Genomic DNA, 72,089 nt, shown 5'->3' on the forward strand with positions numbered 1-72,089 from the left:
TATTCACTTTATGTAAAAATGTTTTATTTCATTTAGAGCAGCGGTTCTCAACCTGGGGGTCGCGACCCCTTTGGGGGTCGAACGACCATTTCACAGGGGTCGCCTAAGACCATCGGAAAACACATATTTCCGATGGTCTTAGGAACCGAGACACCGCTCCTGTGTCAGGCGATCTGTGGGCGGGATGATATGCTGCCCCTGTAACCTGGCCACACCTCCGGGATCACTCAACAGCTCCGCCTTCTCGCCGCTGATTGGCCACCGGAACTGTAGCTCAGGAGAGGCAGACAGGCGGCCAATCACCGGCGAGGAGGTGGAGCTTGGAGAGGAGGAGCCGAGCGGCAGCGCACGGAGATCAAAGAAGATCGAGGGAGCTGCAGGAGCGAGTGAAGAGAGAGGCCAGAGAAGGAAGACAGCTGACAGGTAAGTGCAAATTTTGCTGCTGCAGCCAGGTATGCAGGCTGTAGATGGGAGAGGGAGAGAGCCCAGGCTGGAGCAGGAGTCAGCAAGGTAAGTATCATTGGTGTCAGTGGGAGGGATAGTGCCCCATCCTTTGTGTCACTAATACCAACGATGGGGCACTATTCCTCCACCCACTGACACCAACGATGGGGCACTATTCCTCCCCCCACTGACACCAACGATGGGGCACTATTCCTCCCCCCACTGACACCAAGAATGGAGCACTATTCCTCCCCCCACCGACACCAATGATGGGTCACTATTCCCCCCCCCCCACTGACACCAATGATGGGTCACTATTCCCCCCCCTGACCCCAATGATGGGGCACTATTCCCCCCTCCACCACACTGACACCAATGATGGGGCACTATTCCTCCCACTGACACCAATGATGGGGCACTATTCCTCCCACTGACACCAATGTTGGGGCACTATTCCTCCCACTGACACCAATGATGGGGCACTATTCCTCCCACTGATACCAATGATGGGGCGCTATTCCTCCCACTGATACCAATGATGGGGCGCTATTCCTCCCACTGACACCAATGATGGGACGCTATTCCTCCCATTGACACCAATGATGGGGCACTATTCCTTCCACTGATACCAATGATGGGGCACCATTCCTTCCACTGACACCAATGATGGGGCACTATTCCTCCCACTGATACCAATGATGGGACGCTATTCCTCCCACTGACACCAATGATGGGGCACTATTCCTCCCACTGATACCAATGATGGGACGCTATTCCTCCCACTGACACCAATAATGGGGCACTATTCCTCCCACTGATACCAATGATGGGGCACCATTCCTCCCACTGACACCAATGATGGGACACTATTCCTCCCACTGATACCAATGATGAGGCACTATTCCTCCCACTGATACCAACGATGGGACACTATTCCTCCCACTGACACCAACGATGGGGCACTATTCATCCCACTGATACCAACGATGGGACACTATTCATCCCACTGACATCAGTGATGGGGCGCTAGTCCTCCCACTGAAAAATTACAGTTATGAAGTAGCAACGAAAATAATTTTATGGTTGGGGGTCACCACAACATGAGGAACTGTATTAAGGGGTCGCGGCATTAGAAAGGTTGAGAACCACTGATTTAGAGGTCCATTTTTGCGCTGTTTATGTATATTTGGTAAACTGTGAGAATGTTAATGGCTTGCAATTCCTCCATGGCCCATAGGAGGCAATTCACTAACCACCTTCCAACATGCCTGACCTTATTTTTTTAATAATTTTTTTGGATCACACTGCTTTACCACACAAGTATGTGATGACATGCTGCAAACAACCAGGTGTCAGCAATAAGTGTACACTGTGCACCCCCAAATAAAAAATGGCTCTATCAACAGAAAATAAACTATATCCCCCTCCCCCCCCAAAAAAAAAAAACCTAAAACAAAAAATTGCAAAGGGGGGTGTCAGCAAAACACAACTAAGCATCTACAGTTGTTGCTGACACACATAAAAACGTAGACCTAAACATGAACTGGGAATCTCTCCTTGCTTTCTAGTTGACAGTTGTCAGACAGAACAGTAAGAGAGAAAAAAATCTCCCCAAGGTGAACATGGACAGCAATAAAAACACATTTTCTAGTGAAATTGAAAAAGATTAGAACTTCTGTATGGTCTTTGCTGTCTGTGTCCCCATGATGGAGACTAGGCATCAGACTGTGGGGTGGAGACCCTACTTAAACTTAGGAGGGCCAGTATCAGTCACTGAACTATGGAACACAGGAAGACTTTCATCTTAATGCCTTCTAGATAGGAAATCTGCTTGTCTGACTCTGTATTTCATTCTCTGTGCAATACTCACTTCACTGCTATATGTACCCCTGGGGAGACTACCAGGAGCCATGCCAACACACATTGCACAGGTGTAGCGCTACCCCCACAGGGACTGCTTGATAATGCTTGTTCCCAGTGGTTGCCCTGACCTTGCAAGCCTCTTGACACCTCTGAGACTCTGGGTTCAGATATGTTTCAACAGTATAAAATAATAATGAAAGTCTCTTTTTAGTAACACCTCTATATTAGACTTGTTCAAAAGAGTAGGCTACAGGAATTATGGGTTTAGGATATACAACCCCAGTTACTCATACAAGCAAAACACTGGTAAAATAGAAATAATCAATTAGCAACTTTTAACAGATTATACAGTCATGAGTAGCAAGCTTCAACTATTTAATTGCAACAGCAGCAACAAGAGGGAGAAGAAAAGGCTTGTTGGCTTGTCAGCTCCCCCTGGGCCACCAGTACTGCAATGGGGGATGCATAAATATATGTAAATGTATACTTTGCCTAAACAAAAATAAGTAAAATAAAAATTTGAATATCAATGGCTTTAGAAGAGAAGAGGTCCCTTTAACTAGAGATTGCAACTTGAGTCCTGTGATGTTTAAAGTTCCTGAAATGGTGGCATCCATAGTCTTCTGCTAGCAATGGTGGGGCCCATAAAGCATTGGTGAATACTGGTAATTCAGTGAAGGTAAACAGATAGACTGTGGTACTGACCAAAGCAAAAATCTCCAGGTACTGAGGTGTAAAGGTGTTTGCATGTAGTTTCTCTACATTGATGACAGAAAGAGGTTGGGCATCTGGCCACTCACCAATTCTATGGATAGCACAGCCTACTAGTGACAGAGTTACTGCCCAGGCTCTTGGCTGTTTGCAAGGATGTGCAGAGCTACTGTCTGATGGCCTGTCAGTGCAGCGAGCAGAGGTGTCTGTGTTAGGACTGGATTGGATCCTGGTCTGGCAATCGGTGTCACGGCTATGCTGAACTGATGTGCAGAGTCCCACATTAGTAGGCCAACAATCTCTCTCTGGAGGAGAACAGCAGTCTTTGTGTGTTCGACTCGCCAGCTCTCTGGTAGTTGTACTTCATTCAGCACTCAGAAATACAATATTTATTGGCTATCGGACTACAGGTCCAAACATCCTCTGCTGTCAGACGAACTGAATCCACTCTGCTAACAGGAAGTGATGTAGCAGTCTCAGTCCTGGCCACTAGGGGGGGAAAGGATTAATCATAGTCTCATCTGTAGATGTCCCTGAAAGGCATAATGATATAGCAAGCACCTGGCTACACAGGCATAGTGCACAATTGTCACTATCACTAAAGTGGTTCAGAGCAAAGATATGTCACTGACCCAGGAGTCAATGCATGTAGACAAGATATGGCTGCAAGAGGTTTCAGGTAATCTAAGAGGTAAAAAGCACAAGAAAATTGGGCAAACAATATTTTATGAAAAATAAAAAAACATGGTGGTTATGAAATACAATACTTTAGTAAACTAATTGTCATTCAGTTCACTATACACTCACTGGCCACTTTATTAGCTACACCTGTTCAATTGCTTGGTAACACAAATTGCTAATCAGAAGGCTGTTTATGACATGATTATGACAATGACATGACTGAAACTCAATGTATTTAGGCATCTAGACGTGGTGAAGATGACTTGCTGAAGTTCAAACCAAACATCAGAATGGAGAAGAAAGGGGATTTAAGTGACTTTGCATGTGGCATGGTTGTTGGGGCCAGAAGGGCTGGTCTGAGTATTTCACAACCTGCTGATCTACTGGGATTTTCATGCACAACCAGCTCCAGGGTTTACAGAGAATGGTAAGAAAAAGAGAAAAATATCCAGTGAGTGGCAGTTGTGTGGAGGAAAATGCCTTGTTGATGTCAGAGGAGAATGGGCAGACTGGTTCAAGATGATAGAGAGGTAACAGTAACTCATGTCATTGTGGACCAAAATCTCTGAGGAATGTTTCCAACACCTTGTTGAATCCAGGCCATGAAGAATTAAGGCAGATCTGAAGACAAAAGGGGGTCTAACCCGATACTAGCAAGGTGTACCTAATAAAGTGGCCAGTGGGTGTATATTGGACATGGACACACTTGTGGTTGCTGTGGTCAGTCTGAGAGTGAGGTGCACATAGGAGTAACATTAATTATCATTGTCCCTGTGGTGAACCAGATGTCTACAAGATGTTTTCACTTTCATTGCAGTGAACTGATCTTACATAACAAAGCTCCTCTTTACATGTGCAAACTGAGAAAAACTTTACAATGGTCAGTATTCCTTTCAACTGATTGTGTCATTGTTCTCCAATAGTTGTGTTTTCAATACTCCAGGCTAGGACAACCTTTAGTTTACTTGAGCTACCTAACAATAGCTGGAGGTATTGAAGTGCAAGATAATTCACTATTACCACAAACTCCAATACTTGGAAAGTTCTTTGTAACTTTTGAGGTAGGCTAGCCATACATGGAGGCATCTGATCATTAGGAAATTAACACAAATCAGGCATTCAATCTTTTTCTTCCATTAGCTAACATACACATCCGATATTCTGTTCATGATTGTCTCATTGGCAACAAATGGTCTTTATTTTTAATATCAAAATCACCAATAGACATGGAAAAAATTAGGAAGTCACGGTTGCCTCATTTGATACCAGGAGAATTGATTTGTCATTGTTTCAAAATTCTTCTTCCATGTAGATTGACCTCTAAAGCCAAGTGCACAAGAAGATACAGGAGTGGTACATGCTCAACAACCATTGAAAATTGACTCTGATGTTCATTATAACCAGCATTCACATGTACGGTGATAACAACAAATCATGCATTAGTAGAACAAGCCATAACTGCAGTCTATTTCAGCAGACCTGTTTCTTTGTACTTCTGGCAAGCTACATCTGTAAAGACACAAATATTCAATGTGAATGGATCCTAGGGCTAGCCACAGGTGAAGGATAGATGTGGAATATGTGAACCCCATGCAAATGGTGAACAATCCTTTTGGCTTCTTAGTAGGATTAGTAAGGGTCTAAACACTGTTAGGTTGTTATTAGTAATTGTAATATATCAAAACACATTGCACGAATCTCACACAACACGTCTCTAGGAGTGGGTGCTTGGCTAAATGGTGGCACCTTGTATATCCAAACATAGAAATAAAAACAGCATTCCAACTGAATTTCCAAGATGACTGTTTACTGAAGTCCAATATTAGTAGATACACCCAGGACGGGACAAGGGATGGACGGGGGGGGGGGGTTGCCCTGGGCACTGTGTGGTATCGTGTGAGGTGGGGGGCACCAGACGGAAATTTGGGGAGGTGTGCTAGGAGTGGTGATTGTGGGGTATTTGTGTTGGGAGGGGAGATGGGGGAAGAGTATTTGTGCTAAAAGGGGGTTTGTTTGCCAGTAGGGGAATTTGGGGGAGGGGGGGTTTGTGCTAGGATAAGGAATTGGAGGAGGATAATCTGTGCTGGGGGGAGGTTGGATTTGGAGGCGAAGGAGAGGATTTGTGTTGGAAGGTGACATTTGAGTAAAGGTGTTGTGCTAGGAGGGGGAATGTTTTTTTGGGCGGGGGGATTTGTGCTAGGAAAGGGGGATTTTAGCGGGGGGGTGAATTTTTTCTGGAAGGAGAGGGAAATTATGCTTAAGGAGTAAGCATACAGATTAGTGTTCAATTTTTGTTTATGGGGGGGGGAATTTTTGCTCATACATCTTGGGGAGCACACAATTTGGCATGTTTGCACTGGGCTCTCATTGGCACTGGATACACCACATTTTGGGATACACAGACCCTCCTTTTCAAGCTGACAGAAATAGATGGATATATAGAACGACCTTAACATACTGTATAGCCTCAACCCTAACACATAACTCTTTCAATCCTAAGCCTTAACCATAAATGTAAATGTACTGAACCCATAAACTATATTCCTATATTCCTATAACTAAATAACATCTTCTAATCCATACTTACCTTCTCCATGATGGAAGCATTCACCATTTCTGTCCTGGGATCAGTCCCAAAACCATCTCCTCTCTGTACTCAAAAAAAGCAGTGCTGAGATGCCATTACTAAAAATACCTGCTTTCGGAAAAACTGTAGAAATGATTGCAAAGAAGACAAATTTAAATCCCAACTCTGGACTAGGCACCCCCTCTTTTTCAGCATCCACCATTACCTCTATGGACCCCTATTTCTTGTTGTCCATTCACATGATGTCACAGTTCTTCTTTATGTTCCTCTGGGGAAGGGGAGGTAAAAAATGTTGATGCTACCACATATCAATGGGAAACTGCTATCCACAGCATTCACGTATGATGTACAAAAAGGGGGCAAATCCAGGATAGCCTGGGCTCACAGGGAATGTACAGAATGGTGCTTGGCATTATTTAACCCAGAAGACAAGTGGCACTGGATCTCAGAGTGGTGGGTCTTCAGGGAGCAGTGCCAAAAAAGGAGTGAATATTAGAGTCAGACAATTTATATTTTTGTTGTACTTTTTTGGTCTGCACATTTAAATGGGAGTGTACTTTTAATGACAGTAATGTATAAAATGACTATCAATGTGGAATTGTCCTTTTACTCCTACACGTTCTACTTAGAAAATGCTTACATACCATGATGTATGATGTATCTTCTTTCTTTCATTAATATTTAGATAGTAAATGTTTCTTTAAGGAATGCTTTCTTTTTTTTTTTTTTTTTTAATAAAGTAGTCAAGCTATTTGTCAGTAAATGGTACACAGAACCTCAGGGCTGTAAAAAGTACAGTGAAAGAAGGTCACATGGTCATGGAAGCCCTTTCATGAAAAGCTGTACCTATAATTCTTCTTGACACAACAATGTGTAGTGATTCTTAGAAGTTTTTTTTTTTATTTGTGTAGGTGGACAGAGGCAGTGAAACCAATCCATTATGACTCTATTTAACCTGAGTCTTTGTTCTCCACAGGCTCTCCATGTTAATGAGGTCAGTGTACTGCCAGCCAACAACCTATTATAAGGTCAGCTCGGCATTTTGTACCTTGATCCTATAGTCCAACTTAAAATGTCATGAAAATGTTTAAAGGCCATGTAAACCTTATACCAATGAACTTCTCTTATACTGTCTGGTCCAGGGGCGGACTGACAACTTATGGGGCCCCCAGGCAATAGGGGGTCATGGGGCCCCTGTGTCCTTGCCCAAACACAAAAAAGCCTATGAAAAAGATACCAGGGGCATCTCATGGGGCCATCTACTGACCCCAGGCCCTCGGGCAGTGCCTGAATTTCCAAATGGTCAGTCTGCCCCTGGTCTGATCCCTTATAGTATGTTAAATATACCAATGAAAGTGTTTTGTTTTTTCTGTTTAATAAAGCAAATAGCTTTTGCCCATGTCAGAAATCTTATCAACTGATAAGTTCCTCTACTCTCTGCCTCTGCACTCTTACAAGTTGCATTATTCCCAGCTTTCTCTGAAGACTACATTACTCCTCCCATGTATGCTATGGAAATGAAGAGGGGAGGGGGTCCTATAGTCCAGTTCTAGGGTGACAATACTGCTTTGCTCTATAGATTCAGTACAGTGAGTGAACACTATCACCCTAGGAAAGAATGTTTGTTAGCAGCACGGCCACCAGATGAAAATAAAGGGAAAAAAGAAAAGTAGTGTAGTCGCCACATCTATGGAAAGGATTAGAAAGCTGTAATACACTATATTTTGTTCTTGGGTTTAGGTACATTTTAGGGCATTTGGAAAAAAAATCTGAAAATTGTAGGAAACAAATATGTAGAGAGAGAGGGGGCGGAGAAAAAGGGAGATAGAGGGGGGGGAGAAAGGGAGGGAGAGAGAGAGGGGGGGAGGGGAGAGAGAGGGGGGAGGGGGGAGAGGGGGGGAAGAGATATAGAAAAGGAGAGGGAAAGAGAGAGAAAGAGAGAAAGGGAAAGAGAGAGAGGCAGTAGAGAGAGAAAGAGAGAGGGAAAGAGAGAAAGGGAAAGAGAGAGAGAAAAAGAGAGAGACAGGGAGAGGGAAAGTGAGATGGGGGGGGAGAGAGAGAAAGAGGGAGGGAAAAAGAGGTAGGCGGAGAGAGAGGGGTGGAGAGAGGGGGGGGAGAAAAAGAGATAGGGGGGGAAGAGATAGAGAAAGGGAGAGGGAAAGAGGGGGGGAGAGAGAGGGGGGGGATAAAAGGGGAGGGAAAGAGAGAAAGAGAGAGAGGGGGAACATGAAAGGGAAAGAGAGAGGGGGGAAGAGAGAGGGAGAGTTAAAAAGAGAGAGGGAAAGAGAGAGGGAGGGAAAGAGAGAGGGAAAAAGAGAGAGAGAAGTGGAGAGGGAAAAAGAGAGAGAAGGAAACAGAGAGAGGGAAAAAGAGAGGGAGAGAAAGATTTTCTCATAGTGCTTACTAAGCTTAAAGAAAAAATGTTTTCTTTATAGTTAAGGATAGAATGAAATGAGTTGGAGCCCCTGTTGTGTTTTTATTTCTCTCTGTGTCTTTTTTAGATAAATTCACTCTCCCTCTGTTTCTTAGTTTGCCTCAACACCAGGACAGGTAATATGAGAGAATACAAAATTTTGAAATTGCACCCCAGCAGGATTCGAGGTAAAATAAAGGGCATTTCCTCCATTTGGAGAGCTTTCTTTTGAATTCAGAGCTATACACCCAGCTTAGCCAGATAATTAGAGAGCTACACGTGTGATCAGTTGATTTGGATATTAGAACTGCCTTTTTGTGTATCTTCTTACTCTGTGATTAACATGGATCTAAATTGTTTTTTGTACCTTAATGCAGTGGTCTCCAAACTGCGGCCTGGGGGCCGGATGCGGTCCTTTGATTGCTTTTATCTGGCCCTCGGACCACTCTTCCTCCCACTATCACCAATGATGGGGCACTATTCCTTCCACCGATAACAATGAGGGGGCACTATTCCTCCCACTTACACCAATGATGGGACACTATTCCTTCCACCGATAACAATGATGGGGCACTATTCCTCCCACTGCTACCAATCATGGGACACTATTCCTTCCACTGATAACAATGATGGGGCACTATTCCTTCCACTGACACTAATGATGGGGCACTATTCCTTTCACTGACAACAATGATTGGGCACTATTCCTCTCACTGACATCAATAATGGGACACTATTCCTCCCACTGACACCAATAATGGGACACTATTCCTCCCACTGACACCAATGATGGGGCACTATTCCTTCCACCGATAACAATGATGGGGCACTATTCCTCCCACTTACACCAATGATGGAACACTATTCCTTCCACCGATAACAATGATGGGACACTATTCCTCCCACTGACACTAATGATGGGGCACTATTGCTCTCACTGATACCAATGATGGGGCACTATTCCTTCCACTGACACTAATGATGGGGCACTATTCCTCCCACTGATACCAATGATGGGACACTATTCCTTCCACTGATAACAATGATGGGGCACTATTCCTTCCACTGACACTAATGATGGGGCACTATTTCTCCCAATGATACCAATGATGGGGCACTATTCCTTCCACTGACACTAATGATGGGGCACTATTACTCTCACTGATACCAATGATGGGGCACTATTCCTTTCACTGACAACAATGATGGGGCACTATTCCTCTCACTGACATCAATAATGGGACACTATTCCTCCCACTGACACCAATAATGGGACACTATTCCTCCCACTGACACCAATAATGGGGCACTATTCCTCCCACTGACATCAATGATGGGGCACTAATCCTCTCACTGACATCAAAGATGGGGCACTAAGCCTCTCACTGACATCAATGATAGGGCACTAATCCTCTCACTGACATCAATGATGGGGCACTATTCTTCCCACTGCTACCAATGATGCGACACTATTCCTTCCACTGACACCAATGATGGGGCACTATTTCTTCCACTGACATCAATGATGGGGCACTAATCCTCTCACTGACATCAAAGATGGGGCACTAATCCTCTCACTGACATCAATGATGGGACACTATTCTTCCCACTGCTACCAATGATGGTACACTACTCCTTCCACTTACACCAATGATGGGGCACTATTTCTTTCACTGACATCAATGATGGTGCACTATTCCTCCCACTGACACCAACAATGGGGCTTTATTGTTCCCATCAATGCCAATGATGGGGCATTTTGTACTCCCACCAACACAAGGGCATTCTCCTTACACTGGCCACGGTCTTGCCCCTCAAAATCTGAAGGACAGTAAACTGGACCTTAGTTTAGAAAGTTTGGAGACCCCTGCCTTAATGCATTAAGGAAAAAAACACCCCATGACTTGTTCCCACTACTTCCATACTTACCTGCGTCCTCGCACCGATCCAGCACTGTCCCAGCTGCAACACCACTCCTCACTTATTCATCTCACAGAAGACACAGAGCAGTGGGGGCCATAGGCTCCTGCTGCTGTCAGTCAAACTCCTGTGAGGAGGGAGCAGGGGTATGACTTAGCTACGCTGTGTGTGTCTATCAACACACGCAGCCCAACTCAAGAACGTTCCTGCATGGGTTCCCCGTTAACACCGTGCTTGCTGATGGAGCACTCAGAGAAAGAAGGAGCAAACAGCACCAGCAGGGACCTGCCAAAGAGGAGGTAAGAAACCTCTGTGTGCAAAATTGTTGCACAGAGCAGGTTTGTATAATATCTGTTTTATTTTAGCAAAAAAAAAAAAAATCAGCCTATAATGTAACATTAAGCTACTTTGATGGAGTGAATCACATTAGTATAGCTGCCGCACCAGGTGGGCTGTGTAACTGCATCCTTTTGGTTTCAATCAATAAATTGGCTTTTTTTGATGAAAGGCTCTCCCTTCCCTTTTTAATTCCTGTGGTGTTCCCACAATCTATTAGCAGCAAATATTGAATACCTTTTATTCCCATCATATCACAACCACCATAGCAATGTGCTAAGCATAGATCATCATACAACTCAATACAAAGGGCTCATTCACACGGGCATCTGAAACAATCTGTCTAGATGCATACAGCATATAGTTTTGTACGTATCTAAATGCAGTCCTATAGAAGTCACTGGAGCCATACACACTGCTGTGCTACAAACAAACTGAAAAGCAGAGTACAAAACCTAGGACACAGCTGCATTTGAGACTCATACATGTCTGCAGACTTTACGCATGTATGCAGGTAAATGCATGTAAACGCATGACAAAGAGACAGAGGGGCGCCAGACTAAGTGCAATATAAAAACAATAGTGGTTTATTAAATACATACAGCTGGCAACTCAAAAAAAAGTAGAAGTCACAGGCATGTCTACAGTTCCTACGGGGTGTCTCCCATTTGGTTCCGGTTACTGGGGCAGCCTCAGTGTGGCTGAGCGGTGGAGGTGGAACATAAAGGCTGTAAAAGTAAGCATTTCTCCTCTCTAGCTGCATTCTTGTAGCCATTGAGAACTACTGAGTGAGCTGTGATTGGTCACAGTTTGTCACATGGTACGAGGTTGTTGCCTTGTACCATGTGACCTCTGTAATCATTCACAGATTTCACACCTAGTAAGCAATGATGTCCCAAGTGACATCTTGCTTACTACTCTGCATGTGATCACTGATTGGCCAATCAGTGATCACATGATCCCGTACGACGATCGGTGTTCCACTGTGTCCGGAGGACACAGTGGGCACTGGATCGCGATGCTGCGCGCTCCCAGGGAGCGCGCACAAGCAGGGTGCAGGGAGGCTGTTTATAAACGGCCACCTGACCCTGCACTGCCACCGTCTGGCCGTTTATATACAACGGCCGGACAGGAGGTGGTTAACTGGCAATTGCACAGCCATGCAACACTGTAACCAAATGAAATTTATACAATGTTTTTCACACAAATAGATCTTTCTTTTGGTGGTATTTGACCTAGGGTTGCCACCTCATCCCTTTAAAACCAAACACATATTAATTACACAGATTCTGAGGCTGATCAACGTTAATTAAACTCACTTAGTGCCTTATCTGCATTAAATTAGCCTCAGAACCCGTGTAATTAATATGTGTTTGGGTTTAAAGGGATGAGGTGGCAACCCTAATCGTACCACTACTGGGTTTTTTATTTTTATTATATAAATGAAAAAATACGGTACATTTTGAAAAAATAAATATTTTTTACATTCTGCAATAAAATATTTCCCCAAAAAATTAAATTTCTTCAAAAATATAGGCCAAAATGTATTCTGCTACGTCTTTGGTAAAACCAATCTCAATATGTTTGTATTGATTGGTTTGTGTGAAAGTTATAACGTCTACAAACTATGGTATATATAATGGAGTTTTGTTTTTTTTTTTATATATATACACTAGTAGTGGCCGCAATCAGCAACTTATAGTGGGCAATCTGACACTAACGCTGGGTGGGAACTAAGTAACTGGCACTGACATCTCCAGTGACACTACTGCAGTGATCGGTGATACTATACACCGTGACTGTACTAATACCACTTATAAAAGAGGGGGTGCAGCGCTAGTAAAATACACAATATCAAATAATCACAGATATAAATATAAAGTAACAAGGTGCAAATACATAAGCCACTGGATGGTGGCCAAAGGTGTTAGAAGGTGTTGACTCAGTTAAAAGTCCACAAAGAAAAAGTGTTGATAAGATCTCAAATGATCTCAGGATATCCAGTGATAAGGGCCGTGGATCAGGTGATAAATGATAATGAGATTCGCACTCACCAGATACGCAAATCAAATGCGCAAAAATAGTAGTAAGCCACTGGTCTTCAGGATATCATCAAAATGGGTCTGGTCAGATCTGGTGGGCTAAACCAGTGGGAAGCCATATCTGGATTCATACCGACACCGACTCCTCTTAAGTATCTCTGGCCAATCATATGCTGTGCATTGGGATAATCCAGGTGGGTGTAGAAATGGGTGACATGGAGATGGAAATTCTCGTAGCAGATCCAGATGTACAACAACAGGAGAACCGAGACAAATACAGCCAGGATTTTTAGGCGATCTCTGAAAACCTCTCTCTTCAGGGAAGCCTACTCCGCCCTCAGCTAATAATGGAATCTTCTACCTAGAAGAGCACACCAGATCTGACCAGACCCATTTTGATGATATCCTGAAGACCAGTGGCTTACTACTATTTTTGCGCATTTGATTTGTGTATCTGGTGAGTGCGCAATCTCATTATCATTTATCACCTGATCCACGGCCCTTATCACCGGATATCCTGAGATCATTTGAGATCTTATCAACACCTTTTCTTTGTGGACTTTTAACTGAGTCAACACCTTCTATCACCTTTGGCTACCATCCAGTGGCTTATGTATTTGTACATTGTCACTTTATATTTATATCTGTGATTATTTGATACTGTATATTTTACTAGCGCTGCACCCTCTTTTATATGTGTCTTGGAAGATTTATTGGTACCTTTTTGGTATACAGCTGCTAACGTATTTGGCATTATTTTAGCGTTTGCTTATTCTTTCTGCATTCACTGTACTAATACCACTGGCTGGGAAGGTGTTAACATCTAAAGGCAATCAAAGGGTTAACTGTGTGCCTAACCATGTGTATTATGTGCTGTCTTTACTAATAGATGTGGCTGTGTTTTCTCCCCTGCCCGGCCCCCACTCCCTCTGACAGTATGGGGAGAAGTCTCCCAGTACTATCTGTCAAATTTGAAAACAGTGTGACCCCACCCACATGGCCACGTCATTCATTCATTCTCAGATTTCAATGAATGAACTGCAAGTCCTGTCAGCCTTAGCGGCTGTCGGCTTGTAGTTTTCATCGAAGATTCCTGGCAGTATATCTGCTTGCTCCCTTCCAATACGGGTAGCAGATATTCTGACAGGTCTGCAGGAGACCTGCATGACACCATTGATCTACTGATCACTGGTGCAATGCTTTCCAGGCTCCTGTAGACAAAAATAATAAATGCACATTTTTGTTTACCTGCAAAAAATGTTTATTATTTTTGTCTAAAATCTGAACTTATCCTTTAAATCCAACCCCTACTTGGAAATGCTGATCACGTACATATACATATTATTATTATTATACAGTATTTATAAAGCGCCAATAGTTCGCTCAGCGCTTATAAAGGCAGTGTCAGGGATCCCCTCGATCCCCGCCGCGATGGTCCCGGCGCAGGCGCAGTATGCCGCCCTGTGCAGGGACTCGAGCACTGGGTCCGGGCTGGCCGCGGCGTTCGAGTTCGCGCATGCGCAGTAGAAGCCGCGGCCGCCCGCTGGGCACCAATGGCAGCGCAGGGCGGGATATTTAAACGACCCTGAGCTGTCATTCAGTGCCTTCTGGTCTTACCTGTATCCTGTGTCCGTGAACCTGTGTATTGTAAGTTGCTGACCCGGATTGTACCTGACCTTGCTGTATTTCTCCTGCCCAGACCCTTGCTTTGCCTGACCTCTCTCCTGAATGCCCCCTATTGGATTTGACCTGCTGTTGCTGACCTGGCGTGTGACCCGACTATTCTATGCCCGCTGCCTTGTACCTTGCCGTCCTCTCTGTTACCGACCCGGCACGTCTGACCTTGCTCATCCATCCATCCATCCCGTGCAGTGGGGTCTGCTGACCTCCTCATATCAGACTCTTCCCCGTGGGAGCCCTTGGCGCATACCACTACCACTGACGGACGCACCCAGTAGCCACGACCTGGTCTCAGGGGGCTCCAAGTCCATCCCCACCATCAGGGGCCCTGGTGAACAAGCACCCTGGGACTTAGACTCCGTGCGCTGGGGACGCCTACTCAGTGGAGTGCTAGTGGTACCGCCAGGCGGTCCCTTACAGTACCAGAAGGCCATGACTGAGTCTAGAGGAGGGCCCTCGCCGCTTGAGGAGATCTGCAGGCACCTGTCTAACTTGACGCAGGCCGTATCGGCCCTGCAGGACAGATGTCAGCAGATTGAGAATCACTTCCAGACCTGCACTATATCCGTTTCTGCCCCACAGGCCGCGGTCCCCGCACCCCCGGCCGTAGCAGCCCCTGTACCGGTTTCTGGGGCATCCGCCCCACTCCCGGCGGCCGAACCCCGAGTACCCCTACCGGAACGGTTTCACGGGGACCGCACACGCTTCAGGTCATTCCGTGAGTCCTGTCTCCTCTATTTTGAGTTGCAACCACGAACCTTTGTGACTGAATCCGTGAAGGTGGGGTTCGTCATCTCCCTCCTGCAGGGTGAACCCCAAGACTGGGCCCACCGACTGCGGGGAAAAAATGACCCTCACCTTAGCTCGGTTGACTTTTTTTTTGACGCAATGGCCATCCTATACGATGACCCACAGCGGGCAGCTTCTGCTGAAGCTACTTTGTACACGCTCCGGCAAGGCCGCTGAGCGGCGGAGGAGTACGCGTCTGAATTTAGGCGCTGGATGGGGGACACACGTTGGAACGAGTTTGCTCTCCTGCATCAGTTCCGTATAGGCCTATCAGAAGGCCTGAAAGATGAGCTCGCCCGGGTGGAGGTGCCTGAGACTTTAGAGGACTTAATTGCACTGACTATTAAGATTGACCGTAGACTGCGGGAACGCAGGTTTGAGAGGTCCGGCCAGGGTCATGGAAATCCCTGGGGGCCATTTCAAGGGCCCAGTCAAGCACCTAGGCCAAACATCCAGAACCGGCCACCTGGAGATATCCCTGAACCTATGCAACTCGGCCTGGCGCGGCCTAAACTATCTCCAGAGGAACATCAGCGCAGACGATCCCAGAACCTGTGCCTCTACTGTGGCGAAGCTGGTCATATGGTACGATCCTGCCCGCAGAAACTGAGTAAGTGCACCTCTTCTTCCTTGTCCATTGGCAATGTTAGTCCATCCCAATACTTAGTGGTGCCCCTTTCCTTTCAGCTTCCGGAAAGGACCGTGGAAGTGTCGGCCATAGTTGATTCGGGGGCATGCAGCTGCTTCCTGGACATTAAGTTTGCTCACCAGCAGGGTATTCCTCTCCAATTGAAACAGAAGGGGTTCAATATTTATTTGGCTGACGGTTCCCGGATAAAATCAGGGGTGGTGAACCAGGAAACCCCCTCCATCGCCACTGTCATTGCCGGCCAGCACCAGGAACTGCTCCGCCTGGATGCTATAGCTTCACCCCTCTTCCCAGTCATTTTGGGGCTCCCATGGTTACGGGCCCATAACCCCCAAATTGACTGGGAGACCGGAGTAATTTCGTTCCCTTCTCCATACTGTCGGGTATACTGCCGCACTTCGGGCCCGGGGGTCCCCCAAATCCTCCTGTGCTCTGAGGGGGAAGCTGAATTAAAACAGGTAATCCCGGCAGCCTACCATGAGTTTCTAGATGTGTTCAGCAAGCGGGGAGCTGATACTCTACCCCCTCACCGCCCTTATGACTGTCCCGTTGACCTGTTACCCGGTTCAGAAATTCCTTTTGGGCGAATCTTCCCCCTTTCAGAGCTCGAATTGGGAGCCCTGAAGGAATATATCGAGGACAGCCTCCAGAAGGGGTTCATCCGCCCCTCCACTTCACCGGCGGGGGCGGGAATTTTCTTTGTTGAAAAAAAGGACAAAACCTTGAGGCCGTGTATCGATTACAGGGAGTTGAACAGGGTCACGATAAAGAACCGTTACCCACTGCCGTTAGTACCAGAATTGTTCCAAAGTTTAAAAACAGCAGTGGTTTTTACAAAGCTGGATTTGAGGGGAGCATACAACTTGGTTCGCATAAGGGAGGGGGACGAGTGGAAGACGGCCTTCCGCACCCGCTTCGGCCATTTTGAATATTTGGTCATGCCGTTCGGGTTGTGTAATGCTCCGGCCACGTTTCAACACTTTGTGAATGACATTTTTAGGGACTTCCTGGATGTCTTTGTTATCGTCTATCTAGACGACATTTTGATTTTCTCCCCTTCCTTGGGGGAACACAGAATACATGTAGCGAGGGTATTGGGGCGATTGCGGCAGCATGGGTTGTACGCCAAGGCAGAGAAATGTTGTTTCGAACAATCCAGCATTACTTTCTTGGGCCTGATCATCTCCACCGCGGGGGTCGCGATGGATCCCCAGAAAGTCGCTGCAATACTGGATTGGCCTGAACCCATGGACAGGAAAGGCGTCCAACGGTTTATTGGTTTTGCAAATTTTTACCGAAAGTTCATCAAGAACTTCTCGGGTCTGGTCTCCCCCATTACTCAGCTAACCAAGCTGGGAACCCGGTTCAGATGGACACCTGAAGCTCAGAAAGCTTTTGAAGCCTTGAAGAAGTTGTTAACCTCGGCACCCATTTTGGGTCACCCAGACGCCGCCCTGCCCTACATCCTGGAAGTGGATGCATCGGAGAATGCGGTAGGTTCCATTCTCTCCCAGCGGAAGGGCACCAAGGAATTGCTCCATCCTGTAGCTTTCTTCTCACGGAAGCTTACCCCAGCAGAGAAGAATTATGATATCGGTGATCGAGAGCTACTGGCGATCAAAACGGCATTAGAGGAATGGAGGTACCTGCTGGAAGGTGCTATGCACCCCATCTTAATTTTTACTGATCACAAAAACCTAGAATATCTGAGAACCGCCAAGCGTTTACGCCCGCGACAGGCAAGATGGGCACTATTCTTTTCTAGATTCAACTTCCACATTACGTACCAGCCTGGATCAAAGAACACTAAGCCAGATGCGTTATCACGTATGTACGAGGACGCCAAGGAGACCCCAGTACCCGACACCATCTTGTCCTCGGGAAACTTCTTGGCCCTTCAGTCGGACCTTCGTTCCAAGATAATGGAGGCATCCACAACCGTCTCTACCTCAGCCGGAGGGCTCCTCCAGAACAAGGGGGGACTCCTATGGAGGGAAGATCGGATTGTGGTGCCGGAGGAAGCCCGAACCCTGGTCTTGGGCCATTGCCATGACCACCCGATGGCGGGGCACTTTGGCCCAGAAAAGACCCTGGAACTTCTCCGACGCTCCTTCTGGTGGCCGGACATGGCTAAAGATTGTAAGGGCTATGTAAGGTCCTGTATCACCTGCCAAAAGAATAAGCCTTCCAGAAACAAAGTTTGGGGTCTGCTGCGACCCTTACCGATTCCTGAACGGCCTTGGCAAAAGATATCGTTAGACTTTATAGTCGAGCTTCCGCCATCACTAGACCACACAGCAATCCTGGTGGTCGTAGACCGCTTGTCCAAGATGGCCCACTTCATCCCGTTGAAGAAAACCCCCTCGGCAGCCGAGACTGCGCGAGTTTTCATTCGTGAGGTAGTAAGGCTGCATGAAGACATTGGCCGAAGACATTGTCTCAGACCGAGGGGTCCAGTTCACGTCGAGATTTTGGAGGCACTGTGCAAAGTCCTGGACATCAAATTGTCCCTTTCCTCTGCATTCCACCCTCAAACTAACGGTCAAACCGAAAGGACCAATCAGACCCTGGAGCAATACTTGAGATGCTACACTTCATTTACTCAAGATGACTGGATGCCACTTCTCCCCCTAGCGGAATTCGCATACAACAATGCCCGTCACTCAGCGACGGGCCAGTCCCCGTTCTTTGCCAACTATGGGTTTCACCCTGTCTTCCTCCCGGATTTGGTCCCGGAATGCCCAGTAGCAGCATCGCAAGACGTAGTAACGTTTTTCTCCACGAACAATAAGAAGCTTCAAGAGGCCATCAGTCGGGCCCAGGAAGACTACAGGAAGGCATTCAACAGGAAACGGAGGGGAGATCTTGTGTTGCGGCCTGGGGAGAAGGTTTGGCTAGCGACGTCCAATTTAAAGATGCTTTGTCCGTCGAAGAAATTGGGACCCAAGTTTATAGGCCCCTTCTGCATTAAACGGATGGTCAACGAAGCGGCCTACGAACTCGTCCTTCCTGACACACTCAAAATCCACCCAGTCTTCCATGTGTCTCTGCTGAAGCCAGTAATCCCAGATGCCTTCCCTGACCGAGAATCTAGACCCCCGGAAGCCATAACGGTCGAGGGTGAGGAGGAATTTGAGGTGGAATCAATCCTGAAGTGCCGAAGGAGGGGGGGCCAGGCCCAATTCCTAATCAAATGGAAGGGCTATGGCCCTGAGGACAATTCCTGGGAACCAGCCCAGAATGTCCATGCACCTAGACTTGTCCGGAGGTTCTTTCGCGATCACCCGTGGTGGAGAGATCGGGTGGGCATCCGGAGGTTGCCCGTAGGGGGGGGCAATGTCAGGGATCCCCTCGATCCCCGCCGCGATGGTCCCGGCGCAGGCGCAGTATGCCGCCCTGTGCAGGGACTCGAGCACTGGGTCCGGGCCGGCCGCGGCGTTCGAGTTCGCGCATGCGCAGTAGAAGCCGCGGCCGCCCGCTGGGCACCAATGGCAGCGCTGGGCGGGATATTTAAACGACCCTGAGCTGTCATTCAGTGCCTTCTGGTCTTACCTGTATCCTGTATCCGTGAACCTGTGTATTGTAAGTTGCTGACCCGGATTGTACCTGACCTTGCTGTATTTCTCCTGCCCAGACCCTTGCTTTGCCTGACCTCTCTCCTGAATGCCCCCTATTGGATTTGACCTGCTGTTGCTGACCTGGCGTGTGACCCGACTATTCTATGCCTGCTGCCTTGTACCTTGCCGTCCTCTCTGTTACCGACCTGGCCCGTCTGACCTTGCTCATCCATCCATCCATCCATCCCGTGCAGTGGGGTCTGCTGACCTCCTCATATCAGACTCTTCCCCGTGGGAGCCCTTGGCGCATACCACTACCACTGACGGACGCACCCAGTAACCACGACCTGGTCTCAGGGGGCTCCAAGTCCATCCCCACCATCAGGGGCCCTGGTGAACAAGCACCCTGGGACTTAGACTCCGTGCGCTGGGGACGCCTACTCAGTGGAGTGCTAGTGGTACCGCCAGGCGGTCCCTTACAGGCAGTGGGTGGTCCACAACTGGTTAATAAGCTAAGGAGCACTTGTTCTTTGCACAGTCTATTGTAAGTCAACCCCATAGAGTAACATGACAAGTGAAAACACATTTTTTCAATGGTGGCCGTTCCAATCAATGCATATAAAGTTGAAACGACTTTTAAACAGTTTCTTTCCCAACTTTGATGCAACTTCAGTGAGACTTGAGTCCCATAGACTCTAATGTCACAATAAAAGTTGAACTGCACTGAAAATCGCTTGACAATGAGGTTGCAGCAGTGTGAACTGAAGCTTACCACCCCCCCCGGTCACATCAAGTCCAGCTTTGAAATTACTTACAGTGAAGTCGCACAATTTCAAAGTCGGGTGAGATGCCGATTTCAGGTGCGATTTGCAAGACATCTGACACAGATGTCTATGCCAATCGTGGCAGAAGTAGTACATGTACTACTTTAGATATCGGCGCGGCTCCAACCAAGTCAGAACCGCACTGATTTGACCACTGTAATTGTGGACAATAGGGTGTGACTTGGCAAAGGATGTGCAAGTTGCATGGCATGCAAATTGCATGCAAAGTCACACCCGATGTGACTGGGGTGTTAGCCATGAACACTGGTAAATGCATATAAGCATGTATACGCATACATGTGTAAAGATATTGGAAGAATTGTACGCATCTAAACAGGACTACTACTACTACTAAGGATACTGCAAGAATTGAATGCATCTAAACAGGACTACTACTACTACTACTACTAAGGATATTGGAAGAATTGTACGCATATAAACAGAACTACTTGGACAACTATGACTACTACTACTACTAAAGATATCTCGAGAGCGCGGCTTTTGTCTCCGGCGGGTGCAGGGAGCGGGAAGCCTCATGCTCGTGCTGCACCCACCGGGGGGGCGCACGGCGACAGGTTGGCAGCCCCGTGCCAGAACCCCCCAGCGGGGGTCACCCCTCTCCCGGCTATATGGCCGCAGAGGTGTGAGGTCCGCCGCAGAGATCACTTTCCTCCCATGCTGCACAGCCTGTCTTCAAAGGGCCAGGAAGGGGGGGGGGGGTGAGGTGACCCTTCTCATCCTGTGCAGCCTAACTTCAAAGGCTGCGACTGGATGAGGAGACGGTGAGGGGACACAGGGAAGACACAGGCACCAGGTGGGGGGGGGGGGGTTTGCAGAAGAGGAGCAGGCATTCCGTGACAGCATCTAAACAGGACTACTTGGACTACTACTACTACTAAAGACATTGGAAGAATTGTACGCATCTAAACAAGACTACTTGGTCTACTACTACTAAAGATATCGGAAGAACTGTACGCATCTAAACAGGACTACTTGGACTACTACTACTAAAGATATTGGAAGAACTGTACGCATCTAAACAGGACTACTTGGACAACTACTACTACTAAAGATATTGTACGCATCTAAACAGGACTACTTGGACTACTACTACTACTAAAGATATTGGAAGAACTGTACGCATCTAAACAGGACTACTTGGAAAACTACTACTACTAAAGATATTGTACGCATCTAAACAGGACTACTTGGACAACTACTACTACTAAAGATATTGTACGCATCTAAACAGGACTACTTGGACTACTACTACTACTAAAGATATCAGAAGAATTGTACGCATCTAAACAGGACTACTTGGACTACTACTACTAAAGATATTGGAAGAACTGTACGCATCTAAACAGGACTACTTGGACAACTACTACTACTAAAGATATTGTACGCATCTAAACAGGACTACTTGGACAACTACTACTACTAAAGATATTGTACGCATCTAAACAGGACTACTTGGACAACTACTAAAGATATCAGAAGATTTGTATGCATCTAAACAGGACTACTTGGACTACTACTACTACTAAAGATATTGTACGCATCTAAACAGGACTACTTGGACAACTACTACTACTAAAGATATTGTACGCATCTAAACAGGACTACTTGGACTACTACTAAAGATATCGGAAGAATTGTACGCATCTAAACAGGACTACTTGGACTACCACTACTACTACTACTTAAGATATTGGAAGAACTGTACGCATCTAAACAGGACTACTTTGACTATTACTACTACTAAAGATATTGGAAGAACTGTACGCATCTAAACAGGACTACTTTGACTATTACTACTACTAAAGATATTGGAAGAACTGTACGCATCTAAACAGGACTACTTGGACTACTACTACTACTACTAAAGATATTGGAAGAACTGTACGCATCTAAACAGAACTACTTGGACTACTACTACTAAAGATATTGGAAGAATTGTACGCATCTAAACAAGACTACTTGGACTACTAGTACTAAAGATATCAGAAGAACTGTACGCATCTAAACAGGACTACTTGGACTACTACTACTACTACTAAAGATATTGGAAGAATTGTACGCATCTAAACAGGACTACTTGGACTACTACTAAAGATATCGGAAGAATTGTACGCATCTAAACAGGACTACTTGGACTACTACTAAAGATATTGGAAGAACTGTACGCATCTAAACAGGACTACTTGGACTACTACTACTACTAAAGATATTGGAAGAACTGTACGCATCTAAACAGAACTACTTGGACTACTACTACTAAAGATATTGGAAGAATTGTACGCATCTAAACAAGACTACTTGGACTACTACTACTACTAAAGATATCAGAACTGTACGCATCTAAACAGGACTACTTGGACTACTACTACTACTACTACTACTAAAGATATTGGAAGAATTGTACGCATCTAAACAGGACTACTTGGACTACTACTAAAGATATTGGAAGAACTGTACGCATCTAAACAGGACTACTTGGACTACTACTACTACTAAAGATATTGGAAGAACTGTACTCATCTAAACAGAACTACTTGGACTACTACTACTAAAGATATTGGAAGAACTGTACGCATCTAAACAGAACTACTTGGACTACTACTGCTAAAGATATTGGAAGAACTGTACGCATCTAAACAGAACTACTTGGACTACTACTGCTAAAGATATTGGAAGAATTGTACACATCTAAACAAGACTACTTGGACTACTACTACTAAAGATATCAGAAGAACTGTACGCATCTAAACAGGACTACTTGGACTACTACTACTACTAAAGATATTGGAAGAATTGTACGCATCTAAACAGGACTACTTGGACAACTACGACTACTACTAAAGATATTGTACGCATCTAAACAGGACTACTTGGACAACTACGACTACTACTAAAGATATTGTACGCATCTAAACAGGACTACTTGGACGACTGCTGCTGCTACCGGATTTTACACAAGATCTTCTGCTGGTTGTGCCAACAAGAACCTGTGCTCCATGCAGAGAATACACAGATCCCGAGCAGGGCTCTCCTAATCTACTTGTAGGGAATGGTAACTGTATCGTCTCCCTTCATTTAGTAAAGTGCTGTGCAAACTTTGGGTGCTATATAAATCCATAATAATAATACGCCACTGTGAATGAGTCAAAAGGTAGAAATGAAATTAAATAAATGTTTCTACAGTACATGGGAAATGATGAAGCAGTTGCAGGGATAATGATGTGTGGACAGCCTATGGATCAATCCTCCTCCAAACATGGCTCCTGGCTGTGGTAGGGGAGAGCGGTGGTGCTGAATCACTGTGATTGAGGCTCAGCCCTGGCTATTTCCAATGGGCGGACTCCCAGGACAGGCCTCCTCCCCCATCACACACACAGGCTGACACACAGGCAGCAGCAGCAGCTTAGCTGGGACAAGTGACAGCACACAGCCAGAGCCACCAGTTGCTGAATCCCTTGTGAAGACATGGTAAGGTGATGCTTTAATGTCTGTGGATCTGATTTCCTTGTCATTATCGCCTTTTTCTTTTAGAGAATTTCGATAAATCTGATTGTGAATGATGTAGAAGTGGAGAGTGTCATGTGAAGTCAAAGTCTATTGGTTAATGAATAGCTCAGGAGGTGGTGGAGTGTGATAAGCCGGCTTTGTTTCCTCTAATGTACATATTGGGGAAGGTATAGCGTGGGCGATATCCACCAATCCCAGCCTTGGATGGCCATTTAGAACCCATACACCTACCTGATCTCCCCGACCTCTTGTGGGCTCTCGTGGGCTCCTTCTGTTTTATTGACTGAGAGCAAGGCGGAAGTTTGAAAACATTGGCTGATAACAGAGGGATCATATAGGATTGCTCTCACTTTAGGACTTTTATTTATTTACTTTGTTACTTTTACTTTTAGTGTTGCCCTCTGAGGAGCAATAAATGGTGGATCACTTTTCAGGGGGCGTTTGACAGGCACTGAGCAGATGTCAGTCGCTTCCTTGCCCCACTAACAGCCTGTACCACCATGCCGCTACCAGCAGGGGCACAAAAGGAGGATCATTTTTGCCAGGCTCTGGCATGTGTACACCCCCATACAACTATCTATACACAGCCTGGGAGGCAGATGGGGGGAGGGGGGGTGTCGGTAAAAATGTGGCTCAGCCTCCTGTTTTTTTTTAAAGCCGCCACCCCCACAAGCTGGCCGTACTTTGTACAATCTTATTGTACAATTTTCCTTTAGATTTACCAAACCTGTATAATATTTATTTATTATTTATTTATTTCAGGTACTTACATACTTCGCTGTCAATTTACGCAGCACTTTACATGTATATTGTACATTCACATCAGTCCCTAACCCTCAAGGGGTGTACAATCTAAGGTCCCTAACTCACATTCATATATACACATACTAGGGACAATTTAGACAGGATCCAATTAACCTACCAGCATGTCTTTGGAGTGTGGGAGGAAACCGGAGTACCCGGAGGAAACCCACGCAAGCACAGGGAATAATATGAAGTCAAACCTAAACAAGTCTTTCAGTTTGTATCCAATCACACAGGTCCTTGCACTACATAGCTGAAGGTAACTCTGAGCCTGGATTCACACTGATGCGGTTTCTGTGCAAATTCCGCACTGCATCACAATCGCATGTATGTTAACACCCTGAAATCGGTTCGCAAAACCCGGTGTGATGTGCAAAATCGAATTGCATGCGATACCCATGTAATCAGATTCTAGTGCGGACCAAGAAAAGGGTCCTGCATGTTTTGTGGTGCAGATGTGGTGCGATTTAAGCCATACAAAATGTACTAAATCGCACCGCACAGAATTCACATGTGATTTGCATAGATATGTGGTGCGGTTCCCGTGTGAATCACATGCAATGTGCCGCACCACATCAGTGTGAATCCAGGCTAAGGGTCCTTTCACACGGGACGGAACCGTTTAGTGGATCCACTTGCTCAGCGTGTGATCTCTCTGTTGATCCCTGCTGAGCAAGTGGATGACAGGTCTGTGTCCCCTCCGCTGCTGCAGAATAGACACAGAGCTGCTCGCTCTCCTCAATGGGTGGTCAGATGAAAACAGACCCGATCCCACGGACGGAAAGAGAATTGGATCCCCATCTGTCCTTTTTTTTGCGAATTGGATCAGATTGGATGTCGGCAGGTGTAAACAGACATATGTCCATTTACACCCGCCGCACCATAGAGGAGAATGGAGGTTCCAATTGGGTCCGCCTGAAAAATAGGCAGGCGGACCTCATCAGAACGTCCATCTAAAAGAGGCCTAAAGGAGATTGTACAGGAATTGTATGAGAAAATTGTATAATGTATGGTCAGCTTTACTGAATCAGGTCTGGAACTAGCAGGACACTCAACCTGCACGGGTTTTGTGATCTGCAGATTTAAAGCTGGACATATACTGCACAATCTGATTGTACAATTTCTGTACAAGTGCCTTTGGGGTCACCTTGCACATTACAGTCTGGCAATATACTTTCTGCACAATTAACTTTACATCTACTAACATTCTATAATCTATCTATTCATGCAGGCCCTTCAACTATATACAGTACATCCTGGTAGACATGAAAGGAACTGTAGGCTAAGCCTTACTGAATCAGGACACTCCATTTGCATGGGTTTCGTGATCTGCAGGTTTAAAGCTGGTCATACACTGTACAATCTGATTATACAATCTCTGTACACATGCCTTTGGGGTCATGTTACAGATTACAATCTGACAATGCACAATTAACGTAAAATCTACCAAAGTGACATAATATGAGGTCCTACCTAATCTATCCGATCAGACAGGCCCTTCAGCTATATACAGTACTTCTTGGTAGACATGAAGGAGATTACTCAATCAGATTGTAATGTGTGTAGTGAGCTTTACCTTTACCAAAACTATGTAATATGAGGACAAAACTAAACAATCTATTCAATTAGTATCAAACCAGGCATGTCCTTGTACTAGTGGATGGTGGAGCTAAAGAAGATTGTACAATCACATTGTATAGTGTATAGAAAAAAGGATTAAATAAGCCAGTCTGCAGACTTTGATACAGTAATGAAACGTTAATGCGGAGAGGTGGAGGTAACATTTGCTGTTGTCGGTTGTTTTTTTATGTTTTTGACACTCAGGTTGTGCCATGAAGGTCAGAGTGTTACGTGATTGCATTGGATATTGATTGGTGGACAGCACCTACTGAAAGAAATGTGGATTTTGTCATTTGTTGTATCATTTGTTTTACTCTCTTCCCCTCTTTTTTTTCTCTTCCCCTTTTTTTTTTTTTCCCTTCCCCTCTTTTTTGTTTTGTTTTTTCTCTTCACCTTTCTTTTGTTTGTTTTTTTCCTCTTCCCCTCTTTTTTGTTTTATTCCTTCCCCTCTTTTTTTTTTCCTTCCCCTTTTATTTTTTTTCTCTTCCCCTCTTTTTTGTTTTTTTTCTCTTCCCGTCTTTTTTTCTCTTCCTTTCTTTTTTGCTTTTTGTTTTTTCCTTCCCCCTTTTTGTTTTCCTTTCCCCTTTTTTATTCTTCCCCTTTCTTTTTTTTTCTTTCTTCCGCCTAAAATAGAGACATGTGGTTTGCAGTGTGTTTTTGCTGTGTTTTACCACGTTTCAGTACAGTTCAGTGCAGAAAAAATGCAGCATTTTCTACTTTTTTTTTCTTCTCTGCAACGCACTGGAACTGACCACACTGGTGTGCACTGTGCCATTGAAAACCATATAACCTACTTTCCATGTGTTTTTGATGCAGAAAGAAAAGCACTGAACTGCATGTGGTGTGAACCAGCCCTCCAAGATTGTTTTAGGCTTGGTTCATATCTGTGCGGTGGTGCCACTGCGGATCCACACGAAAATCCATGCAGCCGCACAACCCGCACAGAGAAATGCGGACCCGCAGGCGGGTGCCATTAGTTCTAATGGCACGCCGCCCGCACTGGAAAACGCAACTGTACTGGGAACTGAGGTTCCCGTGCGGGCTGCATTTTCAGAAGAAGTGCAGGGACTTCCCTACGTGTCATGGGGCACGAGAGTCTATTCAAATGAATGGGCTCTCGTGCCCGCGCAAAACGCACAAGCTGAGTGCTTGGGTGTTATTAGTTCTTAATGCCACCCCCTATGCATCTGGCAAACACGTGCACATTTCTACCTGCCATAACGCACAATACCGCCGTATAATGCATTTTGGTGCAGTGCGCTTTAAAAATCATGCCTGCGCTATTTTTGCATGTTTCGCACACATAGGGCAGCCTACTGAAATTAATTGGATGCCCTAAAACGGAATGCAGCGAAGAAGCGCATCATGGTATGAAGAAGCCCTTAATCCAGATGTTTAACTTTTCGCTATATTTACCATTTAGTCCTCATGCACATTGGATGTTTTAAAAACATTGGTAGCATCAGCTGTATAAAGTCACATTGAAAAAGCAAGTTTTTCCGCATTTTTTAACATTTTTTTGATTAGCGTTTAGCCCCATTTTTCTGCGTTTGTATAGTTTTTTTACACACAAAAATAAAATGTTTGCTCAAACAAAAAGACCCCAAAACACCGGTTTGACATGTTTTACTACGTTTACCAGCGTTAGAGCGTTTTTACAGCTAAAAAAAACTCCTCTAGAAACCCACTAGTTTTTTTTTTTTTAATTCCAGCCATAAAACGCACCTGCCAAAAAAACGCTGATTAAGGCTAGGTTCACACCTATGCAGGTTGTGTTTGAGCCATTTCTGCATTGTTGCGTGTTGCGTTTTTGCCACATTTTTGTTGCAGATTTTTTTTTTCATTTTTTTTATATTTTTCTTGTTGCTAGGCAGATTAGAATTGCATAAAAAAGCAGCAAAAATGCATCACATGGTTTTCAAAAAAATGCACTGGGTGAAAACGCACAGGTGTGAACATGTCCCATAGGAACGTATGTTAAATGGACTGTATTGCGTTTCTGCAAAACGCTGCAGAAAACGCTTAAGTGTGAACCTGGTGTAAAGCCTATGTGTGCATGGACACATAGGATAACAAGCTGGGGAGTTTACTGGCTGTAGAAAAAGACGTCAAAAGCCAAAAACAGCAGCTGTAAAAATGTCCAGTGTGCATGAGGACATATAGAAAGTTATTGCACATTCAGTGTATACTTATATTATAATTATTGTGTTTATTTTTGTGCATTGTGTTTCTTGTGCTGACATCCAAAATATTTGTTTTTTTGGGGGGCTAATTGTTTTTTGCTGGTTTCTTTTTTCGTTTGTTCTCTTGTTTTTGTTTAGTATACAGCCTTCTGAAATTATTTTTTAAAAATCTAGCCTGAAATAAGTGTTTTGCAGCAGTAGATGGATGTACTTTAGAAGAGTAAACACTGGAGAAAGCTGGAAGTGAGCCAAGGGCTGGATTGATCTAGTCCTGAAAGCTTCTGAATTTTATTTGCCTTTTTTTTTTTTTTTTTTTTTTTTTTTTTTACTTTAGGCTGTTTATACTAGGTTAGTAAACTAAAACTGGCCATGAACTATCAGATCTGATTGTACAATCAGATCGTGATTGGTATGGTGAGCTTAAAGCAGTATTAAACCAAAAATGAAATATTTTTTATATTGCTCTGCAGTTTAACAATTCTTATATGTGATGGCTGCACTCATTTTTTAGGCTTTCTTTTATTTCCACCTGGCAATCTTGCCAGATAATCTTTTGGTTTTTCAACAGAACAGGCTGTCTGCAGATGTAGCAGTCAGAGGGTTGAGACTAACCATTTACCACTGACAGGGTGCTTATAATCAGCAGCTTGTATTTATGTAAAACCTCTAAAAGGGAAAAAAACAGTTACTGTAGCGGATTATAAAGTGTTAGCTGGAGTTTGGCTTCGATTTGTTAGTGTATTTAAATCTGCTAGTATATTTAACACTCCCCTCCCCCCCAGACTGGCAATGCTGCTTTCCAAATGTGCTCCCTGTGCTCCTTCATCCAGAGTGGGGGCACTCGAATACAGGAGGGGTGTGTTACTAGCCAGATCGCCAGGTGAAAACAGGGAATAAAACCTAAAAAAGGCTAATAATTGGTAAGCTGCAATATATTACATTTTTGGTTTTGAATTTAATACCGATTTAAATGCGATTGTACAATCTTAGGACCTCAGGAAGTGAGTAATGGTTCATGCCAGCCTTTCCTTTACCAAGTATTGTCCCTATCCAATAATATAGAATGGTTTGGGGCTCATTCACATAGCAGCTGTGGCGTGTACCGCTTGGATGATCAGCTTGTTTATGCGGCTGGAGCCACATGCAAGCAGACAATATTATCCTAGGTTCACACCTACGTGTTTTCACACCATTGTGATTGGCCAAAGCAATGCAGCTGACCACAGGTTGACAGTGCATGATGATGTCACAAGGGAGCGGGGGTAACCCCTGACGTCATCACAGTATTTAAGAACTGTCATCACGGCACAGCTGTCAGACGGTGGGAGCCAGCATCAAGAGCAGAGCAGGGGGGTTTTTTGTTTTTTTTGGATCAGCTTTGGCCAATCACAGCGCATGATGACGTCACAAGGGGGCGGGGGTAACCCGACGTCATCACAGTATTTAAGAACTGTCATCACAGCGCAGCTGTCAGACGGTGGGAGCCAGCATCAAGAGCAGAGCAGGGGGTTTTTTTGTTTTTTTGGATTAGCTTTGGCCAATCACAGCGCATGATGACGTCACAAGGGGGCGGGGGTAACCCGACGTCATCACAGTATTTAAGAACTGTCATCACAGCGCAGCTGTCAGACGGTGGGAGCCAGCATCACGGGTAGAGCAGGGTCTTTTTTTGGATTAGCTTTGGCCAATCACAGCGCATGATGACGTCACAAGGTGGCAGGAGTGACCCCGCCCCCTTGTGACATCATCACACTATGTAAGAACTGTCATCCTGGCGCAGCTGTCAGGCAGGGGGAGCCAGCGTGGGGTTTTTTTTTCGGGTCGGCAGTGGAGCTGGACATCGTGATTGACATTGGATCTACTTTGGGAGACTTCTTTTTTAATTTTTGTTTTTTAATAAAGGACTTGTCAAAGACTGTCTCCTGTCATTTTTCCACTACACTTTTTTATTGTGAATGGGTAGAAGTACCATGTACCCCATACTCATTCACATAGGGGAGGGGGCTGGAATCTAGGGGCCCTCGACTAATATACAGTTATTAAAATTACATTTTAGGAAGAGCCTAAGCCCCCCGGTCACACCAGTGCAACTTATGTGATTTGATAGTTTCAAATCGCATGACAAAATCGCACCCTCTTGTCTGCAGTGGAAGCGGTCCTATTGGTGCGATTCTGATTCCGTTGGAGTTGCATCGATTTTGAAAGTACTTCATGCACTACTTTTTGCAAATTCAGGTGTGACTTGCATGAAGTCGCACAGATGTCTTCCAAGTCGCACCTGAAGCCGGACTGACCTCCAACTTTGAAATTCTGTGACTTCACTTGAAATCACACAATTTCAGAGTCGGATTTGGTGTGACCAAGGCCTTATGGTCACAAAGCGAAAACCATCCATGTAGCCCTCATGATAGGGGTGCCTTAATAAAGCCCCAGTCCTACATGGGAAGGGAGACCATTAATGAGCTGTGCTGTAGAGGAGGGGAAGGTTTGCAGAGCGATTCTTCCACTTCTCTCCGGCTGCTATAATGAACATTGCTCAATACTGGCTACAAATGTAATTTCAAAGTCAACAGAAGACATCTGGAAGCCTTTGGAGATCTCATGATGCAAACAAACTAAATAATAATCACATGTTGAGGCTTTGCTTTTTTTCAAGCAGCCCAATTTGTAGACATAACTTAAAGGGGAAATAACATCTTCACAATCTTGACGGAAACATTTTGTGGTCAGACTGGTTTCATTACAAAACGTAGCAAGGCAGACTATAGTTATTACAGCAGCACAAAAAAACTATAACAAAATAAAGACCTTCTTTTATGCATTTTGTACACACCAGTTTACATTGGCGCATTGTATGTTGCATTGTTGTGTGTTGACGTGCATTGTGGTACAGCAGTCCATTTATTTGAACTGGTGTATGCACCAAATGAACAGGATTTATTATGATCAGCAATAGCATTCAGAAATAAGTGCATCCCAGTGTACAAATGTGCATAACATGCATTGTCCCATGTTGTCTAAATCATGGTGTATACATCCTTAGGTTCAATGTACACTGCAGCCGATAAACTCACGTTCAGGAGCTGTTCTGCGTTTTTTTCAGCAGCCCTGAACTCTCCCTAATGTTTTCCTATGTGTCCATGTACACATCATCGTTTACAGGCAGTTGAGTTTACGGTCTTTTTTTGAACACACCAAACTTGCGTTCAGGAGTAGATGTTAGCAGCATTTCAAACGCTTGTAAACACGGCTAAACGCGTCTATAAGCGTTTGCATTTGTATTTTTTTTTTTTTAACGCTTTCATTTCTAGATGCTGACTTTTTCATCATGAAAAATGCATGTAAAGCGGTTTTCCGGTACTCAAATGGACCCAGTACACTATACTTTGAGGTTTCGCATGAAAGAAAATATGTTAGACACTGCTGCAATAATTTCTGCGCAGAAATGAGCTGGAACACATCCAAACACCACAAAAAATAAAAAGACAGCTAATCTCAACAAATACTGCTCTCTCTGCTTCTGCTCTCTCTATTTCTCTCAAAATGTCTGAAATAGTTAATTATTTACTGTTTTCAGTGCATTCTGGGCATTTGGGAAGGTCTCCTGAGGTTATCCTTAAAAACGCTTCTAAACGCAAATGTTCATAAACGCGGTATGCAAACGCGGCTAAACAGACTTTTTTTAACCTACGTTTTCCAGCAGTCAGTTTCCATCGTTCAGAAGTGTTTTCCAAACATCCCGTGTACATGGAGCCTTAAAGTATATCTAAACTGAGAATATTTAAAGCTGAATTCTAGGATAAACAAAGATAAGAGTCATGCATATTCTTACTTGAATCTTGATGTGCTTTGTGTATTTCTTCCAGGTCGCTGCACTGATCCTGTGTAAACGTTTGTTTCTGTGCAGGAGTTTCCTGTAATAAAGACCGGTCGGTGCTGCGCTTTGTCCTTGTGCAGGGTTACTGGTCTGGTTTCCGCCCCCTCCTGTAATTTTCTGCAGACAGCCTGTAGTGGGTAGGGCACGTTTGGTCCCTTCCACAACTCTGCTTTCTGCACAGGCTATGTACAACACAGTGATGATGTCATTGCTACTTTACAAGGTAATATCTGGCTTTGCAGATTTCCTTCACTTCCTGGTCTGGAAAGACAAAAATGAGTGAGAGGAGCTGACTCCATAATGAGGTGAAAACCACCATAGACATTCTTTGCTAGAAAAGGTGTCCTCACTGGAAGTTTTTCAGAGGTGTCCTTCCATGCTCTAACCAGAACATGAAAATAATAACTTTAGATGCACTTATTAGAATTGAGCAGAGAAGCATCAAATCAGTTTTGTAGGGAATCTTCATGCTTTTTATTTTGTTTAGTGTAAATGTTTTCTTCTTATTAAAAGGAAAAGTTCACCTTTTATACAAAAATAATAAATGCACATTTTTTTTGCAGGTAAAAAATGTGTATTTATCCCTTTTTGTTTAGGGAACCTGTAGACTATCGCACCAGCGATCAGTAGCTCAATGGTGCCATGCAGATCTCCTGCAGACCTGTCAGTATATCTGCTTGGCTGTATGGGATGTACGAGCAAGCAGATATTCTGTCAGGAAGAATCAATGAGCTACCACAGCACCATGGTATTTCATTGAGAACTACATACCGACAACCTCAAAGGCTATTGGGACTTGTAGTTTCTCATTCACAGAACACCATGAATGAATGATGCGGCTATGCAGAGCCTTGCACGGCCATGTCTTTTTTTAATTTGACAGCTAGCGAGGGGAGAAGATCCCTGCTAGCTGTCAAAGTGGGGGAGTGGGGTCAGCAGGGGCCGGTCTGATCATAACATGTTACACTCTGAATATGGATATAACATGTTATGAAAGGTGAACTTAGCCTTTAAGCCAGGGCTTAAAATTTCAAGTCCTGAGATACTAGCCAGGCCTTAAGAGTTACTCGCCACCAACAAACACACACAAACAGAGACACCTGTACACACACATACAGACACATGTACAGATACACACATGTACATACACACAGACACATGTACATGCATACACAGACACACACGCTGTTAAGTGCTCTCTCCTCTCCCCTAAAGCCACCACTGGCTGACATAGAGGATCATGTGACCAGAGTGAGCTGAAATTAGGTAGACACACACAGCCCTATAAAAAGTTGCAGTACTTCGTTGTTCACTCACAGAGCCGGGTACTGCACTCTAGGGGGAGGCAGAGAGCACAGCACACACTCCTTCCTTTGCTTTCACTGTGCTTAGCTATTGAGCAGTCTTATGGCTCCCAGTGCCAATGACAGATTTGGCCTGATCTCCAAGCCTGCTCAGCAAAACGGCCCTGGGGAACACACTCGCCCCCACCATAATTTCCACTCGCCATTGGCGAGCAGGCGAGTGGAAATTTCGAGGCCTGCTTTAAGCTTTCTTAATATTCACAATTGGTTAGGAAATCTAGGCCCATTCACCTGCTTAGATTTGCTAGATTTTCCTGTGGTTGAAATGTAGGATATACACAGACTAACAAGGAAGACTGCTGATGCGCAGGACTAGCCTTTCAGCGTGATGGAAAATAACTCTTGCTACAGAACCTTTGAAGCCCCTGGTGGTGGGGTTGGAACTCAAAGAGTGGTGCTTCAGCTGACCACACTGGTGCAGGAGAGGCAAGGGTGTCTTCATTAGGGATGTTTGTGATCAGAGTGAAGCCAAGGTATCCACTTGAGCAGACGTGATTCCATATGGTAAGCAGACAGAAGTCAGGGAGTGTAGCCAGAGGTCATTGGTATTGGAGAAAAACAGTAATTAGTAGGTTCAACAGTGATCAGGACAGGAGGTGTACAGTATGAGCTTAGGACAAGCATGGTAAGCAAATCCTATAAATCTTCTAGGCAAATCTAAGGATTTTGTGATCCCATTAGGGAGACTTCTCCTCCCATCTTTCTGTGACATCTATAATAAACTGGAGTGTAGTTATCACCAGGATGGGAAGGCACAAATATCAATAAAACATTGTCATGAGTTCTTTTTCTAAAGATTAACATTTTACTGAACAGTTTGTAAGGGATACGCTTGGAGAGTACAGTGCATGAGAAGATCCAAATAGATCCTCCAGTGTTTCAGTATAAGTGATACAACAATAAAACAAGATTAATAGCTCTCAGATGAGACCCATACAAAGTGCTTTGACAAACGGGGGATGTTTGGATAGCGGTAAAACCAGTGCATCCAACATTATAAGAACAACCCGCAGAGGAAAAGATGAGAAGGGCTGTTCAAGGAGGTACTTGAAAGATTGAAAGAGAAGAACGGCCTCAGTGAGAGAAGAAGCTGGAAGAGGAGGGAAGTAGGGGAAGTCGGAACTCCATCCAGCCAAGGACCCCAAGGCCCTCCATATCCAATAAGTCCTGTTTGTGTATGTCACCGCTATGACCCAAGTCACGAAAAACGATCTCATGGCATCAGAGCGTGAAAACTCAATCCAGATGTACCATACTCCTGTGAATTTAGAGTATCGTTCCTGTAGGCCAAAACTGAGTTGTTCTGTTCTCATTACATGGTTACGTTCAGCTATCCATTCCTTAATAGGTGGAGCAGGCGAAGAGTTCAAATGTATGGCTATTAAAGTTCACGCATTGTCATGATTTCTAACCCTTCCTCACCCGGCTAAAAATGTGTCTTTGGTTTTGGCCTTGTCCCCATGAAGGGCAAAACAACAGGTTCACTTTAATGCAAACCTCCTCATTACCATATATTTAGTTACCTTTCACTCCCCCACTTCTCTGTTAGCAGCCAGTAGTGAAAGTAGTCCTACATGAGCTACAGGTGTCCAGAGTCATACCTTGCACAAGGCTTTGGACTCCTCGCATGGCTGAACTGAGCCAATCAATATTGAGTGTTTCCTTCAGTTCCCAGTGCTGAACAGAGCAGTGGGGAAGCAAAGAAAAAGTAAGTACGTGCTTCTGGGGAGGAGGAGGAATAAAGTAAAAGTGTTGATTTTGCCCTTAATGAGTAAAGCACTTGTTTGCTTTAAGACAGAAGTGTGTGTATGAATATTTTTGCATAGTTGTTGGCCAGTGGACCCTTACAGTGGTGGTCAGAATTCCACCTTTACAAACCGCTATGAAGATCATTGAGATTCTGCAGCTGGCTTTGCCAAGTGGCATTGGCCTTGGAACTATGCAAGCGCTATCAAATGGGAGGTCAATCGGTCATTGCTCAAGAATCCCCTGACAGCCTCTGGAGGAACCCTGGGGTTACATGGAACCTTACCTGAGAATGATTGGTCTTAGAGGAGAATGCAACTCGCATTCTTGAGATTCTTTTTTTATTTCCTGTTGCATTTCCATTACATAAAATGAAGGGAATTTTCCCCAAAAGAAAAGAGCCGGGAAAAAAAAACCAAACAGATGGGTTAAAACTCTTCGCAATTCTGATCTACATAAAAAGTTGTTGGCTATACATATTGTCCCAAATGTACAGGGAGCATATTCAGCAGCTGTATTCTGTTAATACGTACAGCCAATTACACATCTAGGTACCCCAGGGAGTCTGGAATTTACATGTTTCCAAAGAAATCTTCAGTACTTGGTTTGTGCTGTTTATCTTCAAAGGACCAGCCCAAAATATTCCACATGTCTATGCATAAGGAAAGAATTAAAGTGATCTGCAGAGGATAGAAACTTCATACAGGGTCCCTAATTTATGGTTGTCCTGCATCCTAGAAATGCAGATGTATTTCAAATTTCACATAATTTAAACTAATTCTATCCATTAAACATAAGTAAATGCCACTCATTATTTTGGCCCAACCTAGTGGATGATAGGCTTTACAATGTAATTACTATGTTTTCAAAGGTCTAAACTGCAGGTAAAAGCACTGTGAGCGTGAGGGTAATTGATGTAACACCTTTACCCATGATGCCAACATTTCTCTCTGCCCTTTATGTACCTGTGTGTCCCACACCATTTTATAAAAAGTCTGATTTTCTTCGGTTCCACATCATTTCATAGCACTGTGTACAATTGAAAGAAAATGGTTGGTATGGGTTGTGGATGGTGATATATGAAATTGGTGCCGATGAATCACGTAGAAGAGTGCCTGTACTCTCCTAATGAAATGCACCTGGAACTATGGACACAAATACCTCTTGACCATCTTATCTTATGGAGATAAGGAGAGGAGAGGTGTTCTGTGGTCCATTCGAAGAGAATCGGGCAGGGCTGACTTGACAACTTGCAGAGAGGACATCGACAGGACCAAAGAAACAGAACCTCTTTCAGAACTTCCACTGGCAAAGATAGAATATAAATTACTGAACCAAAATGTTTTACGCTGTTGTTCTAGGCATTGACCTGCACATGGTTTAATAATTTTACAGCACAGCCCTATAGCCAGCTGTCTAAGGCAGCTATGGGTATACTGTATATTAAATATATTATTATTATTATTACTACGAGTTTATATAGCGCCAAAGGGTTTGCTCAGCGCTGTACAATAGGGGGGACAATACATGGCACAGTACAACAACAACAAACAATGTACGAGGGGTAAGAGGGCCCTACTCTTACGAGCTTACAATCTAGGAGGGAGGGGGTAAAAGGTACAGTAGGAAGTGGCTGAGGGGGATGAAGTGGTGGGAGGAATGAGGGAGGATGGCCGTTAGGTGAGGGTGGGGTAGGCTTCCCTGAAGAGATGGGTTTTGAGGGAGCGCCTGAATGTGAATAGGGAAGGCGACAGTCTGATGGATTGGGGCAGTGAGTTCCAGAGGATGGGGGAGGACCTGGAGAAGTCCTGCAGTCGTGCATGGGAGGAGGAGACCAGGGAGCAGGATAGAAGGAGGTCCTGTGAGGAGCGAAGGGTACGGGTAGGGTGGTACTTGGTGATAAGGTTGGTGAGGTAGTCAGGGGCAGTGTTGTGAACGGCTTTGTAGGTCAGGGTTAGGAGTTTAAATTTGATGCATTGGGCAATCGGGAGCCAGTGGAGGGAGAGGCAGAGGGGGGTGGCAGAGGTGGAGCGGGTGGTGAGGTGGATGAGTCTGGCAGCTGAGTTCAGGATGGTCTGGAGCGGCGAGAGCCTGCACTTGGGTAGGCCAGTGAGGAGGGAGTTGCAGTAGTCAAGGCGTGAGATGATGAGGGAGTGTACTAGAAGTTTGGTGGTGTCTGGGGTGAGGAAGGAGCGTATCTTGGCAATGTTGCGAAGATGGAGCCTGTATGTGTTTGTGAGTGATTTGACATGCGGTTGGAGGGAGAGGTTCGCGTCAAGAATGACGCCAAGGACTTTGGCTTGCGGGGCGGAAGTGATAGTGGAGTTGTTGGTGATGATGGATAGGATGGGGGGGGGGTGTTGGCAGGGGGAAAGACGAGAAGCTCGGTTTTGGAGAGGTTGAGCTTGAGGAAGTGTAGCGACATCCAGTCTGAGATGTCATTTAGGAGGTGAGTGATGCGGGCGGAGATAGTGGGGGTGAGGTGAGGGGTGGAGAGGTAGATTTGGGTGTCGTCAGCATAGAGGTGATAGTTGAAGCCGTGAGATTGTATGAGTTTGCCCAGGGAGGAGGTGTAGATGGAGAAGAGAAGGGGTCCAAGGACAGAGCCTTGGGGGACCCCAACAGAGAGGGGGAGGGAGGGGGAGGTGGCACCATTGTAGGTGACACTGAAGGAGCGTCGGGATAGGTAGGATGAGAACCAAGAGAGAGCAGTATCTCCGATGCCAAGGGAGAGTAGTTTATTAAGGAGGAGGGGGTGGTCAACTGTGTCGAAGGCCGCAGAGAGGTCCAGGAGAAGGAGGACAGAGTAGTCGCCCTTGGCTTTGGCGTTGAGTAGGTCGTTAGTGATTTTGAGGAGGGCAGTTTCAGTGGAGTGTAGGGGACGGAATCCGGACTGTAGAGGGTCAAGGAGGTTATTGTCTGTAAGGTGGGAGCTTAGGCGATCGTAGACTAAGCGTTCAAGGAGCTTGGAGGTGAGTGGCAGCAGGGAGATGGGTCTGAGGTTGTTGGGGTCCGCGGGATCCAGGGAGGGCTTTTTGAGGATGGGGGTGATATGCGCGTGCTTTAGGGGGGAGGGGAATACGCCAGTAGAGAGGGAGAGATTGAAGATGTGGGTGAGGGAGCGGATGAGGGAAGAGGGGGGTGACCGGAGGAGTTGAGAGGGGATAGGGTCCAGGGGGCAGGTAGTGAGGCGGGCTTTTGAGAGGACTTTGGTGACTTCCTCAGTAGTGACAGGGCTGAGGGAGTGCAGTGCGAGGGGGGTTATGGTGGGCGGGGCATTGGGAGAGGAGGGGGGCAGTGCGGTTGTGAGGGCAGAGGAGGGGGGAGATGAAGGGGTGACGGGGGCGAGGAGGCTAGGTGGGGAGGTAGATTGCAAGTTGACGATATCCTTACGGATAGCGTCAATCATGTTGTGGAAATGGGTGGCAATCTCGTGGGCGGTGAGAGAGGTACTGAGTGGAGGAGGGGGGGGGAGAGCAGGGAGTTGAAGGTGGAGAAGAGTCGGCGGGGGCAGGAGGAGAGGGTGTTTATTAGGTTAACAAAGTAGGCCTGCTTGGCGGCGTGGAGGGAGGAGGTGTAGATAAGAAATGCAGATTTGTAGAGGGAGAAAGTATGAGGGGACCTGGTTTTGCGCCACAGTCTCTCCAGTGCGCGACTGCGACGTTTGAGGCGTTTAGTGCTGTATGTATTCATCTGGCCTCCAGCATAGCCTAATGATCTCCTATGATATGGGATGGTCACAATTGGACTGCTGAATGATTTTGTAGGGAAATGTACGCTCATATTATTAATATTTCTACATATTAAGCACACCGTCAGCTAACTTATTTCAAGGGAACAATAGTATCTACACCCTACTCCAAATGCAATGCTGAGACAGATTGTGGGTGTGTTTTGTGATTGCCATCAGGAGTCAGTCTAGGCAATTTGCATCAACCTTCAGATGAAGAAAAAATAAAAAAAAAATGCAGACTGGTATGGTTTGGTCACGTTGGCAGAATGAACACCAGTCGGTTGCCGTATAAACTCCCGGCAAGCGTAACCTGTCTACTGGAGGTTCAGTGAGCAACACCGAAGAAAATGTGTCTAAATCACATTGAGGAAGACCTAAGGAACCAGCCACTGACCATTGAGGAGACCAGAAATATTTCCACCGATCACCAATGGTGGAAACACATGGGATTCACAGGCACCATCAACCTTCAGTTGAAGAACAAATCCAAAAACATAGACTTCTATGGTTTGGCTCCGTTTGCAGAATTAACACTAGTTGGCTGTCATAGAACCTCATATGGCTAGAGCAGCCTGTCCACTGGAGGGTTGAGTGAGCAGCACTAAAAAAAAAACGTGGCTAAAGCAGATTGAAGAACACCTAAGGAACCAGCCACTAACCGTCAATGTGGTCAAAAATATCGCCATCGATCACCAAGGGTGGAAATGTATAAATCCAGGGGCTCCTGCAGCAGCTTATTGGTTGAGAGGATGACCTGTTCCTCAGTTGCCAGGGGAAGAAACATGTACCTTTTGTGAGGGTTATCATGGTATTTGCAAAACATATTAACAAAGTGCTTTGACTACATCTAGTTCATTCTTTGCTCAGAAATGTACGTGTTCTTATGTTTTCTTCCCGAGTTAGTGGATCAGCCATGATGGCCTCATTATTTGGATGAAAATAGACTAATATCTAGTCTTCAGGCTTGTTCTGTGTTAGTTTTCATTGATTGCCATTTCAAATATTCTTCTCCTTGGAGGCCATTTATGGATTGTTTTATTTCCTTCTAACAATACAGCTTTGTTATTACACTGGTTTTTTTCCCCTATCGTTAACTGAGCAATATTTATTTTGTCATCTGGTTGCCAAGTTACCAGACCTACTCTGTCACTGATCATCACACGGTGAAATGAGCAAGGCATGCCATAACGTTTTTTTCCTGGTTACATTTGTAATTTATACAATACAACGTGGAGATTAACAAGATGGTCATGTATATCCCATATTAGTTTGCTTATAAAAATGGATTAATAAGAGGTGATCTCATATATATTCCATATCAGTATGCTCATAAAATTGAATTAATAAGAAGTGGTCTAGTGTATCTCATATCAGCATGATCATAACATTTTATAGATTAGGAGGATGAAGCTACTTTAAAGGAAAGTAGAAGATATTGTTTAGTGAGTGCATATTTGGAGTTATTACTGCAGTGTTTTTAACTAGTGTGTATGCTTTTTTAAATTATTTATTCTTAAATTTTTTTTAAGTTTTGGATTGTGTTGGAACAGTGTTTCTCAACCAGGGTTCCTCTTGAGGTTGTTAGGGGTTCCATGCGAACAGTGAGCAATGGTGGACTGATCTACCACCTACATAGATCAACAATGCAAGGTGTGATGACCATCAATGGAAGGAGACATTTCTACACTTTTGCTTTCTGCTTGTCTTTTCTGCAGTTATGAATTTCAAGACTATTACTAAAAATTAAATTTTATAGTGCGTTGGTAACAACATTATCTGCTCTGGGTTTCAAATTAAGCTAGGTATGCCATATTACTTATTCCTTTTATATTTTCTTAAACTTATTGATCACACTAATGTGCCATGCGCTATACTGTAATTAGTATTATCCTTTTTAGCATGGGGTTCCCTGGGAAAATAACATTTATTTGAAGGGCTCCCCATGTGGAAGAAAAATAAATTTGTAGCATTTCAAATATATGGCACTATATTTGGGAATAATATTTTTAAAATATATCTCAGTTTTGGCCATATTCAATATATATATTTCAATAAATATATAGATATATATACTGCATGTTGAAATGTGTTTTTATTACAAAACATATGAAAAATATTTTTAAAAATACATTTCAAATATACTGTATGTCTTTAAAAATACAAATCTACATTTTTGGAATGCATTTACAAATATATGTAATATATGTAATTAGTATTATCCTTTTTAGCATGGGGTTCCCCATGTGGAAGAAAAATAAATTTGTAGAATTTCAAATATATGGCACTATATTTGGGAATAATATTTTTAAAATATATCTCAATTTTGGCCATATTCAATATATTTCAGTAAATATACAGATATGTATACTGCATGTTGAAATGTGTTTTTATTACAAAATATATGAAAAATATTTTAAAAAATACATTTCAAATATACTGTATGTCATTAAAATACAAATCTACATTTTTGGAATGCATTTACAAATATATGTAAACATATATGTTAAAAGTACTTTTTTATATGTTAAAAAAATATATATTTTTTTTTAAATATATTCTTCAGATTTTTTTTAACATATAAAAAAAGTATGCGTAGAAGGGATAAAACCACAGTCAAGTCATCATGCTGTACATTAGGGGTATAATTGGATATAAATGGCACTGCATATAAAACAGTGCCCTGACACATGTTGCTGCAACACATAGGTGTGAATGGTCCCTAGATGACATTCAAGCACTTGTGAGTTCTAGAAAATGACACTTTGCATTTGTTTTATATATTTCTATCTGTTATGCCAACAGGCTGGGAAGGCTCACAGACTCAGCGGGGAAGAACGAGACCAACTCTTACCTAACCTCAGGGCAGTTGGATGGAATGAGCTGGATGGCCGAGATGCTATTTACAAAGAATTCCATTTCAAGGATTTTAATCGGGTAAGCAAGACATGCCTATTAAATATTCTAAGATCACCCTAATGTATAATCTGCACGTTCAGTTTTAATGTCACACCGCTGAGTGATTTTACCCTTTGCTGGTAGTCACTTCATTTAGAACCTTTTGACTTCAATGTGTTGCAAATTGGATTATTGCTAACAAGAGGTAAAATTGCTCTTTATTAAGAGACACTTTATTATCAAGGCTGGCAATAGATGGGCAGAGGCATTCCCAATAGACACCTGTCCATCAATAAAGTAGTAGTAAATGCTTCACAGTTTTTCAGCTAATGCAGTCTAAGCAGCCATTGATGTATACCCCACTACATGTTTTGTTCTAAAGGGTTAGTTCACCTTTACAAAAAAACAAAAAAAAAAATGCCTATGCAAGTGAAGTGTTCCAGTAGATAAAAAACTGTGCATCTTAAAAATAAAATGTGAAATAACCTGCGCCAAAGAAATAACACACAATCAAAGAATGCTGCTGCTCAAAAGATGAAAAAAAACATCAAAGTACAAACATAAAATGAAAACAGAGCAAACCAAAAAAAAAAAAAAAAAAAAAAGTCCAAATAAGTCCCAAATAAAGAAAGTCTCGTATTTCAAAAAAACTTACTACAAAAAAAATATAATTCCCAACGTGTTCAAATCATCTGTAGTGATTCAAATATTCACCCACAATCAGGTGATTTCCAAGTGGGTAATGGCTTTAGGAATCAGACACACACTTTGGAGGTGAGATGAGATCTCCACAATTGTATAACACTGAACGACTCTCCAAAATCTTAAATATTTTTCTGAACAATGCCTCACAAATGGATGAAAGAGAAAAAAGAAAAAAAATATGGCATGATACTGAATAAACTAAAAAATAGAGCGAATGTTCACCATTACACTCACATTTAAAAAATCATTTGCAAGCTCAGATGGACATGAATCGACTCAAACGACCCACAGCAATCCTTCCCTAAACTGTGCATCTTGACTAAAGTTAACTTATTCCTTTGCTATAGGTATAGGCCACTTATGTACTTCCCAAAGCCTGGCTGAAAAAACTCCTAGAAATGGTGTCCCCCCATCCTGCCTTGTTGCTAGGACATTGCTAAGACACTACTAGCCATTACTGCTGACCCCCACCATCACACAAACAAGCTTTTTCTCTGATTAAAACCCACTCACGTGAGCTCTCTCTTTTCTCTCACAGTAGCTCTGAGCTCAATGATGCTGTGACAGAGAAGATAACAGACCACACACACGAGTGCGGTCTGTTAGAGAGCTCACCCCTACGATGGTTGGTGTGAGCAGTAACAACTGGGAGTGTCTCAGCAATTTCCGGCCAACAAGACAGATAGGAGGATGTCATTGCTGGGAGATTTTCAGCCTGGCTTTGTAAGGACATAAATGGCCTATACCTATTGCAAGAGTATTATTCAAAGTTGAATAATTTGTTTTTACCCAGAGGAGCCCCTTTCCTGCATAGGCAGTTTTGTTTTGGTAAGGGTGAAGCAACCCTTTAAATCCTACGTTTACATAAGTGTCCATTCACACGTGTGCAACTTGCCATGCAACTTTGGGGTCCAAAGTCGCCTCACAAGTTGCACCCCATGTTTCCCAATGAGTACCATTCAAATCGCGTTCCAAAGTCGCACTGGAAATCTCGCAACATTGGAGACATGCTAATGTGCATGGAGGCTAAAACAAAACAATAAAAGAACTGCACAAGGAACATTACTTGCATTCAGTGAGATATGTCCCTTGTGCTGCTGTGTCCTCTTTTTGCCAAAATATTACTCCTCCATTGTTTCCCCCCCCCCCCTTCTTCGCTGCCATAATCTTATAATCATATAATCCAATGAGAGCATCAAACAAGTCCAAGGTACAGTAATTTAATGATAATATTGATTCACAGCAGTATGAGGTCAACTTATTAAGGGGCCAAACTGCGAGTGTAGTGGGGGTAATGGAACTAAGGGGCTGTGATAAGCATTCATCAAGAGACCCTGACTATGCCTGTCCTTTCTATCTAGCTGCTCCATTCAATGAAGGCGGTTCTACAGCTTCTATGAATGAAACCCCATCTATGAATGGAGGGGGTGGACCTTTCATCATCTGCCCTGTCCTCCATTTATATATAGTGGGTTACCTCTGCAGTGAAAAGAACTCTATTGAAATATCACTCGTGGCATTTCAGAAAGTTGTGTGGAAAAAAAAAAAGTGTGTAATGTTCGAGGATTGGCGCGTGCATGGCTTGCTAGTATAAATGGGCCCTAAGGACCATGTAAGACAGTCTCTTTATATGCTGTGATCTTCTCTCCCTTTTTTTGTTTTCCTCTTTCTAAGAAAACCCTTTATTCTACAGAATCAATAACTCGTCAATTTTACAGTAGTTTGTAACTAGCTTAGTTACAAATTGCACTTCCTATCGTAATGATTTAGCACAAGTTTGGCCTTTAACTGTGACAAAATCGCTAGTTCGTATAGGGAATACATCACTAGCTACAAACCAGTTAAATCAATAGTAAACCGCAGCAATAAAAAAAATTGGCCCCCGAGCAGTTTAAGTTATATTGTGCTAGTTTGCACTGCATACTAGCACGTTATGACAGACCTGCTTGAAAACTAAGTTCTCCAGTGGTGAGCTGTCACCACTGTAGGCGCTTCCATCTTCACCCAGCATTCCTTCCAGGTTCGTAGGCTTCGGAGGTATGAATGGCCGAACCACGATGACGTCACTGTTTACGGCACAAGGCTCTGAAGGAATGGCACAGTATGCTGTTCTTTCAGAGTGCATGTGCTGGTGACGTCACCTATCTCCTATATGGTGCACATTTCAGAGATATTTACTGTACTTATAGGAAAGCCTTGTCATAGGCTTCCCTATAGGTCAACATCAACCAAGGGAGTTTACTCCCACTTTAATTCCTTTCAGTAACAATTTACAGCAGCATACAGTGTAATTAAAATATAATAAAACAATATGTGCTATCAAACTTGTGAATCAGTTAATAGAATAGAGCCGCTGCAATAACACTTAAAAGGGGATCCCACACTTAAAGCATAAAACATATATATATATATATATATAGTGTTGAGCTAACTCATATATAAATAATAGTCCATAAAAAGTTCAAATGTGATAGTTCAATCAAACTATGAAATATAAAAATATATATATGAAGTGCTTGAATGGTGAAAAATCAATACGATGTGCTCCAGACAAATGAAGTCATTTAAAAAAAAACACAATGCTCCCCCTTGACTTAGTGTTCCTCCACCTAAAAATATATAGAAGGCCGCTTACCTAATACCATGGACCTATAAATGAATACAGGTCAACCAAGCATGGTAATTCCATCAAAGATGCTCTAAATGGCAGCAGAGAGCTGATGACAGGCACCCCTTCAATGACAGTATACACGGGACTCCACATACAGAAAGAACTGAGGACATCTCCCATAGTGTAATACTGTTTAATTTCACATAAAAATGTTCCAGAGTGTCACTCACATGATAGAAGCAGTAACAGATCGATTTATAATTTAAAACTTCGGCTCCATAAAAAGCTGGCAATGACGGCACTAGGCTCCATCCCACGCGTTACGCCACCAACCTTGTGGCTTCGTCAGGGAAAACAGTATAATTGCCGCTTCAGAATCCCCCACTTGGGGAAAAAAGGGAAAGGTTTGCTCTAAATCGAAGAGATTTTCCAGCTTGTTAGATAATCTCTCCAAAACTGGCTATACACTATTAGATTTTCAAATGAAAATTTGTACAAAAATTCTCAACAAATGCCATTCAAAAGTAGTTCAAAATTCAATTTTAGCATTTGATTTTTTGAACGAATGGACGTCACCGAACGAAAACCACAGACGCTGTTAGTCTGCAGTCGAAAATGTACATGAATTCGACCCCACTATTAGAAAAGCAAATGATTGCAAACAAACTTCTACTAGTGTATACCAAGCTACATAGTAAGAGGCGGAAGTTGGTGACTTTTATGGATATCTTCCAGTAGATGGTGTTGGGGCCGGTTCACACCACAATCTTTGTGTTCCGGATGCGTTTCTGCATGCATGTTTACATCTGTTTTTGATGGGTTCTAGTGCATTTTTTTCCTCCTTTTTTCTTTATCTCAGTCTGCATTTACATGCATTCCAGTGCTTTTTTTCATGTGTTTTGCTGCATTCCAGATGCGTTCAATACAGAAAAAATGCATCATGTTCTACGTTTTGTTGACTGCACCAGAATGCATGGTGTGAACTAGGGCCATTAGAATACATGGAAAACACTGTGCATTTTTTTTTTTGCAGATTAAAAATGCACCCGTAAAGCAGACCCAAACCCTTTTATCCTTTATAGCCAAGGAAGCTGCCGTCTTAGCCTCTGGCTCTGCCATTGCCATGGTGCTGCACATGTGATCAGCTTATGACAGCAGCCATTTGATGGCTTTATAATTAGCTTTCATAAAAGCTCTGTAATTTGGCTGTGTGTTTCATCGTACAGCTTGCCTACCTATGTATAACTGTATGCTCCAATGTACTATTCCTTGATTTCATTGCAGGCCTTTGGATTTATGACCCGGGTAGCATTACAGGCTGAAAAATTAGATCACCATCCGGAATGGTTTAATGTCTATAACAAGGTAAAGCAGTCAGTACAAATGTATTCAAAAATACGTTTCACTTCAATGTGTGTTTTCTACCTTAACCACTTGCCGCCGCTGACATAACACAAGTACAGTGCTGCCACCACCCACATTCATCCACGGCAGCTTGGGGGGGGGGGGGGGGGTGCTGACTGCGCACTCCCAGTTCCCACAGCTCTTCGTGACCGCTTCTGATCAGGAACCAATGGATGTGCCCCGCATCGTGTGACCACCAATCACAGTGGTCACACGATGTAGAAGCCACATCCCCTCCTGGCAGCCCTTTAAATGGGCTTTAACCCCTGGGCTGCAGCACGGTTTTGAAATCATTTGACTGCTCTGATTGGTGATAAGGGGTTAAAGTGTAATACCACTATAGGATTCATAATCCTATGAATTATATACACTGCTCAAAAAAAATGTAAGGAACACTTTGAAAACACATCAGATCTCAATGGAGAAAATTATCATGCTGGATATCTATACGGATATGGATTGGGTAATGTGTTAGGAATGTAAGGATGAAAATTATCAACCTACAGAGGACTGAATTCAAAGATGGGGTGAAAATCAAAGTGAAAAAATGATGCAGCAGGCTAGTCCATTTTGCTGAATATTAATTGCAGCAACTCAAACTGGTACTCTGTAGTTTGTAAGACCCCCACATGCTTGTAAGCATGCCTGACAATGTTGGGGCATGCTCCTAATGAGATGACAGATGGTGTTTTGGGGTGTTTCCTCCCAGATCTGGACCAGGGCATCATTGAGCTCCTGAACAGTTTGAGGTACAACCTGGTGGCTTCGGCTGGACTGAAGCATAATATCCCAGAGGTGTTCTATTGGAGTTAGGTCAGGCGAGCGTGGGGGACATTCAGTGGTATCAATTTCTTCATTCTCCAGGAACTGCCTGCATTCTCTCACCACATGAGGCTGGGCATTGTCCTGCACCAGGAGGAACCCAGGACCCACTGCACCAGTGTAGGGTCTGACAATGGGTCCAAGGATTTCATCCCGATACCAAATGGCAGTCAGGGTGCCATTGTCTAGCCTGTAGAGGTCTGTGCGTCCCTCCATGGATATGCCTCCCCTAACCATTACTGACCCACCACCAAAATGGTCATGCTGAACAATGTTACAGGCAGCATAACACGGCTTGTACTCAGGGTGAACCTGCTCTCATCTGTGAAAAGCACAGGGCGCCAGTGGCGGACCTGCCAATTCTGGTGTTCAATGGCCATTGCCAATCAAGCTCTATGGTGTCGGGCAGTGAGCACAGGGCCCACTAGAGGACTTTGGGCCCTCATGCCACCCTCATGAAGTCTGTTTCTGATTGTGTGGTCTGAGTCATTCACACCAGTGGCCTGCTGGAGGTCATTTTGTAGTGTTCGGGGAGTGCTCATCCTGTTCCTCCTTGCACAAAGGAGCAGATACTGTTCCTGCTGATGGGTTAAAGACCTTCCACGGCCCTGTCCAGCTCTACTAGAGTAACTGCCTGTCTCCTAGAATCTCCTCCATGCTCTTCTTCGAGGAGTTGGACATCCTGTGCAGCCTCTGTAGAGCCCAGGTATCGCCTCATGCTACCAGTAGTGACACTGACCCTAGCCAAATGCAAAACTAGTGAAAAACAGTCATAAAAGATGAGTAGGGAAAAAAATGTCAATTTAATTTCATTAACACCAAAGCAGCTGAAACTGATTAACAACCCCCTCTGCTACTTAACTAACCAGATCAATATACCAGGAGTTGTATTGACTTGATGCTATACTCTGATTAAAAAATGTTCCTTTAATTTTTTTTGAGCAGTGTATAAAAACATAGTGCTGCCCTAGGATGTTAGAATGTCCAGTCTTAAAATATATGAAAGTCCTAACACTGAACAGCTCTTATTTCTTCCCATTTGGTCTGTTATATCAAAACATGTGCAATGGTATATTTATCAGTTTGCCAAATACAAAAAATTCCCATTAATCCTGCTAGAAATTCATTAGGCTCTTCCTGAGGATTCTGCTGCTTATGTTATGGAGAGTAGGAGAGGGTGTGTTCTGTAGTTCTAATACAATTCTTGTTCTAGGGTTGTGGTCTCCAAACTGCAACCCAGTGGCAAGATGTGGCCCTTTGCTTGCCTTTTATCTGGCCCTTGGGGCACTTATTCTTCCTATTGACACCAATGATGGGGCATTATTTCTTTCTACTTCCACCAACAATGAAACTCCAATTTCACTAACAGCAAGGGCACGATTACTCCCACTGACACAAACAATGGTGTGCCATCACTCTCACTGACACCAACGATAAGTCACTCTTCCTTCCACTAATACCAATGATAGGGAACTATTTCCTCATGCTACTGACCACAGGCATTATGTAATTTTTTTTTTACTCCCAATGACCACCATGCCTAAGACATTGTTTACTCCCACTGATGCTGGGGCATTTTATACTCCCACTGACCAGTCCAGCCACCCCCCCCCCAGTAAACTGACCCTTTGTTTAGAAAGTCTGGAGCCCTCTGTTCTAGAGTGACAACCATAGATACAGTACAGTAAGTGAGCATTGTCACCCTAGGACAAGAAATGTGTTACTGGCAGGAGCACCAGGCAAATATAAAGGGAAAAAAAAACATTTACACCTGCCCACCTCACCTATAGCAGATTGACGGCCGGGCGGGACATTCCTCCTTGTGACTGGGCATCAAATGATGCCCTGTCAAAAGGAGCTGCTCACACGGCCACGCAGCAGCGTGATCTGGCACCAGCTGTGTCCACGGGACACAGCTGATGACATATCACTAGAGCGGCTAGTTGCCAGTGTCATGTGACTGCTGTGACCAATCACAGCAGATCACATGTCAATTGTATACAAAGGATGGCTTCCTGTCATTGTGTTGCTAGCTGTGATTGGTCAAAGCAATCACATGGTATAGATAGGGCCAATCACAGCCCCTCTGTATCATGTGATGAGCTTTGCCCAATCACAACAAAAGACTGAATGAATCAGTTTCCTTCAGTAACAATGATTGTAAATGTCAATGAAATACCGGTACATTGGTATTAGCAATCATAATGTGTTTAAAAAACAAAAATCCTGATCACTTGCCCAGAGTAGTTCAATGATACTATGGTAACATTGTTTTGCTTTGGTCACAGTGTGTTGAAAGAAAAAATAGTAAAAAAAGAAAAAATAACATTAAAAAATTTGAAAAATTACCAAAAATAAAAATTATATATTTTTTTGCATACGGTCAGCAGTCAGTGTCTCTGATCACTGTCACACCAGTTATATAATAACGCGGTACTGAACTGGTGACAATATGTAAAAAAAAAAAAAAAAAAAAAAAGTAGGTTTTTGTTTTTTTTAATTTCTACATTTTCCAGAAAATTACAACCTCCCAAAAACTCACCATGCGTCTTACTAAATACCTTGAACTGTTTATTTTCCAAAAATGGCTAATTTGGGGTGTATTTTTACTATCTTGGCATATTCGGGCCTCAAGAAATAAGATGGGCCGTCAGTACATCAGGATTGATCGATTGTCTGTCCGAACAAGAGTCTAGTAAACATTCCGGGTTTGATAAAATTTGAAACCCGAAATTATAATATAATAATCAAAAAAATTAATATAATACATTTTATTCAATAATGTAATCAAACCAAAAACACTGAAATGTGAAATATAGCGCCAAGTTCGCACATCACTGAGCTTAGTCGCAAAATCATTTTCAGTGTCTGATGACGAATTTCCCTACGAATCATTATCACTCAATTCTGCAAGTAGTTCTGATTTACTATCGCTGTTCTCTAGCTGGTCTAAACCACTTTTGACCTAAAGGGACGCTTTTTGGACGCCATGGACTTCTCAGTTTCCAGGCAGAAAGAACAGTAAAAATGCAGGCAGGGCACAGGACAAAGCACTCGGGACAAAATGTATGTGAAATGGTTTGATACAGTAATGTAATACTATCAGATTTTAGTGTATTACGTGTATATCGAATTTTGCCATTTTTGAATCTCCCTCCGGTTCCGTCACCCATATGTCCCGACGCTCGCAGGGAACGGAACCCGAAAGACGGATGCTGGCATCGGCCGGAGGACATGGCCGGGGATGCAGTGGGAGGACAGCGCAGGACAAGGTAAGTAATCCAGGGATCCCAGAGCGATACTGAAGTGTAATCCCGAGTGTAGCTCGGGGTTACCGCTTCTGGTACTGAAACTTAACCCCGAGCTAAACTTGAGAATACCGCCAGGGGGGTTAAATAACCCCCTCCAACGAGCAGAGTGGGGGTGGAGCACTGCTCCTACAGCATCTAGCCATGGACCCTCATGCAGGCTGGACAGTAGCTCTGCGGAAAGGGATTCGTCCCCGAAACGCATCAACAACCTCACCACACTGACAGTCGGAACACCCTGCCCATTGTTGCGGCCATCTCCATTATGCAAATCTTTACATACATGCTATGTCTGTGAGCATGTTTTTGTCTTTTGAACTTTTGAATAAATCTCTGATAATGCACTAGGTGTTTGCACCACCCGTCTGCTCTTTTTCCATAGGATACGGTGTTGGATGTTTGCTTCAGTATTAATACATGCTAATGGATACTGAATTTTAGAAATCTAGAAAAGCCAGTGCTTCGTTAATCAAAATATTTAGCACAGCACAATTTTTTTTTCTCCTGAATTCTATAACCATTTATATCTAGGGGTGTGCTAGCTGCTTTTCTTTTTGCTTGAACCATAAGAATGACTTTTTTATGTTTTGGTACATAATAATATGTTTTTGTTTTGTAGGTTCACATCACCTTGAGCACTCATGAGTGTGGTGGTTTATCAGAAAGAGACATCAATCTGGCCAGCTTTATTGAACAGGTTGCTAACACCCTGTCCTAACAATAGGTGGCAGCATTGCCATGAAATCAGATGTCCAAATAATGAACCTAGTCTGTGTTTTATTGGTGATGTGAATGATAGGAATGGTCATTCATTTCCTGAGCCTTCAGCTGGAAGCCTTCTCCAAGCAATTCGTAAAAAAGAATCAAGTGGAGGAAGAAAAACTCATTTCGGCTGACACACTGCCTTAGGCCCCCCTGTCATTGCTCTAAACCCCTCTTGTACTCAAGTCCTCATTTGTAATAATTTCTTATAGTACTCAAATGTTATAATCCATCAACAGTGTTAGACATTTTATAGAATAAATTATGACCTCTTGTTTTTATTCAATGCAAAAGTTGATCTTATTCTAATTTTGGGCTGTGTGATGTTTTTTTCTTTACATGTGTTCAAAATGTATTATTTAGTGCAGGTATTTAAATAGAGCTGACCATTTACACAGCATTTGAAATGCTGTAATTCACATTAGTCCCTGCCTTCAAGGAGTTTACAATCCAAGGTCTTTATCTCACATGCCTACACATATTAGGGCCAATTAACCTACATGTCTTATGAGTATCAGATGAGGCCAATGCAAACTCCATGCAGTAGTGTTGCAGTTGAGATTTGAACCAATCGCCATAGTGCTGCAAGGCAGGAGTGCAACCCCTAAGCCACATCACTGCAATATATCCTGAAACATTGCTCTGGGACATAAAATAGCATAACCAAATAGCAGAAGTGTAAGGGTGTGTTATGAAAAGAAAAGTATGAAAGCAGACATCTACAACAGAGTTTTCATGTCTATCCACAGTGACTCTTAGCAGCTTTGTCAGAATTCTTCATTGTGCACACATTCCCCCTACAATTCATTTAATGTTTTAAAAATGTTTTCGTGGTTACTTTTCAATTTGGGTGAAGGAATGCTTCTGGTACAAAATAGCATGGTAGGTCCAAAGTAAAATCTCTCTACCCGTTTGTAGCCCACTGCAACCATTCAGGTCCTTTGTTTACTATGGCAATTAAAAAAAAAAAAAAACAAACAGCAAAAAAAAAAAAACCAAACAAAAAAACCACACACAAAAACAAACAAAAAAACAAACAATGGACTGGGTCCTATGGTCTTCACAGGCAGATTAGTACATTGCAGTGGGTAACCTACTCTTTTGATGCATTTTTTTCTGTAGGGAAGATTCAGTAAATGTTTTTTTTTCCTGTTCAACTTGCGGGCTGAACGTAAAAAAAAAAAAAAGTCTATACATGTACAGCCAGCTTAAGTTTGTATATAAAGCTTTTAGCAATCTCTAAAGAGAGATGGATGCTATAGCTGGAACAATTTTCTTTCCTGCAGGAGGGAAAATTGTTTGATTCCCCCATCAACACAGTGTTGATGGGGTAATCCCTCCTGCAGAGCCATTGTGCAGTCTGCTTTGCCCGCTTTGCTCATTGATCCAGAGTAGGGGCACTCTAATACAGAAAGTGTTACTGGTCAAATCATCAAGTGAAAAAAAAAAAAAAGACAAAAAATAATAAATTGCAGTCACCACATCTAATGATTGGTATATTGCAAAATATTACTTTTTTTGGGTTTGAGTTTAGTTCCACTTTAACCACTTCAGGTCCGGACACTTTCACCCCTTTCCAGTCCAGGTCAATTTTCAGCTTTCAGTGCTATCACACTTTGAATGACAATTGTGCAGTCATGCAACATTGTACCCATATGAATTTTTTTAGCATTTGTTTGAGACAGATAAAACTTTATTTTGGTGGTATTTATTCACCACTGGGATTTTAATTTTTTTGCTATATAAATGAAAAAAATCCAAAAATTAAAAAAAAAAAAAAGGGTTTTACTTTGAATGTTTTGCAAATAATCTTTCTTCATAAATCTTGGCCAAAATGTATTTATCTTTTTAGTAAAAAAAAAAACCCCACATTAGATTATAACCAAAATTTATAATTTTTCAAAAACATTTTACAGTATTTTATTTTTTTATATTATTTTTTTTTTAACATACTGTCACCCTAGCAGTATAGTGTCACCATAGTGACACTGTACTACTTGTGGGGGGGTGATGATTTTTTTACACCGATTGCTTTTACACCCATATAGGCTGTAAAAGCAATCATTTCTCCTTCTCTCTGGCTGCGTTCCTGCAGCCATTGAGAAATACTGTGTGAGCTGTGATTGGTCACAGCTTGTCACATGGTACAAGGCTGTTGTGAATAGCCTTGTACCATGTGACCTCTGTGATCATTCACAGATTTCACTAGTAGTAAGCAATGATGTCAGAAAGTGACTTAGGTGGCCAGCCCATTTTTGTATCCATTGTTTATCTTTCTATTACTGTTTGTAAAAGACCCCCAAAACATACCGTATTTTTTGCTCCATAAGACGCACTTTTTCCTCCCAAAAAAAGGGGGAAAATGTCAATGCGTCTTATGGAGCGAATATGGAGCGGCCGGTCCGGTATTTCAGTCGCCGTGTCAGAATACCAGGCCGGCCACTCAGCTGCTCTCTGCTGCAGGACCTTACCTGTTCCCTCGGTCCAGCACTGTACAGTCTTCTGACGCCTGCATCTTTAGTGTGGGCACCCGGCTGTGACAGCCGGGTGCCCTCTGAGCATGCGCGAGAAGCGCTGCACTTTGTGAATAGTCTGGCATCTTCTGGGACACATGACAGGTCCCAGAAGACACCGGACACCCGCAGTGCTTCTCTCGCATGCGCAGTGGGCACCCAGCTTTCACAGTCGGGTGCTCATACTGAAGGGAGGACAACTCTGCAGAACTGGGAGCGGGTAGCTGTCAAATTCGGGTACCCGCTCCACCTCCCTCCCCAAAGGTCCGCAATCTCTTGGTCATCTCCTGTACAATCTGCAGTCTCTTGGTCATCCTCTGTACTACGTCCGCAGTCTCTGGTCATCTCCTGTACTGTATCCACAGTCCCTTGGTCATCTTCTGTACTGTCCGCAGTCTCTGGGTCATCTCCTGTACTATGTCCGCAGTCTCTGATCATCTCCTGTACTGTGTCCGCAGTCTCTGGTCATCTCCTGTACTGTGTCCGCAGTCTCTGGTCATCTCCTGTACTGTGTCCGCAGTCTCTGGTCATCTCCTGTACTGTGTCCGCAGTCTTTGGTCATCTCCTGTAGTATGTCCGCAGTCTCTGGTCATCTCCTGTAGTATGTCCGCAGTCTCTGGTCATCTCCTGTAGTATGTCCGCAGTTTCTGGTCATTTCCTGTACTATGTCTGCAGTCCATTGGTTCAGAATATTTTTTTTCTTGTTTTCCTCCTCTAAAACCTTGGTGCGTCTTATGGTCAGGTGCATCTTATGGAGCGAAAAATACGGTACTTTTTTTTTTTTTTAAAGCAAAAGACCAGTTAAATAAAAGTAAGGTGCTACTAATGTTCCCTCGATAGTTGGACAAATCGTTATCAAAATATCAAAAAATCACAAACAGAGCAAAACTTACAAAATTCCTACCAAGGCTAGGTTCACATCTATACACGTTGCGGTTAATGCATTTTTCTGGTGTGTTTTTGATTTTTGTACCAATAGGAAAGTGACAGTTTTGGGCTAGGGTTATAAGTAATCATGAAGGTTAGAGTACGCGTTCTAACCTTAATCCAAAGCGGTCATACTTTCCTAGTAGCAAAAGAAAAAGGCAAAATGCGTAAAAAAAAACTTTTTTGTGCAGTACAATTGAAGTTTGTTACAAGCAAACCGCAATCTGCTGCAGGAAAAAAAGTCCCTGACCCTTTCCAATAAAACACACAGATGTGAACTAGATCCATAGGAAATCATGTTAAATGAACTGTAGTGCAAACCGAGAAAAAACATTTTGAAAGACACTAAAGTGTGAACCTAAGCTAAAGCTAAACAATATATGTAATTTTTAAGCTGTGCCTGTTTGCGAAATAGTGAAAATGGAAGTTATGCAAAACTGTAAATAAGCAAAACTACAACAAAACTTACAAAATTCAGGTTATGTTCCTATTAGATCAAAAAGCTAAAACTGTATTAAGTAAATAATAAAATATTTGTAAATTTTGCCTTTTTGCAAAACGTTGAAAATCAAAAGGTTCACAAAACTGGTTCACTTTTACCTATGCATTTTGCTAACCCTCAATCGCAGTGCTATCGGTGTACATTGTGATAAAATGATACAGACATACAATTTACTGCAACGTATGGACACAAAGGGCTGTACATCATCAAAAAGCAGTGTATTTCTGTGCCCAGGAGTATTTGCATACAGCTGTGGTCAGTAGCATGTACAAATCAATGACACACACTGAGGTTACATGCATATAGAGATCTATGAGCAGCCCAGTTTACAACAATGCCATGTTACATGCCTACAGCTGCAGCATCTGTCAGCCTGTGCTGATCCGTACAGGCTGCTTCCTGTGGCTGTATGACAACACCTATGACTCCTGGGTGCAGAAATGCACTCTGTGTGTGTGAATGAGGTCTTGGGTGCTGTGGTCTGTACAACGTGATGAGTGGTCTGTTTATGCAGCTGAAGCTGACAGCAGATCCTACTCTATGGAGGCACAGGGGCTGTATGGACAAAGCAGGGGTGTGGTGTGGGAGCATGACCCCAACCCAAGACAGAGTGCATTCGGGGTTGCTCAACCATACCTGCATAGATGTTAGATTAGGACCTGTGGCTGTATTCGTACAATTGATGTGTCCCCAGAGCAACATAGGCTGCCTGCATGCAGCTCCAACCACATAAACAAACCGCTCATTGTGCTGTATGGGCCACAGCACCCATATGAATGAGCCCTTAGGCCTTGCTCACATGGGCGTACTATAGGGTACGCTTGCACAGGTGTTCTGTGCATCCCCATGCAGTCTCATTCATGTCAATTAGGATGTATTGGCTGAACATTTTGCAGCCCTGCGGATGCGGGTGCATGGTTCCGAATGCAATCAATGCACATTCAGAGTCGTACACCCACAAGGCTGTCAAATTGGAAGCAATGGCTGTGTCTCAATTGACCGGAATGGTACTTTCTAAAGTATTAATGCAGCACTATAAATGCATGTCACAATTTCTTAAACGATGTAAACTTAGTGTATAGGTGAATAAAGAGCAATATTGGTGTAAAATACATACAGTTGTGTTCAAAATAATAGCAGTCAGACATCACTAACCTGATCAATCACTGTTTTTGGTAGAAATGATATTTCTACATGGCAAAAAATTTACTAGCAGGTGTAGTAGAGTAATAGAAATCCAACAGACCCAACAGTCATGACATGCATGCTGCTGATTCTGTGTAATTGAATCACTAATTGAAAGGGGCATGTTCAAAATAATAGCAGTGTGGAGTTCTGTTAGTGAGGTCATTCATTCTTTGAAAAACAGGTGGCAATTATTGCCTTTATTTAAGGAGTGAAGGCAGCAAATGTTGTACATGCTGGTTACAGTGCATTTCTCTCTGAAATTCTGAGGAAAATGGGTCGTTCCAGACATTGTTCAGAAAAACCGCGTACCTTGATTAAAACGTTGATTGGATAGGGGAAACATATAAAGAAGTGCAGAAAATTATAGGGTGCTCAGCTAAAATGATCGCAAATGCTTTAAAATGTCAACCAAAACCTGAAAGACGTGGAAGAAAGCGAAAACCTACCATTCGAATGGATAGAATAGCCAAAATGGCAAGGACTCAGCCAACAATCAGCTCCAGGAAGATCAAAGGTGGTCTAAAGTTACCTGTGAGTACTGTTACAATTAGAAGACGCCTATGTGAAGCCAATCTATCTGCAAGAAGCAATAATAAGCACAAAAACAGCGCAAAATCTAAAATTAAAATAACACAAATAAACACTAAATTCATAATAAGTGTCCGTGAAAAAAATATATATATAAGTCCTTATTTCCCATCAAAACCAAAAAAATCAAAAATATTCCAAATGTGCTTCCACCTATTCACCACGTGAGAAATAATGTTGACCGCACTCACCAGATGGAGGTGAGTAGTGAGCCTTATAGGATATAAGGAATCCTATAACCCCTCCAAAGGAACTCAAATATCCTTCTTCACCCTGCTTAGGTATAACAATCGTCTCCACTCTATTCCTCTATGGATTCCTCAATAGTGTGCAGAGAAAAAAAAACTACATAGTGTAATACTGCCACTTTTGGTTTTATCTGCAAGAAGCCCCCGCAAAGTCCCACTGTAGAAAAAAAAGAAGTGCTGAAGAGGTTACAATTTGCCAAAGAGCACATTGACTGGCCTAAAGAGAAATGGCGCAACATTTTGTGGACTGATGAAAGTAAGATTGTTCTTTTTGGGTCTAGTGGCCGGAGACAGTTTGTCAGACGACCCCCAAACACTGAATTCAAGCCACAGTACACTGTGAAGACAGTGAAGCATGGTTGCACAAGCATCATGATATGGGGATGTTTCTCATACTGCGGTGTTGGGCCTATTTATCGCATACCAGGGATCATGGATCAGTTTGAATACATCAGAATACTTGAAGAGGTCATGCTGCCTTATGCTGAAGAGGAAATTCCCTTGAAATGGGTGTTCCAACAAGACAATGACCCCAAAACACACCAGTAAACGTGCAACATATTGGTTCAAGACCAACAAGATTGATGTTATGGAGTGGCCAGCCCAATCCCCGGATCTTAATCCAATAGAAAACTTGTGGAGTGACATCAAAAATGCAGTTTCTGAGGCAAAACCAAGAAAATGACGAACTGTGGAATGTAGTCCAATCATCCTGGGCTGGAATACCTGTTCACAGGTGCCAGAAGTTGGTTGACTCCATGCAACACAGATGTACAGCAGTTCTCAGAAACAGTGCTTATACAACTAAATATTAATTAAGTGATTCAAAGGAAAGCAAAATCTTCAAACATTTTTCAGTTTATATAGTGAATGTTTGAGTTTGTAAAGAAGAATACAAACACTGCTATTTTTTTGATCAGTCTAATATTCACTTTTCTTCAATTTTTTTAGAGGAACAACACAAATTTGATATATTTTTCTTCATGTTTTGATTTGGAACAGAATGTGTAGCGTTCCTAATGCATTTGTGTGTATGGAAATAAAAGCTATTAGAAGGATTTTGAGTTTTATTCACTTTTTTCAACACACTGCTATTATTTTGAACACAACTGTATATCATTCAAATGGTGCTAAAACAGGCTGTAAAAGTTTGTAAACTTATTCATAAATATTGAAATGTCCTTTGTGCAAAGGTATCAACTGAAAGAGTGCCTATGATTGGCACATGTAATTTATCCGTGATGAACAATGGTGCAGGAACTTGACGGATGTACACTCACCAGACCAAAAGTATTAATGCGCATGTGTTATAAAACATGGGTTATAAAACATCACACATCTGGGGGTGCAGCGGTATGCCGGCAGCTACGGGCTTAGGTCATACAGCTCCATCCATCAGGGTGGGTGTCTGGTGGTCCTGGGGAGGAATTAGCTCAGCCACAGGAGCCAGAAAGGTGCTTATAGTGTAGTATTTTTATTATAATGATCACAAGTAACATAAAAAGTATCCACATGGAGTAGTAAAAAGTAGTTCGTAAAATAAAGTACCAAGATGGCTGCCGCTCCTCGGTAGCGGCGGCGTGATGTCAGCAATAGGGCTCCACCCAACGCGTTTTGTCTAATAACACGTCCTCAGGGGTACACCCATTGCTGACATCTCAAAATAGTCATTTTATATAGCCCACAAGGCTTGTGAGGTGACAGCAGCCATCTGGCCAGAGTCCGAGCCAAGTTGAATAACGGCCATTTTTTTTTTTTGAAGATGTTAATGCATTGTTATTAGGGCACTTGTGTAGACAGAGTCAGAGCTGTTCACGATCGTGCAAAGCAGGCAGGATATCTTATAAATACTAAAAGCGAGGAAAACAAGAAAAAATGGGGATACAAATGCAAAATGTTGGTATTTGAAGTAACATAGAAATATGTAATTAAAACTTTAGTGTAAATTGAAAAACGTGATTCAAAGAGTATATTATGCTGATACTAGAAATGTCATATCTGACCTAAAACGACCCCAAATGTAAAAATCTTATAAATGTATATGCCAGCACATGATAAATAATAGAATAATAGAACCATATGAGGAGTGATCTATGATTATATAAAAAATTCCGGTACAAAGAGGCCACATAAGAATATACAAGGATAAAAGTCAGAACATGCATAAAATAGGACTGTATGACCCTAGGAAATAATTAAAATAAAAATCCTGGTATAAAAATGTATAGAAATATTATATAACAAATTATAAAAAATATACATGTGTGAATGATCCCGAGTCATCAATAATAGCTAGATAAAAAATTAATAAAAATAATAATTTGGATTCATGCCTTGCGAGATACATAAAAAGCCAGACTCATCCAATTCACCACATCTGCCACCCCCCTCTGCCAATCCCTTCACTGGCTCCCGATTGCCCAACGCATTAAATTCAAATTACTAACTCTGACATACAAAGCCATTCACAACGCTGCCCCAAACTACCTAACCGACCTGATACCCAAATACCACCCTACCCGTAATCTTCGCTCCTCACAAGACCTCCTACTCTCTAGCTCCCTGGTCTCCTCCTCCCATGCCTGACTGCAGGACTTCTCCAGGATTTCCCCCATCCTCTGGAACTCCCTACCCCAATCCGTCAGACTGTCACCTACCCTCCTCACCTTCAGGCGTACCCTGAAAACCCGTCTCTTCAGGGAAGCCTACCCCACCCTCACCTAACAACCGATCTCCTCCACTCCTCCTACCACTCCATCCCCCACAGCCACTTCCTCCTGTACCACTATCCCCTCCCTCTTAGATTGTAAGCTCGAAAGAGCAGGGCCCTCGAACCCCTTGTGTATTGTATTGTACTGTATTGTCTCATGTTCTGTCCCCCTCGCTAATGTACAGCGCTGTGCAACCACCACTCCACCAACTGAAAATTTAGACAGTACAGTGCTGTACAAAGATAAAAGGGAATGAGAAGTACTCTTAATGCATTTGGATATTGATAAAGGTCTTATTACACAGCTCAATGGCTCAAGCTGACATTTACACACACACAGCTAACGATATCTAATAAAACATGTAGAGTAGATCTAAATTTAAAACGTGTATTTAAGAAAATACATACTAAACCATCATACATTCCTTTTAAAGTCCAACTGAACTCTTGAAAAGTTATTATGATAATGCTACCAAGCTGCATATACAGTAATAAATAGGGGTTTCTTTCACTTTATTTACACCAGTAAGTGCAGTAGCAGGCATTAAAATACCCTGCGCAGGCAGCACATTGGACAGATGGTTAGCAGCTATTTCACAGAAAGCTGCAGTTTTCACTCCAGTGGTCTGACACCTCTGAACACTGCTTCAATCAACAGCACTGCTCCCCGTGGACAAACATTTCCTATACAGAATTCACTCATTGAACAACAAAAAAAAACGTCACAACTGAAAAGTAGTAATTTGAGACTTTATTCCAGGATCACATTACAATACAATTATCAGCCACCTACAAGGTGATACAAGGCACTTTATTATTTAGTTCAGGTGTAAGTAGGTTTGGTGAATCCATAACAAACATGGTCTATGGCAAGAAAGACTATACATGAGTTTTGTGCAAAGTGCCACTATGTGAACATGTGACTAGATAACATTACAGTACATGGACAGTTCTGTTTTATTTGTGCTGCAGACCGAATGATCCCAGACATGGCACTTTCTAAAAGGAAAATGATATCCCTTACGTTGAGCTATAAAGATCCATTACAGTGTCTGGTTTTCCGTTTTTAGCTCAATAACAATACACACCTACAATAAATGAAAACTCAAAATTCAGCTGAAAACAACTGTAATGGTTGATCTACCAAGAAAAATAAATTCACACAAAGAATGGATGAACCAGACAGACTAGCCGTACAAAATGTCCCCCTATTACCCTAACCAGCATAACCTCATTGGACTTTTTTATCCATGATGAATTGCTGGCCCCAGCTCTTAGCTTATGTGGTGGTGAAACATACATGAACAAAATATCTACTGGAGACATCGATGTCTATCTGAGAATTATACAGCCAGAATTTATTCACTTATGGAGGATCAGACCCTCCAAAAAGATTTTCTTTACACCCCTGATGCACATAAAGCTGTTAAAGCACAAGGTAGGTGGTCACTGCAGTCACAAAACGGGAATGTTGGAATGCTCAGCTATTTTCAACCTGTCCAACTTTAGTTGAATTTCATACAGTGTTTGTGCTGGTCATCCCTTGCAGTTGCTTCATTCCATGCCATGAGGGAGGTGTACTAAAACTGGAGCACTTAGAATCTGGTGCAGCTGTGCATAGTAACCAATCAGCTTCTAACTTCACTTTTAAAAAAAATAAATGCACATCTTTTTGCAGGTAAAAAGAATAAATGTGCATTTATTTATTTATTTTACTTGGAGCCTGTAAAGCATTGCATTCACGATCAGCAGATCTTGGATGCAATGCAGGACTCCTGCAGACTTGTCAGTGTATCTGTCTGCTTGTGCCTTGTACAGGCAGGTAGATACACACAGACAGGAAAAAACAATCAACTAATAGAGCTCTCAACAGAGCCGTGGTAGTTCCAGGAGAACAATAAGCTGACAGCCGCAAAGACTGTTGGTAATTGTTGTTTCCCATTCACAGAACTCTGAATGAATGATGTAGCAGGGCGGGTGGAGCACAGCCACAAAGACTATTGGTACTTGTAGCTTCCTTTTCACAGAACTCTGAATAAATGATGTGGCAGGGCGGGTGGAGCCCAGCACAGCCACAAAGACTGTTGGTACCTGTAGTTTCCCATTCACAGAACGCTGAATAAATGATGTGGCAGGGCGGGTGGAGCCCAGCAAAGCTGCGTACATTTTAAGATTAGTGACAGCTAGTGGAGGGAGAAGATCCCCCGCTAGCTGTCACTAGCTGCAGCAGAGAGGGCACCGGCTGCGGGAATATTTTACATGTTCCACCCAAAGGTGAACTTTCAGCTTGTTCAATTAAGCTTCTTAAGAGCTGCACCAGATTTTGTACAGACCAATCTTAGTAAATCTCCCCCAATGTCTAACTGTTGTATGAAGGTGCTTAAATGTTTAAAAATTATGTTTATCATTGCTAAATGCATTATCTACTTAGATCCAAACTACCACCACAATAATTTGTTTTTCCTTTGGATAGTGCAGGGAAAGGTTAGAGCCTCTGTTGGATTTTTATCACTTTCTGCATCCCCACTGTGGAGATTTCTCCTCACTCCGTCTACATAAAGGAAGTGATTACCATTCACTCTCCAACAGCAAGGGATTCAGGTTGTCTACTCTGCCCTCTCTGTATCCCTTTAGGAGAGATTCCCCAAACATCACGTGCAGTTACCGGGGCCAGAAAGTCCCAAACCATCCTTATTCTATTTAAAACTAAATACTTTGGCTGTAGTTGGGCTTTAATTTGTTAACAATATAAAACATTGCTCTTCAACAGCTCTAATGTTATCTTATCTTGAAATGACATACAGTCACACAAGGTACGTTTGTTGAATATTCACAGTGACTGGATTACAAAAAAAAAAAAAAATTATATTAGATTAGTCCAACATAAAATACGAATTCAAGGAACTTTAATAAAAATTAGAAAAAGAAAAAACGGTAATCGCATTATTTAAACACTTGAACATCACATAGAAGAATACTAAGTGCACTTGCTTACACCTTCTGATGGTGTACCTATAAGTTTCCAATGCATGCCTATATTGAATTCTGATAAACTACCAAGTAAGAGTGCCTAGAATATGTCTGCATCGATGGTACTTTCCAGCAGGCAGGACTAAATACTTTTATTAGTGGTTGTTACGGGTTCACAATGGACATATAGCTACTGAATTTAGAGATTATCATGCATTGGTAGGGAGTTTATTATTCAGTGCTCAAAAAAATAGGACTTTTGTACTCACTGTAAAATCCTTTACTCTACATTCATTGGAGGACACAGCTCTGCTTCGGATACCCACCAGCCGGTGATTGTCTGAAGCAGAGCTGTGTCTTCCAATGAACGAAATTGTGTATTTCTTTCCTGGGACATCAATGTTCTAACTAATCAAAAACATCCATATGAGGGTCAGTCCATCTGGACACCCCAAGCTGGTACTGTAGCTCAGCAAGTTTTAGTTGAGGGTCAAACACAAGTTTTAAAGGTCAAGTCCTGAGTAATAAGTATTGGTGGGTTAGCTTTCACCTCAGCTAATCTAAGCCAGCATACTGAGCAATCTGAGAAAACAGACATTTAAAGCAGAACTAAACCCTCCGATCCTTTTCAAGCTGCCAATAGCCTCTGTTTAATCTGCAACTGCCATGATGCTGCACATGTGATCATTTATGACTCCAGCCATTTGATGGTTTGACAGTATGGTTGAGAGCACAAGCAAATGTGACAGCAGTCCCAGCATGCTGGGAATTTAACTGTTTTCTGAAGCCGGTAAATCAATGGGTTTAGTTCCGCTTTAAGACTGGAAGGGGTTTCCTTTCTTTTACAGAAAGTAGAAACTGCCTTGGGGGTCATGCACACAGGAACATTCCTCTCTATGGTGTAAATAAACTGGCATACTTTGGTGTTCAGGAGCCTCTAGTGCTGCGTGAACTGGTAGATGTGCACAGATGCAAGTCCCTGAATGCAGACAATCAGCAGTCAGACACTTACATCTGTGCGAATGTGCCACTATATGCAAGCAGTGGTGTGTACCCGCGTATAGCCACCTTCAACCATTCAAGTCTACAGGTGGTTGTACGCAGAACCTGGGGCTCCCGACCACCAAATTATGCCAGTTTATTTACACTGTAAGGAGCAATGTGCCCGTGTGAATGAGTTCTTCTGTAAGTTTCCAGTGCTATAAGTAGGCACAAAAGAAAAAAAAAAAAAACAAGCAATACAGTATAAATTTCACTAATAAGTTACAAAATGCCCATTTCAGTGGTTATCTTATCAGTGTACAGGAAATCAAATAAAGTATAAAGCAGGGGTGCCTGAAATTTGTCACCTAAAGGATAACTGAATGAAAGCAACTCATTTTGCTACATTATCATGTGAAGTGTGTGTACAGCATTAGGTTCCATGCATATCCCATGAAGCCTAAATTCCAATTTAGAAATGAAGGGCCAGCAGCATCTTCAGCCCTAAACTTGCCATACACAAATGAAGGAAAATCAACAGAGAAAAAATCAACAGAATCCTTCATCCATAGTAAACAGCATGGATGGAGGAATATGCAATACCCAAACCGTGGCTGCATCTGATTGAATGCAGCCATGGCTCAGCCAATACATTTCTACCAAGCTACTTTTATTACTCTATCGAGTTTTGTCTAGCCATGTGGTGCTGACAGGGAGACCCGCGGCTTAAAGTTTGGCCAATTTAGCAAAAATTGTCCAAATCAGATTCATGTATGACCAGTTTTAGCAACCAGAAAGTGGATCTGGGCTCCTTACCACTGTCAGATCTCAGAATGATGCCAGGAGGTGAGGTCAGTGCTGAGTAATTTTCTCTCACTGTATGCTGGAGGAAGATAGGTGTAAGGAAGCCACTTCCATCTTTACTAAAAAAAAAAAAAAAAAAGGACCCCACAAGCCAGACAGTACTAAACTGACATTTATATGTTTTATGAGGCATGTGCTGAGCAACTGCCCTAATCCTGTACATCTGTTATATGTGAAGACAGTATATTTTCTGTGAAACTGCAGTTATCATTTAGATGAGATGACAAAAGCAGGAACAATGACAACATCCAACCTGCAGTGTACGATTAGACTACAAACCAGCAACAGTCATGTTTCAGGCCCTGGGGGAAAGAGGACTTGGATACAGAGTCTAGACATGTTTTAGGACAGGAGTGTGATAACAAATAAATAGCAGATAAGATAAACATTGTCACAAATCTCCTGCTAAAGCAGCCATACGCTGGAAGTGGAGATTCAAATGACCTGGATTGCACTGGATCAGCTGAAATGTGGCCATTTTATGGACTGTTACCTTACAAAAAAACCATTATATTCATCACTCTGTATAGAACATATTGAAGCAAAGTGATGTTTGTTTAGAGGCTAAAGCTTCATTGATTGCTCCCTTACAGGCAAAAATTAACTGCAAGTCCAAGGACTGAGCTTTAAAACTGGCAAATAACAAAAGGTCAGTGTTGTGTCTGTCAGAGGGCTGATTCTCCGACTCTCTGTCTTTGAGTGTAGTCAGCGAGATTCCTGTACTGTTCCCTGCTGCAGTCATGTAAAGCCATCAGCTGCAGCAGGAAGTGTGAGACTCCATGTAAGGAGGTGGGTAGACGTAGGAACCATGCAGAAATACTTCTCTATTGACATCCCAATCTACTAAGTCTGTGAATGACTAAAAGCACCATCATCCACTCATTTAACAACCTGTTTGGAGAACTGGTAAGATTTCGCCAGCACCTAAAAACCTGATAAAAAGAATTATCATTGCCTGAATATATAGATGTTATTATTACCATTATGACTTTATTCATGTAATAAAAAGGATACTACAGCTAGAAAGAACTTTTTTTTTTTTTAAATAATGAACACAAAATGACTTCCTATAAATACCCTGATTGCTATTAATAGAAATGAAAGGTTAGGTTTCCCCTAATACTGGAACATTTATTTATTATTTGTTTATTTCAGGTACTTATATAGCGCCGTCGGTTTACGCAGCGTTTTACATATATATTGTACATTCACATCAGTCCCTAACCCTCAAGGGGTGTACAATCTAAGGTCCCTAACTCACATTCATACATACACACATTAGGGACAATTTAGACAGGATCCAATTAACCTACCAGCATGTCTTTGGAGTGTGGGAGGAAACCGAAGCACCCGGAGGAAACCCACACAGGCACAGGGAGAACATGTTAATATTATTGAAACAAGGCAAGAACCTGAATAAAATCGGTTTCGAAATTATAATAAATATGGCTCTCTTTTTATGAATAGCCCTTTACAAGGCGAGAAGATTGAAGTACTCAACACCAGTAGTCCAGGGCTGACATTGACAACCATTGCCAGCTCTCAGCCAACCACCTTGTTGATCTATAATGAGCAAGGATTCGTGCCAAACGCATCGAATGTCATAGAGCTGCTTTTTGTGTCAGCTGACAGACATGGTGGTATCCTGTGTTTTCTTCTGGAACCTCCATTCTTCATAGTCACAAAAAGGTCAGCTGACAGCCTATGGCAGCAGTCGAAGTCTGCCCAGGACTGTTGCTGTGAATACAGATCTCATGATACCCTCATGAGAAAGGTCTTGCACAAATGTCAGACAGAAACGTTCAGTATTGTATCTGACAATTGTTTTCAGCAGCACCTGTAAGTGTGAGCTCTGTGGCCCAGCCACATCAGACACTATTCCTTCCCTTGTTGAGTAGGTGGTGCTGTCTGTCATCTGTCTTAAAAACTCTGCCTGTTAGCTGATATTTTTGATACTCAGGTTTACTATCACTTTAAAGCATTGATGACCCAAAAGTATACCGGGAATTATACAATAACGTTTGCCATATTTTATGTGCAAGCAAGTAGATCTAAACCTTAACTGAATGACATTTATAGTACTATATCCCTATTAATAATGAAAAATTGTGTTTTATTTTAGAAAATACTGATTTTTTTTTTTTTTTATCATTATTGCATCTCATAGCTGCTGATCTTCTTCAGTCTTTTTCAGACACCTCCTGTTCACATGCATGAGCCCTAACACTGGCTGCACAATGAAAGGCCATGCCTGTGCAACAAATGTCAGCACAACCGTTTTAGTCCACTCTAGAAACACATGTGACAGGTTAAAAAGAGCATTTGAGAGATAGCAGAGCATTGTTACCCTATAACAGGAAGTGTCTGAACAAGAAACGTCATGGCAGGATTACCAGGTATTCCAATGGAAGCTGAAGATGTAAAAAGATTAAAACCAACTTCTTAAATGACATCAACATGGTAAAGCTTATATGAAATTTGAGTTATTGGGATTAGAGCTACCTTTGCTTAGACTCAGCCTGTCATCAGCTTTGGGCTGGCCTATACATTATAAAATCTTCTTATACAATTTTCCTTTAAAATTACCAAACCCATATAATATGAAGTGAAACCTAAACACTTTCAATTTGTATGCAATCAGCCAGGCCCTTGCACTACATAGATGAAGGTAAATCTAAAGGAAACTGAACTAAAAAAATTGTATAATGTATGGCCAGCTTAAGGCGGATTCAGCAAGATTAAATGTAAACAAAATTTAACCTATAATAATAAGTACGACATGGTTGGTTTGTCAACAAGAACAATGACAAACAGAAGCATGTCAGATCTGTCACAGTAGCAGAGCAAAGATGCATACACACAAGAAAAATGTGCAGTGATGAATTTCTACAGTTATTACATAGCACTTATTTACTAAATAAATTATGCACTTTACCCTGAATTAGGAGGAAAAAAAAAAAAGGAACAACAAGTACCTTGCATACTGGGCATACAAAATGATCATCAAAAAATACCTGTTCCTTAAAAAGCTACAAAAGTAAATGTAATAAAAAGCAGTCTATGTGCCATCCTGCTGCGTTGGCTCCGTGGAACCGTTTTGGAGAGTACCGCCCACAGAAAGGTAGTTCTGGCTATTAGTGCCCAGGTGAACCGTTTATCTGTTTGGCACTGGAAGGCATTTCCGTGAGATATAGGCAGTCTAGGAAGGCTTTGGAAATCTCCGTCACCATAGACCTGTCAGGTATTGTTTGTGCCATTCCATATATGGCACCCTATAAACAAAACACAAGCAAACATGAATGTAATCTCAAGGACAAATAAATATTCCTACTTATACTTTACAAACTAAACCTCTTAAACCCAAAATGGCTTACTTTGGAAAAACTAGCACTCAACTATGTAATACAGCACCTGTACAGTAATTACCTTGAGATCATTGCTAAAGAATGTGTTCAGTTATGTGGGATTGTACATTCTAATTGTACTTAAAAAAAATAAATAAATAAAATATGCAGATGTCATTTTGGAAGAGACAACATACTGCCAAGAAAAGGGAATGTAGGCTCAGATTTTGATAGAGCCCCTTAAGCCATGCTTGTCCATTCTCTAAAAGTCCAACTGCAGGATACCTTAAAATTCTCCCTTGCAATGAGGCTGTCTGCATTTCAAGGATTAACTGCTTGTTTAGGTCTTTGGGGCATTGGAAAAGAAGGTTTCACTTACCTGAACCTCTGCCCTGCTAGACTGATTCCCACAGTGTCTTCTCCCCTATGCTCCAGCAGACTAAAGTCTTGACATCATCAAGACTTATACAGGTTCCACAGCCCTGCACTGGGCATGAACATGCCTAGGGACTGTCCACCAACAGAACATATGGGAGCATCATCTGCTGGAGCAGCAGAGGAGTGGGTAAGTAAAGCTGCTTACACAGATGTCTATGCAAATCGCACAAAAAGTAGTGCATGTACTGCTTTAGAAAATCGGTACGGCTCCGACCGAGTTGGAACCACACTGATTTGACCGATGTAATTGTGGACAATAGGGTGAGACTTGGCATAGGATTTGCAAGTTGCATGGCATGCAAATCGCAGCCAGTGTGACTGGGGTGTAAACTTCCCACAAAACTTACAATTAAGTTCTGTATAGACTAGCACAGGGCTTGAAAAAGCAGCTCACCCACTCACCAAATGAGAGGAGAATTTCCTCTGTGGCGAGCACAGATGAAGCATGGAGCAACTGCACATGCCTCATTGTGAAGCCGAGTTCTGGTTTACAACTTCCGGTTTACCCAGCATTGCAATTACAGTGGCAGTGCCGCTGAGGGGACACGTGCAGAAGAGGTCCGCTCTCCTATGCTGAGAGGAGACACCCTCTCCACCGCCACGGGGGACTCGAGGCCCGCTCTCCACCGCCTTGGGGGACACGAGGCCCGCTCTCCACCGCCTTGGGGGACACGAGGCCAGCTCTCCACCGCCTTGGGGGACACGAGTAAGGTATGTGCCTGGCTAGTAGGTCTGGACTTGAAATTTTAAGTCCCTGGACTAGCGTACAAAACCATAATTACAAATGCAAAGTCCACATTTCTTTTCCTCTGCCCACCCACTGAAAGAAGAGTGCATTTTTGTGATGTCAAATAATAAAACAGCCATTGAATATAGTTTATCTTCAACGACAAGCAGAAAAACACTACATATTTGTATAAAGGAAGAGATTTACTAAAACTAGAGCACTCTGAATCTGCTGCATCTGTGCCAATCAGGTTCTAACTTAAGCTTGTTCAATCAAGCTTTGGCAATAAAATCTGGAAGCCGATTGGTTTATATCCAGAGTTGCACCACATTTTGCACTTTCCAGTTTTAGTAAATAACCCCAATGCTTCTAATGCGATATTAATAAGAGAAGTCTAAAATAATTAACAGAATAATAGTTACCACTCCAGTGGTTTTGGCTCCAGGGTCTTTCATTATCACGGCAACAGACTCCTGAATGTCTTTCACAAAAAGCTGTGCAACTCCAGGCTTTGTATGAAGCAGTGTGAGACATATATGAATGCTGTCATAAAAAAAAAAGCAAATGAAGACTATCACAGTGGTTCCAACCACCTGAAATACTTGTTGCTGGGAATTCTTCAATTCTGGTACCTGTATAACCAACCAGTTCAAGCACATGGCTAGAGTGAAGAACGTTTGGTTTCTGTAGGCCCCTTACTGCTTTTTGTAGTAAAATGATCTTTTTAAAAAGAACTAGTCTGAATATAGGCCTATGGGTTTGAATATCAAAATATGCTTTAACCCATTAATTACTTCAATACTGGGCATGTTTACCCCCTTCCCGCCCAGGCCAATTTTCAGCTTTCACCACTTTGAATGACAATTGTGCGGTTCTGCAAGACTGTACCCAAGCTAAATTTGTATTTTTTGCTGAATAAAGGAAAATAGACTAACAATTTTGAAAAAAAAAGGTTACAGTTTCTCTTAGTTTCTAAAATTTAGCAAATAAATAAATTGCTCTTCATAAATTTAGGCCATTTCTTTGGTGAAAATAAACCAAATCAATGTATATTATTTAGTCTAGAGGAAAGTTCTAGAGTCCACAAACTATTGTATATGTCTGTATATGTCTGAAAATTGATCAATCCTGATGCATTGATGGTCTATCTCATTTCTTGAGGTCCAAAAATGTCAGAATAGTAAAGATACCCCCAAATTACCCCTTTTTGGAAAGTAGACAGTCCAAGGTATTTAGTAAGAGGCATGGCGAGGTTTTTTAAGTTTTTTTGCCATAATTTTGTGAAAATTAAGAAATTGTTTTTTTTTTCACAATTATTTAAATATTTTTAACATACTGTCACCAGTGAAGTACAGCGCCGTCATAACTGGCGTGACCAGGGACACTGATAGGTGACGGTACAAAAAGTAACTGCTTGCCCTCCACCCCCCCTTCCTGTCTGGCGCTGCGGTACTTTAACTGACAATTGCCCAGTCATGCAACACTGTACATACATTAAATTTGTCATTTTTTTCCCACAAATAGAGCTTTCTTTCGCTGGTGTTTGATCACCTTTGCAGTTCTTATTTTTTGCGCTTAACAAAAAGAAAAAAAAAATACATTTTGGGGAAAAACACCCAATATTTTTTACTTTTTTGCTATGAAACATCCAATAAGAGAAAAAAAAAATAAAATGTCTTCATAAATTTAGGCCAAAATTTATTCTACTATAGGGCTTTACTAAAAAAAATCCCAATAAGTGTATAGTAATTGTTTCACAGTTATAGTGTCTACAAATGGACTGACACTGTACTAATGACACTGGGCAGGAAGGGGTTAACCAAAGGGTTACCTGTGTGCTGTTTTACTTGGGAGACAAGCTTCTACTGCAGATTTTTTTATATTACAGTCCTGAGTAGCTATAACACGCTGAAGGGAAGAGTGGAGTGCTACATTTTTAATTCTTCCACATGTATGGCTGTTAAGCTGGGTGTTAACTAGCAGAATTTTAGTCAAGATTTTTCGTTTGTTCAGTATCTAACTATTATTGAGGTCAATCTGAATTTTTTTTAGAACCATACTCACAAGAAAATTCAAAGAGGCAGGATGGAACTTTTTTCTCAAATGAACTTCTAACATTGTATTTTATTTTTGCATAAAGTCCATTCATTCCAAAATCAAATGTTAAAAGCAAACAAAAATGTGTTTAAATACTTTGGAACACTATTCGTTAAGTCACTGAACATACTTAG

The 72,089-nt window shown here is 42.7% G+C and overlaps 2 protein-coding genes across 2 annotated transcripts in view; one reads left to right on the forward strand and one right to left on the reverse strand.

The window, feature by feature from the left end:
* Nucleotides 1–23,840: 23,840 nt before the first annotated feature.
* Nucleotides 23,841–52,151, forward strand: PCBD1 (pterin-4 alpha-carbinolamine dehydratase 1). The gene is made up of 4 exons (XM_089677105.1): nt 23,841–23,985; nt 42,154–42,285; nt 46,847–46,927; nt 51,716–52,151. The coding sequence occupies exons 1-4, from the start codon at nt 23,983–23,985 to the stop codon at nt 51,812–51,814; spliced, it is 315 nt and encodes a 104-aa protein (XP_089533231.1). The 5' UTR covers nt 23,841–23,982; the 3' UTR covers nt 51,815–52,151.
* A 9,116-nt stretch (nt 52,152–61,267) lies between these two features.
* Nucleotides 61,268–72,089, reverse strand: part of SGPL1 (sphingosine-1-phosphate lyase 1) — an 85,150-nt gene continuing 74,328 nt past the window's right edge. Inside the window, exons 13-14 of the mRNA XM_089677107.1 lie at nt 70,281–70,401; nt 61,268–68,621 (exon numbers count right to left, since the gene is read on the reverse strand). Of these exons, the coding sequence (XP_089533233.1) occupies nt 68,484–68,621; nt 70,281–70,401 (259 nt within the window). The 3' untranslated portion in view covers nt 61,268–68,483. The remainder of the gene's footprint in view (nt 68,622–70,280; nt 70,402–72,089) is intronic.

Source organism: Staurois parvus, unplaced genomic scaffold (assembly GCF_062004578.1).
Source record: "Staurois parvus isolate SC_StPar_1 unplaced genomic scaffold, SC_StPar_1.0 ptg000177l, whole genome shotgun sequence".
NCBI lineage: Eukaryota > Metazoa > Chordata > Amphibia > Anura > Ranidae > Staurois > Staurois parvus.

Coding starts and splice junctions, on each gene's coding strand:
- PCBD1 (XM_089677105.1), top strand. Junction 42,286..46,846: donor ATTTCAAGGATTTTAATCGG/GTAAGCAAGACA, acceptor ATTTCATTGCAG/GCCTTTGGATTTATGACCCG. Junction 46,928..51,715: donor GGTTTAATGTCTATAACAAG/GTAAAGCAGTCA, acceptor TTTGTTTTGTAG/GTTCACATCACCTTGAGCAC.